The 72,089-nt window shown below is 41.0% G+C and overlaps 3 protein-coding genes across 3 annotated transcripts; all 3 read right to left on the bottom strand.

Annotated features, from left to right (window-relative positions):
* Positions 1 to 7,787: 7,787 nt before the first annotated feature.
* LOC146580627 (uncharacterized) lies at positions 7,788 to 9,372 on the bottom strand. Its single transcript, XM_085267377.1, has 4 exons — positions 9,273 to 9,372; positions 8,715 to 9,107; positions 8,494 to 8,616; positions 7,788 to 8,242 (listed from the first exon to the last, which is right to left on the bottom strand). The coding sequence occupies exons 1-4, from the start codon at positions 9,313 to 9,315 to the stop codon at positions 8,217 to 8,219; spliced, it is 585 nt and encodes a 194-aa protein (XP_085123503.1). The 5' UTR covers positions 9,316 to 9,372; the 3' UTR covers positions 7,788 to 8,216.
* A 9,018-nt stretch (positions 9,373 to 18,390) lies between these two features.
* On the bottom strand, positions 18,391 to 19,793 carry LOC146580626 (uncharacterized). Its single transcript, XM_085269653.1, has 5 exons — positions 19,717 to 19,793; positions 19,228 to 19,560; positions 19,032 to 19,142; positions 18,920 to 18,954; positions 18,391 to 18,596 (listed from the first exon to the last, which is right to left on the bottom strand). Exons 1-5 carry the CDS (start codon positions 19,757 to 19,759, stop codon positions 18,477 to 18,479), a joined length of 642 nt encoding a protein of 213 aa, XP_085125779.1. The 5' UTR covers positions 19,760 to 19,793; the 3' UTR covers positions 18,391 to 18,476.
* Positions 19,794 to 34,844: 15,051 nt separating this feature from the next.
* On the bottom strand, positions 34,845 to 71,132 carry LOC146580625 (NXPE family member 3-like). The gene is made up of 7 exons (XM_085269652.1): positions 71,025 to 71,132; positions 70,715 to 70,894; positions 38,946 to 39,398; positions 38,422 to 38,714; positions 37,762 to 37,832; positions 36,496 to 36,702; positions 34,845 to 36,418 (listed from the first exon to the last, which is right to left on the bottom strand). Exons 2-7 carry the CDS (start codon positions 70,832 to 70,834, stop codon positions 35,862 to 35,864), a joined length of 1,701 nt encoding a protein of 566 aa, XP_085125778.1. The 5' UTR covers positions 70,835 to 70,894; positions 71,025 to 71,132; the 3' UTR covers positions 34,845 to 35,861.
* Positions 71,133 to 72,089: the final 957 nt, after the last annotated feature.

Below are 72,089 nucleotides of genomic sequence, written 5' to 3'. Positions count from 1 at the left end.
AGGCCAGATGTGGCATGCCATCACATAAACAGTGCCATCATTGCCAGACCTGGCCCATATCTGGATGACATACCATTTACCAAAAATAACTGTACACCATCTGTGAATGTGCTATTGGATTAGTTTATCATTTTGGTACAACGTAAATAGATCTAACCGTAGTCTTCATCAAGTACCTATCTGAAATCTCCAGAGTTTTACAGCCATAGCTGTGATAACGGGGATGAGAACAACAGTCACAACAACCAGTTTCAGTTTCATTTGGCATGCTGGCATGCTGAATTTAGCACATCAGACTTACAATTATCTCCTCCCAGTCTGCCAGTCAGCAAGAGTTTGTGGGTCACATTCATAATGCAACTTTGTCTTCTGATTCTTCCAACACTGAAGACATAGCTCAAACCAAAGTTGTGGTAACATCTGCAAAGTCAGTTCATTTTTATTTTGGAACTATTTTTTTTAACCATGACAAACAAAACATGTCAGCTAACGGCTATTCAGAACTACGTGTCATGGTTCTGGGTCATTTGACCGACCATTTTGAGAGCGCGTTTTTGTGATTTATTTGTGTTGTAATGTAATTTCTGGTTTACGTTCTCTTGTTTGTTGGGTCCATTTTGTGCCTTTGTCTTTGTGTCTCCCTCTCTTGTAGTCTGTGTTTATGTGTCTGTATTGCTCCTCGCACTTCTGTGTCTTGGACAGGTCGTTGCATTTCTTTTCCTTTTTCTGTTCACATTTCCCTCCTTGTGTTTCATTCCATCTTTCCCCTTCCGTCATGTGCATTCATGTCTCCCTCTCCCACAGTGTCTCGTCTCCCTTTTTGTGTCTCCTCCCTTTGTCTCCCCGGTCTGTCTTGTGTCCATGTGCGTTTCTTCCTTCCGGCCCCAGAGTCTGAACCAAAAGTTTGGTGCAGAAACCTGTGGTCGGGGCTGTGCAGAGCTTGCAGCAGGCTCTGGGTGCTGCGGCTGGAGCTCGCGTTGAGGGCTTAGCCATCTATTCCTGGGAACCGGAATGGGTGGAGGAACTGGCCAAACCCCATCCATTACCACCCGAGAAACAGGGATGGATGCAGGGAAAGGTTCAGGTCCTGGCCACTCTCACCCTAGGAGCAGGGGCAGGCGCAGGAGCTAGCTGGACACCAGCCACCCCCACCGAAGGAACAGATACGAGTGCAGGAGTGGACTGAGTGTCAGCTGCCTTTGCCCTGGGAACCGGTGTGGGTACAGGAGCCTGCTGGACACCGGCCACCCTCACGCAAGGATTTGGTACAGGCCCAGAGGTGGACTGGCCTCACCGTAGGAGCAGGCAACAATGGACACCAGCTGCCCCCACCTGAGGAACTGGTATGGATGCGGGGACACACTGGGCCCTAGCTGCTCTAGGAACCAGGACAGGGACCGGCTGGGCCCTGGCCACCATCACCTGAAGAACTGGAATGGGTACAAGGTGGCCCAAGCTGCTCTGCAAGCAGGAATGCAAACAGGAACAGGAGCAGGGACTGGCTGGGCCCTAGCCACACTCACCCAGGTGCACCCACAATGGGTGCAGTGGAAGGCAGGGTCCAAGTCACACGGCCAGCAGGAACAGGCTGAGCGACATGTCTTGATGCATGCTCAGTCATCCAGGTAAGTAAATCCATAAAAGTTGATTCTGTTCATCTGGACATGTTGTTTTCAGTGGGAGAAACGTTTCATCACTGATCCAAGTGACTTCTTCTGTCTGAGCTGACTGCAGGTTTCCCCAGACTTATAAACACAACATTTGCACAATGACTGAAACTAGCACCACTGAATGAACAGTGGGCTGTGAGGTCAGTTCCTTGATCATTAATATGCAAATTGCCATGGCCACTGATCAATGGCCGTGAGCACCATCCACAGAGAGTTGGGAAATGGCTGCATTTTAAGATGGGGAATAATGTACCCTTAGGCCTCCTCCTCGATTCAGAGATAGTTTTTCCCTTTTCATGTAAATGACCTCCTTGACTCCGCGCTCAAACCAGCGTTCCTCCCTGTCCAGGGTGTACACATCCTCACCATTGAAAGAGTGTCCACTGGCCTGTAGGTGTAAATAGACTGGGAGTCCTGGCCTGACGAGTTAGCTCTTCAAACGTGTTTACCATTGAAACCGCTGAGAGGCTGAGAGACAGGTTCTGAAATAACCACAGGAGATCAGAAATGATCAGTTTCAGAAACATAATGATCTGTAATTAGAGTCTCAGAGGGCAGAATAGTGTTTATGGAAGCAGGATGAATACGACCAGTCTTCTGACAGCCCAGCACGGGCTAGTCATTAACCCTTTTGCAGAGTGAACAGGAGATTTTGACTGATGGTGAGCAGGAGGAAAAAAGTGAGTCTAACTCACCACAGGAAACTGCTCTAAATTGTTCTTCCTGTGCTACTTCTGTCTCATTGGTGTGTATGAATACTGTAAGTGTGGTGCGAGTTAACCTCACCTGCGTGTTAACCTCACCTTTGTGTTTGGGACCTTTCCTGGGTTTCCACCCTCTACATCCACACACTTTGAGGTAACAAGTTCACCTATTGAAAATCTTATTTCCAGCAATAACTTAAGATTAACTAACTGCTTTCGTGAAGCTGGTTCTTGTTGCTTGAATGGTTGCTCAGTATTTGCCCTGTGAATTATTCACCCTTTTTTTCTCTTCTGCACAGAAATCTTAGAGTTTTGTCTGAGACAGAAAGACAGAGATTGATGAAAGAAAGTCTTACAGAGAAAATGATTTGTGGTTTACTGCTGTGCTGTAAATAAACTTTTATTGAGTTGCATCTGCATTCCAGAACTACAGTTATGATTCAGTGTGTTTCTTTCAAGACAGAGACAATTGACATACATGTAGCACTACAATTTTACTTGTAACTTAAATAAGAATATTCTCATAACGTTTGGTCTGCTGTGGTTTGAGGCAAGTAATTATCATCAAAATGAGTAAAATATGAATGTGTATTTTATTGGGATGTCTTAAAAAAAGCTCTACCTTAAACCGTTAAATATGTTGCATTAGTGTTAAATTCACCAAAGAAATACAATAAGTCAAATGAGTCCAGCTGTTTGAGCTTAACAAACAGCACAGTGGACATCATGTTATATTTGCCAATTTGAAAACCAACAAGGAGAGAAGCATTGATATCAGCACTGCATATAAACAAGATGCAGCTCGTGTCAGGTCTGTTGATCATTTTGAACCAGAATATGTGACCAGGAGTTGGAGCAGTGTGACTTCTTCACCAGCCTGAAACTCCACAGCATGAAACTCTGTGACTATGGAAGAGATCCAACCTGAACCAAACAACACGTTTTCATAAACTTCAAATTCCACAGGAACCAAACAATGCCTATGAATTGTTGTCAGTTCTCTTGAAATACTCAACAACAAGTAATTCTTTCATGAGAAAAAAGTGATGGGTCTACTTACTTAAGGTGTAGAGTAAAACTGCAATCCACTTAACTTCCAGCATCGTGTGTATGACCACTGCAATGTTGCTAACTGAACTGCGCTCCAGTAAAAGTGATCTCTTTGTAAAGAGGCGGGCTGCTTTGTTATATGTACAGTTCCTCATACTCACAGTGCCACCAGTTTTAGGAGAATGGTACAAACCTACAGCTTTAGGAACAAAATAATATACTAATGTTTTGACAGCATTTCAGATAATCTAGATAATATCTTTCTTAGAAGTTTACATACATGAAAAAGCTGTCGGTCTGCATAATTTTACCCAGCATTTGTTGTCGTCACCATTAGATGTCAAACATTTTTTAAAATAAAAATATACACTAGTTGTTACACAAGTCTTTGCAGAGGTTCAGCCCTACTTTATGCCAGAAATAATAATCTGATGTGACGCACTCGCTGAAGTTCTCTGTTGATTTTGTAACTGCTAACACTGCATGAAGCTGACTATTGGCCCCACACTAAAAAACAAATTAAACGTATTTTTTCACCATGCTTGATTATATTATGTTAGCAAGGCTTAGTAGGATCAAGTGCATGCAAGTGTGGACCCTTCACCTAGTGTGGCTTTGGTGTGCAGCACGTGGACGAGTAACCACATTGATTCGAGGGTGTGTAGGTGTCACCCTGAGAAGCAGAGGGTAGTGATGTGAGTTTGTATGAATAACAGAGTGAGGTTGACTTACAGTGAAGATGTGTCCTAATTTAGGTTTTGTCAGCAAGCAGAAACACAAACGCTCTTGATTTCTTCCAACTGACTGAATCAGTCCTCACTCTCTGAACAACTTAGCAGCTTTTAACAGTGAAGCTCCTTGTTGACTATAAAGAGCTCCATTGTCACGTCGTCTGGCGCTCAGAGCACACTCACCATGTACGTTTTTTAATCAACTATTCATTTTCTATATATCCATTATCAAGCCAGATTAAGTCAGATTTCTAAGATTAAAGTGGGGCTTATATACATATCATACAGTGGGGCAAAAAAGTATTTAGTCAGCCACCGATTGTGCAAGTTCCCCCACCTACAATGATGACAGAGGTCAGTAATTTGCACCAGAGGTACACTTCAACTGTGAGAGACAGAATGTGAAAAAAAAAATCCATGAATCCACATGGTAGGATTTGTAAAGAATTTATTCGTAAATCAGGGTGGAAAATAAGTATTTGGTCACCTCAAACAAGGAAAATCTCTGGCTCTCACAGACCTGTAACGTCCTCTGTAAGAAGCTTTTCTGTCCCCCACTCGTTACCTGTATGAATGGCACCTGTTTGAACTCATCATCTGTATAAAAGACACCTGTCCACAGCCTCAAACAGTCAGACTCCAAACTCCGCCATGGCCAAGACCAAAGAGCTTTCGAAGGACACCAGGAAAAGTATTGTAGACCTGCACCAGACTGGGAAGAGTGAATCTACAATAGGCAAGCAGCTTGGTGTGAAAAAATCAACTGTGGGAGCAATCATCAGAAAATGGAAGACATACAAGACCGCTGATAATCTCCCTCGATCTGGGGCTCCACGCAAGATCTCATCCCGTGGGGTCAAAATGATCATGAGAACGGTGAGCAAAGATCCCAGAACCACACGGGGGGACCTGGTGAATGACCTGCAGAGAGCTGGGACCAAAGTAACAAAGGTCACCATCAGTAACACACTACAACGGCAGGGAATCAAATCCCGCAGTGCCAGACGTGTTCCGCTGCTGAAGCCAGTGCATGTCCAGGCCCGTCTGAAGTTTGCCAGAGAGCACATGGATGATACAGCAGAGGATTGGGAGAATGTCATGTGGTCAGATGAAACCAAAGTAGAACTTTTTGGTATAAACTCAACTCGTCGTGTTTGGAGGAAGAAGAATACTGAGTTGCATCCCAAGAACACCATACCTACTGTGAAGCATGGGGGTGGAAACATCATGCTATGGGGCTGTTTTTCTGCCAAGGGGACAGGACGACTGATCCGTGTTAAGGACAGAATGAATGGGGCCATGTATCGTGAGATTTTGAGCCAAAACCTCCTTCCATCAGTGAGAACTTTGAAGATGAAACGAGGCTGGGTCTTCCAACATGACAATGATCCAAAACACACCGCCCGGGCAACAAAGGAGTGGCTCCGTAAGAAGCATTTGAAAGCCCTGGAGTGGCCTAGCCAGTCTCCAGACCTCAACCCCATAGAAAATCTGTGGCAGGAGTTGAAAGTCCGTGTTGCTCGGCGACAGCCCCAAAACATCACTGCTCTCGAGAAGATCTGCATGGAGGAATGGGCCAAAATACCAGCTACTGTGTGTGCAAACCTGGTAAAGACCTATAGTAAACGTTTGACCTCTGTTATTGCCAACAAAGGTTATGTTACAAAGTATTGAGTTGTATTTTTGTTATTGACCAAATACTTATTTTCCACCCTGATTTACGAATAAATTCTTTACAAATCCTACCATGTGGATTCATGGATTTTTTTTTTTCACATTCTGTCTCTCACAGTTGAAGTGTACCTCTGGTGCAAATTATTGACCTCTGTCATCATTTTAGGTGGGGGAACTTGCACAATCGGTGGCTGACTAAATACTTTTTTGCCCCACTGTATATACATATATAGTCTCTCTCATAGATTCTGGTATAATGGTGGATGTTAAATATTGGCCACAAAAATCAAATAATTTGTCTACAAGCGACCTTAGAAAAAATGATCTAAAACAGAATCAGGTAGAACACGAATGAAGTACATATATGTTGATAGATGATATATAATTCTATAAATTTACTTTTATTAGCAGTAACATTTACAGATTTTATGATAGCAGTTAAAATATTCGGTTTTGAATGTGCAGTGAATAACATGAATATTCTCAGCTGGTGTTTACTGCTTCCTTTTCAGGTTTGACTTTTGCTCTTACAGTCCTCATTCTCCTCACCTCAGTTGTGTTCGACCACACCATGTTGCCTCTTCCTGTCAAACACTCATTTCAGCCCTACTGCAAACTCCCCTCTAATTCTGACTTCTGACTCACTGCTTACTCATATGATTTGCATGTCCCGCACTGAAACACAAAAGCAGACAAAATTAAATAGAGACAGGTGAGATCAAAAGCTGCTGCTGGTATAAAAATCATCTCTACTTCTCCACCTGCTACAGATCTTCTGCTTCTTATTATGAAATTGGGCATGCTCAGTGCTTTCATGTCATTGGAGTCTAGGTTTTGTAAATAAAGTACATGCACTAAATAACTGAGTTGACGTGATTAAACAAGCCTGAAAGCACTACATTGAAAGAATATTATGTTAAAACATATGCAATAGATTGATCTTTATGATGCATGAAACTGTCAGCGAGTCTTTCCCTTGCGTGGAAGGGAAATTCTGTGGATGGGAAAACCAGCAAAATAACATCACGACTTTTATAAAGATGCAAACTGACACCCGGCAAGTGGATCATGATGTTGTCAGTATTGCCGACTGATACTCATCAATGTACTGTTGATGCTACTGTCCACATATTTATAAAGAAAGACATGAAAAATAGCTCACCAATAATATTTTTCATTTCAACCAAGAAAATGTTTGGTAATGTACGTCTCATTTCAACAGCTGTAGTTAACTGTAGCTGTAGATGAAAATATTAACACCTACAAGCAATTAACTGTAACAGAGTTACTTGTCTCTAGTTTTCAGTGTGTTTTGGAAAGTGTATAAAATACAAAATCTCAGTTCGATAAAAGTTGTGATTCTATATAAAATAAAAAAATAAAACTGCTTACAATGATTTGCAATTTCATAAGCCCATATTTTATTAGCAGCAAAACACAGAAAAAAATCTAAATTTTTAAACTGAGACATTTTATTGTTTCATGAAAACTTTTAGCTCTTTTTAAGTTGATTACAGCAGCATGTGTCAAAAAAGTTGAGAGAAGGTAAAAAAGGTTGGAAAAATAAGTAGCACCAAAATAAACATGGAGAAATATTTCACAGCTAATTATGTTAATTGGCAACAGATCAGTGACATGACTGGATACAAAACGAGCATCTTAGAGAGGCAGAAGATTGACAGAGTCTCACCGGTCACTCTCTACCTACCCCTACAAAACTATAACTGTTTCTATAAATTATTGAATACTTTAAGAATCATTTTTGAGTATCTCATTATCTACAGTACATAATATTAAGGGAATATGGAAAATTCTCTGTGCAGAAGGGATAAGTCCAAAAATCAGTATTGGTTATCCATCATCCTGAGACCCTCGGGGCATGATTCTGTCATGGAAATCACTGTAGTGGCTCAGAAACACTTTCAGAAGTCATTATTTATTTAACCTTTATTTATACAGGTAGTTCAATTGAGACTTTTTGTCTCATTTAGAATAGACCTGTTTCAGACAAACATATTAAAAAACGAAACAATGAAATAGCTAAGATTGTCTAATGTTTACGCAGTCATATCATAAACAGGAAGAAGTTCACAGTAATTATTTCACAAGGTCATTTTTACATCTTTTAAAGTCTGGAAGTGAAAGCAGTTCAGAGAGCTGCAACTTCCGTAATGTATTCTATGAGGACGGAGGTTTGATGGAGCGGTGAATCCAAGGAATTCCAGAGATCGCACACTATAGATGAAATGTTTATGTAACATCTAACATCTGTGAACACAGTTAAAGTTGGGAATTGTGGGGCAAAAAACATCTGGAGTTTCAAAATGGTCTTGATCTTAATCAAACTGAAATGATTGAGTTTCCTCTTCTGTTTTGCTCGATGACAATCAATACTCGGGACTCGATTCGGATTCTGTAAGGAAGAGACAGATTTTTTTTTCACAACAATACCCTAAAACAGTACAATATATCTTCCACTGAATATTACATTCAATATTGAATATTACAAATGGATTATCTGGTTGATCAGTTATTTTTGGCGCAGACAAATTAGTTATTTGTTTTTTTAATTTAACTTATGCTGGCTTTTGATGTGCTGTTGATACAGAAATTTTTAAAGAAGAAAGAAAATGGAATAAATATCAACAAGTCCTCCAGCAGTACCTGTCTGAAGCCTCATTTTGACAACAAGGCAAATGATGACCTTAGTGAGAACGACAGTCACAGCACTCAGGATCAGGGTTGTCAGGTTTGTTGTTTCACCAGCTTCCTCTAGAAGAAACGTGCCTACACTTGATGTCATGAATGATATGTTTTGTTGCAAAGATTGACAAAATTCTTCACATGTGATCCAAACTCTTTACATTACCACATTTCAATCTGACTGTGGTGAAAGCTGCGTATCTCATTCTCTTTGTTATTTCTTATCTCACCATTCTTACCTTGAACCTGCAGATCCATTGAATTAACAATCACTGGGAGTCCGTTTGTGTAATATCCACAAAAATAAAACCCAGCGTCAGACAAATCCACATGTTTGATTTTGAGGAAGATCGTCGAAAAGTTGGATGTCACTTCAAATTTTTCCTGATCAACTCCGTCGCAGAATGATGGTGGCTCAATAGAATTGTAAATGCTAATGCAACAAGGCTGGGTTCTGTTCACTAGTCTGAACCAGACTGTGTGAGTAGGAAAACTTGAAAGTTTGGAGCAAAGCAGTGTGGCATTTTCTCCAGGCTGGACTTCCACAATCGAGGACTCTGAGCGGGAGATCCAGCCTGAAACAAACGGCAAAGAAATATATTTTTGATCCAGTAAAACCAAAACAGAAACTAATACCCTCAAAGGTTTTGGTAGTTTTAAATTCAGGTTTATTGCTGGTTATTAGGTTAAACACACCTTTATCACGGACATTTTGAGATAAAATGAGGTCTGTTACTTACCGAGGCTGCAGACCAGCAAAGCAGTTCTTATAGTAAAGCTCATCACTGTTGATATGAAATCACAGAGCTTCACTAAGGAAGGTTCAGTATAGAAGAAGGTTCCTATTTTTACCCCGCTGCTCAGACACACAGCAGCTCTAAAATCACTCCCACGTTACGCGCCACAAGTACCAAAATGAGCCAGGGGTCGTGAGGTGCACCTTTCCTGTCTGGTATCATGAGTAACCAGTGTTTTCACCACTTCTCAATTTTCCTTTTTTTGTTGTTGTTTTTTCCCCGAAGCAAAAAAACAAAGAAATAAAAAAGATAAAAACTGTACATTAGTTTGGTAAAGGAGGAAATCGTTTGAGATTCAATTCCGTTTTTTCAAGGCCGTTTGATTAGGTATAGCTTGATGGTATCGAGCTGGACCAGATGCTTTAGTTTAGACACAGCAAGCAGCTGAAAACATTCCTCAGAGACTATCATTTCTGTAGAACTGAAGACAGGACCTTCATTTAGCAAATCTTCAGTTCCATCACATCCCCAAAAGATGTGATAGGTTGAGATATAGTCACCTTACTAACCATTTGACAGCAAAAAGATATGTTGACGAGAGCATTCTGAAATGATATAAGCTTTGTGACACGTTGCATGCTGCAGTGGTTCTCAGACTATGGGGTGGACCCCTCTAATAGGGGCGCAGTGTGAAGGCAAAATAAACAAATGTAACTTTGCTGTTCTCCTGTTCATAAAAATGCATTTTAAACCTTTTTTTAATTGCTAATAATTAGCAAAAGATGTGGGGTCTGCTTCTGAATATAGCTAGAGGTGAAACCTCCTAAAAATGAAGGCCATTGTAGAAGTGCTCAAAACTGCTGTTTTTGAAGCAAATGCTGCACGGAAAGCACTGCAGCATTTGTTGCATGGGGTTTTATTGCAGAGCTAAATGCTTGCCTTTCTGTGGGTTTCAAGTTGGGTGACACACAGTGTTGTCACGGCGATGGAAAATGACAGTAGGAGGGTGCGCAAAAAATGTTGTTTGCCCACAAAGCTGCCCCCATTTTCTTTCGTATATATATTCAATGTTACAGGTTACAATAAAAAAAATGAAAAGGGCAAAAAGGGGCCGTGTATACACCATTCATCCATCCTAAGTAAAATCACCTGTATGTGTATGTCCTAAAACTTTACTTACTTTACTAAAACATCCCTTTTTGGTGTAGATTTCATAATTTAATTTTTTTTTAAAAGAGACTCTTTGTCATGGTCCTGAGTCTGAGGACTCAGTGTTTTGTGTTTCCTTATGCTTTTGTTCATTCCGAGTGTGTATTCTGTTGTGATTTTGCCATTTGTTAGGTTTCTGTTCTTTGCCTGCCTGCTCCCACTTCTCTGTGTTCCCTCTGTCTGTCCATGGTGTTATTGTGTCTGCTCATGAGTCTGCCTGTCATGTTCAGTGTCCTGTCTGATTCTCTGTGTCTGTTAGTTTCCTGTTTTATTCTGAAAGTTCATGTCTCATGTCAGTGTGTTCAGTTTTACCTCTCCCCTGTCTCGTTAGCCTTATTGCTCCCAGCTGTGTCTCCCTCCTGTGGCCCATTCCCTGATTACTCCCCGTGTATTTAAGCCCTGTGTTTTCCTGTGCTCTCTGTCGTGTCGTCTGTTTAACGCCGTGTCCGTCTGCATCATTCTGTGTAACCTGGTGTTTAGTCTGCGTCTCTCCGCCATCTTTCATTGTGTATTTTGTTCCTCCCCCTGTGCGTGTTTGGTTTTAGTTGAGTTCTTTAGTTTTCCCCAGTTTAGGTTGGTTTACTCCCTGCTCTGCTCCTCCTGTTTTTGTCACCTTATCACCTCTGCAAATAAATATTCACTCGCACCCCAGTCAGTGCCTGCATCTTGGATCCTTCACTCAATTCACCACACGACTGCTGTGCAGCCGTGACAGTACGACGCGACCACAAGATGGATCCAGCGGCCCTGAGAGCGACCTCACACGGGCCCTACGCCTGGTGGACTGGGTAACCCACACCTCCAATGCACGAGCGAAGGTTGTGGGGATAAATGCCGTTGAAGCAATCCTGGCCGGAAATCCCTATCTCCACCAGGTCCGGGGATTTACAGACTTACTCGCTGAGCTGCATAAAGCCCTGGAAGCGGTGCAAGCTCGGGAAGTAGCGGATTGCGCCCAGCAACAATGGACTACGACCGCCACAAAGCATCCGTCTCAGAGTCACCCACCGGAGGTTTCACGGCCCGACCCCCCAGAGGTTTTTCCCTGCCTGTCGGAGCCGTCAACGGTTGGGAGGAAACATTCGCACCACCGGCGCTTCACCCCACAGCCGGATTCAGGGACTCCTGTGCGACCAGCTGTGGTGAGTTTTAAGGACGCTGGTGCTTCTGGGACTGTGTTTTCTGGGGCTGTTCATAGTGAAAGTAGAGACAGTACACGGCGTTTACCTACCTTCGTGGTAACTGACCTCTCACAAGTTGGCATTTTCAAAACATCCATAACAGTAACTGACTGTGTTTCATCCACTCCACCACCAACTCCAGTCTCACTTCAACCAGTACATCAGCCTTTAGCCAGTTCATTAGCCCAGCCTGCATCTATGCCATTAGCCCGATCACCCGTTCCCTCCATACTGGAGGCTGTGTCTGTGCCACCCATTTTGAATCCCATTCCTAGCACCCATTTTAAGCGGAGAGACAAACCCATTAAAACCACTCTAGTTTCTCAGAAACTGGCAAATTTAGAGACTGTTACTCGCCCCAGGGCCTCCCCAGAGGCTGGGTCTCAGCCCCCAGCAGACTCGGGACCCCTGGCGGTTAAGAAGCCAGCTGGGGACGGCACCCGGCCGTCGCTGCCTGAGCCGACTCAATGCTCTGTGCAGCTGCCGTCTGCCATGTGTTTGCCAGAGGCCCGCGCGCCTGCTGGTTCTGTTGCGTCCCTGCCAGAGGCCCGCGCGCCTGCTGGTTCTGTTGCGTCCCTGCCGGAGGCCCGCGCGCCTGCTGGTTCTGTTGCGTCCCTGCCGGAGGCCCGCGCGCCTGCTGGTTCTGTTGCGTCCCTGCCGGAGGCCCCCGCGCCTGCTGGTTCTGTTGCGTCCCTGCCGGAGGCCCGTGTGCCTGCTGGTTCTGTTGCGTTCCTGCCAGAGGCCCGTGTGCCTGCTGGTTCTGTTCTGTGTGTGCCAGGGGCTCCAGTGCCCACTGGGTCTGAGACTGTTTTTGCTGGGGGACCCGAGGAGCCCGTCCAGCCATCAGCTGCAGTCTCATCACCAGCTGCAGTCTCATCACCCTCGCCTGCTGCTTCCTCAGAGTCTTCGGCCTCGCCTGGTCCGGTTTCAGCATCTGCTTTGGCTTCATCCTCGTCGCCTGGTCCAGCGTCTGCTTTGGCTTCATCCGGTCCAGCCTCTGCATCCTCATCATCTTCGTCTGGTCCAGCCTCTGCATCCTCGTCTGGTCCAGCCTCCGCGTCTTCATCCTCGTCGCCTGGTCCGGCTCCAGCATCCTCATCAGCATCGCCTGGTCCGGCTCCAGCATCCTCATCATCCTCGCCTGGTCCAGCTTCTGCTTCAGCGTCCTCATCAGCTTCGTCTGGTCCAGCCTCCGCCTCCGCCTCGTCTGGTCCAGCCTCCGCTTCGCCTGGGGCTGCAGGGGCCACGCAGCCTTCAGGTCCCCTAATTCCACCTCCACATCGTCGGTCATCTGCCAGGCCGCTTGTTGGGCATCTCCGCCACCGTGGACGCCCTCCTGAACGCCGCCACTACCTTCCACGTGGCCGGCCTCCGGACTTGTTTCCACGCCGCTGTTGCCGTCTGCACGGTCGGCCCCCAGAACTGTTTCCACACCACTGCCTACTGCGTGGCCGGCCTCCGGACCTGCCCCACTGCCGCTGCCTTTCACACGGTCGGCCCCCGGAACTGAACTGTTTTGGCCTCCGGGTCGGCCCCCTGACCTTGTCCGTCTGGGCCTTTTCGGACTGTCCCTCCGTCCTGGACCCCCACCGCCCGCCCTGGTCGGGTCGTTTTCTGTTTTTTGGTTCGTGGGGTTTTTTTTTGGTTTTGGTCCGTTTTTGTGTTTCTGTTGGGCTGTCTGGTGCCAGCCCTTGAGGGGGGGGTACTGTCATGGTCCTGAGTCTGAGGACTCAGTGTTTTGTGTTTCCTTATGCTTTTGTTCATTCCGAGTGTGTATTCTGTTGTGATTTTGCCATTTGTTAGGTTTCTGTTCTTTGCCTGCCTGCTCCCACTTCTCTGTGTTCCCTCTGTCTGTCCATGGTGTTATTGTGTCTGCTCATCATGTTCAGTGTCCTGTCTGATTCTCTGTGTCTGTTAGTTTCCTGTTTTATTCTGAAAGTTCATGTCTCATGTCAGTGTGTTCAGTTTTACCTCTCCCCTGTCTCGTTAGCCTTATTGCTCCCAGCTGTGTCTCCCTCCTGTGGCCCATTCCCTGATTACTCCCCGTGTATTTAAGCCCTGTGTTTTCCTGTGCTCTTTGTCGCGTCGTCTGTTTAACGCCGTGTCCGTCTGCATCATTCTGTGTAACCTGGTGTTTAGTCTGCGTCTCTCCGCCATCTTTCATTGTGTATTTTGTTCCTCCCCCTGTGCGTGTTTGGTTTTAGTTGAGTTCTTTAGTTTTCCCCAGTTTAGGTTGGTTTACTCCCCGCTCTGCTCCTCCTGTTTTTGTCACCTTATCACCTCTGCAAATAAATATTCACTCGCACCCCAGTCAGTGCCTGCATCTTGGATCCTTCACACAATTCACCACACGACTGCTGTGCAGCCGTGACACTCTTGTTCATTATTCCTCTATATATATATATATATATATACACACACACACACACACAGACAGACAGACAGACAGACAGACAGACAGACAGACAGACAGACAGACAGAACAGTAATGAGATAACTTTCAATTTTTAAGGTGGCGTCACTGCCAGTCATTCGCTGGATGACATGTAACTGATAATTATAAGACTTTTTATCCATTATTGCAAGTTTTCTGATATATTTACACTTTCACGCCTCTGATAACATACACATTCTGGATACATATTGTAGATTGTAGCAGATGTTCACAAATCTTTTACAGGTTTACAGATGTATTTATACATTTACAAATCTACAAACATGCATGTGATGCATGATATGGATCTCAGTACACAGCATCTTGATACACACACACACTAATTACAATATGCACACTCACAGATAGTTTTGTTATAAAAATAGACTCATATTCTTCTTGTGCACCTTGAAAATTGAATAATTTACAGAAATACCTGAACTTAAACATGCTCTGTTGGTGAATTTTAAATCACCATGATGGTGATTGAAAGTGCGTAGTACAGCACTTTCCATGCCTTTCATGATATATCCGCTCTTTAAGTGATGACGTGATGAATCCTGCTTCTGGGCCCAAACTACTCTGTGTTTAATAAGGCTTTTGTGTTTTTTACATGTTTTAATGCTTTGTATCTTGTTCTATTTAATCTCAACAATCCCCTAAAAACAGTCAGTGATCACTGTTGGCCTCTCTCAGTTTTTATTACCGCTATTCATTTTAAATCTCATTTTTGTAAAACCGTACGATGTAACTACACCCCAGCAGTATATTAATGACTAACCTCGTATTGTGGATGGATTATTGTCCCTAACCTTGGGGAACCCTAACATTAACTTTTGGAGTGGAAGAAGGTTAGCATTCATCCTGCAGCTTCACTGTTTATATTATGCTAACATAGCTGTTTTGCTAGTGATCACGTAGCACATGCCAGCTAGCCAAACGTCAGTAACCCTACAAACGTCACTGCTGTTTACTTTCCTGTCTTCATTTATGTCGGAAGTGATAACAGAGTTGTACCTCTTAATTTTTTCAGAAATCCCTCAGTCAGAACATGCTATATTATATTTAGATGGAAACTAGCAAGATAACTTCCTGCTAACTTCTAACTCTATTAAATTTCATGAATTCCATTTTCATGGATGCCTGGATGTTAAACTTAACTGTTACACCTGGTAGAGCAGCCACACTGATCATTTTATTACAGATGCAAGAATTTAGACAGTTTTTAACTCTCAGTGATGCCGCAGTGATTGTGTGACTTAGGGATCTGCTGCGGAGTTTGGGTCCAGATATGGCTAATGACGTCAGACTTAAAGACCGGATTACTTGATAAAGTTTCATGACATTTTTTTCCCAAGGTTAACTTTGACCTGCTATGCTAACAGTGAAACTCAAGGTCAAGTGCATAAGCCAACCTAGGTACTCATGTCCCCTAAGGCCTAGTATTTGGGTGAGAACTTTGAAGAATATCCAGAAAAAATTGTGGGTAATATGAACTTTTCACTGATTTTCACATTGTGGACTTTTACCGTTACCTGATTTTGAACAAAATAAATCAGCTCAAGCTGGTATTGGTATCTTGAAAAATGTGGATGCAGACAAACGGACAAAGTTAACGTGGAACAAACAAGAAAACAAACAATTAACTATGAATAAAAAAATTATTTTATATGGTCCAACCTTTATTAAGCTCCTTTATTTATTCACCTCCATATTTCCAGCTATACAAAACTAATCCCAGAGGGTCTGTTACTTTTAGAAGGCTGATGTATAAAAGTAAAGCTATTTATACTAATGTGGATTAATACTGAGGACTTTTACCTTTTGCTGTTTCACGAAGGGTTAAAAAGGGAACGTCCACAATTTAGACTTCTTTAATGCAGAAGATTTTATTAAAGCAATTTAGCAGGATCAAAGGAAAAGCAGATTTAAATAATAATAATCACAGAATCTAATCACTTGGATCCCTAACCTATTTTAAGCTAATCCTGACTTTGTTCCAGTGTTTGGGAGCAGAGAAGTTGGAGAAGAGAATGAAGATGCCTTGACTGCAACACACTCTCTGTGTGGATATAATACAGTGGGAAAAGAGACACTGCAAACCCATTAGTGGAAGGAAACTGCTGCCTTGGACAAGTTAAATGCATGATATGCAAATAAAACTTCTCTGCTTTTATATGCAAAACATTTGTGCTCTAGCTTACTTGGTTGCCATTTTACCGAGATTTAAAAATAGTTATGCAAATGGGATCTCAGCTCATCCCCTCGGTTTTTAGGGGTTAAATGTGTTACCATATTCTTTAACAGTGTATTTCAAGTCCTCAGGCTCCGACACTGGAGTTGGACCTATCAGAAGCACTCCTCTGGTTTTTGGTTTATATCCTGTGACTGAAGAAAATGGATCACTCTTGGACACATACTATTGTCTACTATAACAAAATATAATCAATAAACAATATAGCAAACAGTAAACCACTGGTGGTAATCAGAGTTTGCTTTAGTAGTCAACATGCTTTTCATTTTTTAAAATTACAAGTTAATGCCTATTAGTTATGTTCTCAAAGCCTTTAATTGTTGGTTTCAGGGATTTATTATGCATGTTTTCATATGGACTTAGTACAGTTTCCTTTTAGCATAATAAACATGGTTTACAGTGTGATGTACTGATGTTGCTGAGTTACTGTTCTGTGGTTCAGAGCGAGGGCTCAGGCATGAATTAACAGTCCCATTTTACTGCCAACCATAGGACAAACCGAGTGAGAAGACACTGCTGGAATGTGGACAGAATGTCTGTCAACTAAGTAATGTTTGTTTTTTGTTTTGTGCATTTTATGTTCAATATAGGTATTTGTTGTGCCTGAAAATGAACAAATAAATGAAATGAAAATGAAATGCTAATGTAAGCTCAGCACAATGATCAGTAAATTTATGTTGGATAGGTAGTTAGCTAGCACCATTACCATTAGCTAGAGTGATTGTTCACTCTGGTTTTTGCTGCTGTTCCTAATGAGGAATAAAGGATTTCTGTGGCTGTGTTAATTCCCTCATTAAACAAAGTGCTAAAAAAGTCTGGAATAGACAGCCTTAGCGACTATAGACCTATAGCCCTCACGTTTGTAGTCATGACATTTTTGAGTGGAAGGTGTCCCAGCAAATCAGAGACTGCCTACCGTTCTCTCTCGACCCCTACCAGGTTGCTTACAAAGCAAATCGGTCCATGGAGGACTGTACACAAATCCATCCAACCAACATCATCTTTAAGAATGCTGTTGACACCACCGTGGTGGGCTGATGTCCAATGGAGATGAGACAGCGTACAGGGCCGAGGTAGAGAATTTGTCCAACCGGTGCTCAGAAAACAACCTGACACTGAACATCCTTAAAACGAAAGAACCTATCATGGACTGGAGGAGACACAGAGAGGTCCACTCCCCTCAAATGGAGAATGGGTGTAATCTGTCTCCACCTTCAGGTTACTGGGCACCCAGATCTCTGCTTATCTCACCTGGACCCACAACACCAACACCCTGGTAAAGAAGGCCCAGCATATTTTTCCTGTAACTGTAAATATAAAACAAGTGTATACAAAAGTTTACACGTGAAAAATACAATTTCAAATTATTTCTACACATTCTCACTTTTTATTCTGCAAGCTCTCACATCACATCAAAAATATTTACCTTCATAAAGAGTAATTAAAACAATCAGTGCTGTGAGAATGTCAATGGAGGTCATCATGGTTTGTGGAACTGTGCCTCTGGAATTACTGAGTACCAGAAAAAGTTTTTCATTCTTGAGACTTGAGCTTTTGTTTTTCTTTTGTTTTTATTCTGTCATTCAACTTTGGAACTTGTTTGGATAAACCAGCATGAATGGATTAATAATTTGTTTTTAATTTATAATGTAGTAATGTTGTAGTGGTGGATGTTCATACTAAACATGGCCAACATTTTAAGCAGGCTGCTCCAAAATTTGGGAAGGAGAAAAAACTTCCATCCATCCATCCATTCGCTTCCGCTTATCCTTTTCAGGGTCGCGCGGGGGCGCTGGAGCCTATCCCAGCTGTCATAGGGCGAGAGGCAGGGTACACCCTGGACAGGTCGCCAGTCTGTCGCAAACTTATTTTCAATTAATATTTATGCACATCTACTCAGATAAAACTGTAATACAAACTGTGGATGTAAGAGACAATTTGATAATATTAATAGCTAAAATAACAGCGCACACTTTACACTAGTATTTATAACCCCCCCATCCCCCCACCACACACACACACACACACACACAAAAAACACGTAACAAACACACCAAATGCAGATACCCCACAAACTCAATAAGCACATATATTTCACTGTTTCACTACTGTTTCTCTGCTTGCTCAATCTATCGTGTAGCAGCATACACTACATTCGTATCCTGCTCTCTCGGTGGTACAGGCCTTCTGTAGTTTGCTTTTCGATGGAAACTCAGAGCTGCATAATTCATGGCATCAGAGGTCACATTCTGTTAAGGAAAATGATTAAAGTCACTAATAACAAAGCATTATATGTTAACGTGTTAACATTTACCAGGACAGGACAAAGCCATCTAAGGTTAGAGGCAGGGTTTGAGTTAGATAAATGTCCACCGCTCGCAATTTGAAATGAATTTTCACCAGTTTTTGAGCAAATGGGAATAAAAACTGGTGACAGAAAAACTGTAATTTCAAAATAAATATACAGTATGTGACTTAATTTGAAAGGTAATATTATCCTAAGCCTGGATAACTTTATTATGTGTTTACAAATCTTAATCCAAAATTATAATTTGATATGAAAATAAATTACCTCACTGTGTTGTGGATTTTTTTCATCATCTTGAGCTGAAAGAAACAATACATCCTTAAGTTCTGAGGTCAGTACCTTTGTATCTGCTATTTAAATTAAATCATATGGATACCTGTAGGAAATTTCCTGATTTTGATAACCAGAACAATGATGACCAGCAGAAGGAAAACAGTTAGCCCGCTCAGGATGATACTTAACGGATTTGTTAATCCATCAGATAATTCTAAAAAATAGAAAATAGAAAATTATACTATACTACCTATTTTAACTAAACACATATATAAAAAGACGGAAACAGTGTTATTTACCTTGAACCTTTAAATATGTTCCGGTTACAATTACTGGCTTGTCATTGAGTTTCTCTCCACAGAAATACAGCCCAGAGTCAGATGAATTTACTTGTTTGATCTTGAGAAATACCACAGACGTGTTGGATGACGTGCAAAATTTTTTTCCATTACAGGAAAAAACCTTTTCAGAAGTTAACATAGACGAGATGGAACTGATGTTGGGACTGCTGGTCATTTTAAACCAAAATATGCGGGAGTGAAATCTGCTGAAATTGGAGCACTTCACTGTGACTTCTTCACCAGGCTGAACCTCCACAGTGTAAAACTGTGCGACTGAGGACGAGATCCAACCTAAAACAAACAAGGCATCCTAAATTTAAAATTCAACAGGAACCAAACATTGAATTACACCATCCATGAAGTGTCTACACGATTCTTTTTGGCTCGATTATCGTACAGAATGAAGGGTTGAAACTTTACTGAGAAAAAAGTGAAAAGTGTACTTACTAAAGATACAGGGCAAAAGTAGCATCAAGGTGAAGTTCATCATTGTGCATACCACCACTACAATGTCTGTAAGTGAACTGTGCTCCAGTAAAAGTTGTCTCTATGTACAGAGGCGGGCTGTTCTTTCATATGGGCGGCTGCTCAGTGGAAATGCTTTTTTAGCAAATGGTGAAAACTGACAACTGAAAACAAAAAGCAGAATATCATTATCATTATTGTATGACAGATTTTATATAATTTAGATAGTTTTTTTTGCTGAAGCTTACATGTCTACAAAAGATATTTCACTCTACATATTTTTTATACATTTTGTCTTCACCTGATATAAACACTGTTTAGTGAGGTTCTGTCGTGATTTTGTAACTACTAACATGGCATGAAGCAAAATGCTGATCTCATAATTGTACTATATTATATATGCTTGATCGGGTTGCAATTTATCTTTAGCACCAGACAGCCTGCGAGTCTGTATTTTCCTTAGTAATTTAGAACAGCTACTTGTGCAGTGTTGCCTCTGTTATTTATAGACGTTATTAGCTCCATGAAATGAACACTGGTATGAATGCGCGTGCCATTCAAGTTGATGACATGTTCACGAAAACCAGCAGAAATCTAACCTGGTCAATGATAACTATGAGAATAATGTCCACAAGGCTTAGTAGATTCAAATGCGTGTTAGCATGGAAACTTCAGCTGATGTGGTGGCGTCATAGCTTGAAATGTGCAGCCTTTTAAGGAATACATGCTTTTGTCTGTTTGTCACCTTGCTGCACGATGTGAGTTAGTGATAGTAAGACAGTAAAGTGTAACCAAAAGCATAAGCTTGATTTAAAACAAGGATTTGACTGGGTATGTGTCCGTCTAGCACACAGAAGCAAAAAAGCCACAAAAAAACACTTTTAACAGTGGAGCTCCGTACAAAATACAGGCTCCACTGTCTGGTCAACTTGTACTGACAGCACACCCACAATACTTATTAGAAACAAATGTAGACCTTCCTGTTTTTGCATTAATAGAACCACTTTCCAGTTATGAAACCGCTGATCATCGTAAACGTCTGCAAAGCAGTCACGAAAATTAACTCAGGATGACGTGACCAACAAAAAACATACAATAAGCAACAGCTCCTCTTTGTAGACTACAGCTCGGCTTTTAATACCATCCGGCCATACAAACTCCGTCCCAAACTCCACCAACTGGGACTTAACTCCTCTCTGTGCAACTGGATTGTGGACTTCCTCACTAACCGTAGACAGAGTGTCAGAGTGGGTAAGAACACCTCTTCCACCCTTGTGGTCAACACCGGTGCCCCTCAGGGGTGTGTTCTGAGCCCTCTGCTATACACTCTCTTCACCCATGACTGTATTTCCTCCTGCGCGTCCAATCTCATTGTTAAGTTTGCAGATGACACTACAGTGCTCGGACTTATATCCAACAATGATGAGACAAACTATAGGACAGAGGTGCAACAACTAGAGTCATGGTGCCACGACAATAACTTGGTCTTAAACACCAAAAAGACCAAGGAGATCATTGTAGATTTCCGGAAGAGGGGTCATAACAACCATCTGCCTCTCTTCATTGGCAGTGAGGCGGTGGAGAGGGTGAGCAGTTTTAAATTCTTGGGGGTAACTGTGACCGAGGACCTGTCCTGGGGCAACCATATCACCTCAGTTGCACGGAAGGCCCAACAGCGCCTCTACTACCTGAGGAGACTGCGGAGCGCACACATTCCCAGATCTCTGATGTTGAACTTCTACAACTGTGCCATCAGCAGCGTCCTGACGCATGGATTTCTAGTGTGGTTCCCCAGCTGCACCAAGGCCGATCAGCAAGCACTCCAGCGGGTGGTGAAAGAAGCTGGCAGAATTATTGGAACAAGTCTGCCAGAGATCAGTAATATCTTCCCCACTCGCTGTCTGAGGAGGGTGCACAGTATCCTGCGGGACCAACATCACCCTGCGCGCCACCTTTTCCATCTGCTGCCCTCAGGGAGAAGGTACAGGTCTATACAGGCCAGAACATCCAGACTGGCCAACAGCCTGTATCCACAGGCTGTGAGGCTCCTGAACTCTCTGCCCCCCTCTCACGGACAATAACCATATCCAACTTCTTAATAGCAATGAACTGGTCTGCATTGGTGCATCATATCTTTATTCTCTTCCCCCTCCTGCCCCCCCCCCCCCCTCTTTCTTAAATAGATAACTATCATATCTGATATCATATCTCACAGTACAATAATATTGAATGGGTGCATTGTTGTATTTTGTCATGTTTCTCAGGTCTTTGTCTGAATTTCTACGAACATTATTGCTAAGGATTGTCTTATTGCATTGGAGTCACACTGGGTTAAATATGTACACTTGGGTTTTAAGGGGTATTTATTATTTTCTTCTTTTTTTGGGTTGTATGGAAGCCCCAAACGCAATTTCATTGTTCTTGACAATGACAATAAATAAATACTACTTTTTTTTTTTTTTTTTAAAGCTTTGTAAGTCATCTGCTGACATCCTGTGGATGGGCATAAATTGGACCGCAGGAAAGCAGCCACCTGTTGTTCCGTGGAGCTAATGTCAAGCTCTCCAGGTTCCTCATTGCTGTCAGCGGTCACCGCCTGAGCGTATGACCGGGGTTTAATATGGAGCCCAGTGATGATGACGTCGTTTATCCTGGAGTATTGTTCCAGATCAGCGACCTTACTTTCCAGGTATGCAATCTTTTTATCTTTTTCGGCATTTTGGATGCGGAGGAGCTTTACCTCCTCCACAATTTCAATGATATTTTTCTGCTGCAACCTGATAGTAGAAATTTCGTCCATTATGAAGTCAAGGGACTTTTTAATGTCCTCGACTTCCTCAGCTGTCGGTGTCCTCTTCGGCCCCATTTTATCTGGTTACCCTGGTAGCAGGTTCAGTCAGCTGATTCCTCAGTCAGCTGTTAGCCTGGTAACGTGTTGGCTAGCCTGCAATTACCTCGTTAACTCCGTTAGTCCAGTCCAATATCCTGTATCAAAGTCGTAATCCAGACAGGGTTGTACCAAAAGTTCCAACAATTTGAGTAGTCTTTGCTCCAGAAATTGATGGCCAAATTTCAAAAATCCACAGGACACGATCAAAACACAACTTTCAAACAAATGGCAAACAGGTTTTGCCCTTTTGTTTTGTACTGTTAACCAGCCTTAAATAAACGGCGCGCCTTCTGATAAGATTTAGATGTGTTTTGTTTTTCGCGTGTCAGCACTTGGGTCCTCCTTCTCACACCACACAGCCAGCTTCCGCCAACTGTGGCAAAAGCTGGTTTATCCATCGGACTGCTGCTGAAATGTCGCAACATTCTGGTTTAAGTAGATAACTATTCAAATTTATGTTCTCTGCTGAGCATAAAAAGTGAAACAATTGTTTGCCTTGAAATATACTGCATCATCATGATTACAGCCATTTCAAGTAACAACAGTTATGTAATGTGCATTTCACTCACTGCTGCTGACTTCCACAAAACTTCCCATAAAATGTCATCAGATGCATCCTTTAAGTCTGCATCTGATATAAGGAAAAACAAATTGACCCTCGTAGAATGAAGATGGATGTTTCTTTCAATGTTCATCAAGTTATCCATGACTACTTTGTAATGTTCATCGTGTATATTAGGACTGGGCGACCAAAATTCATATCTCGATATTTTTTAGCTGGATGGCGATATAAGATATATATCTCGATATTTTTTTAATCCCATAAAGTAAGAACAAAAAGAGAGTTCTTGGTCAAAGGTACTTGTCCCAGATGTCACACAGGCACTTTTATTAACATCCAACTGATGTACATGAAAAAATAGTCAAAAATAAATTGTCAGCATTTATTAAATAATAATGCTCAATTTTTCTTTTCATGCATAACAAAAAGCTAAAAATTGTAAACTAAATGTAAAATGTAAACTAAAAAGATGCAGATAGAAAGATAACAATGGCAACTTGCTCTTTAAAAAGTGCTTACACTGAAGTAAAGTTTTCTAAAGTGCTTCTTTGTGTGTATTCCTGAACAATCAACTGGTACTTTGTGCAAAAAAACACAAAACATGTAAACAGATTGAACGAAATTAACAAAAATCCATTCTTTGGTCAGTGAGTCTTTGTGCAAATCTCCAATCACAATAAAAATATAGAAAGAACACAAACAATTGGCAAGGCCAACTACTGTACAGCTTACAGATTTTGTGCCAGGAAACCTAATCTGTCAACAGTATCAGGCTTCAAGGATGCCCTGTGGCAGGTTACAATGTTTCCACTGCAACTAAAAATCCTTTCAGAAGGGGAGCTGGTAGCTGGCACACAAAGGTATTTCTTGGCCAAGAGGCTCAGTGCTGGATAGGCAACTTCATGTTCCTGCCACCATTTGAGAGGGTCAGCACCACTCTCTACACAAACTGACAACAGGTAGCTAGAAAATTCATTTTCAATTGCCTCCCTCTTTGTGAAACCAGTGTTGGTGGCTGTGCTGTGCTGGAAGAAGCTTGCCAGTGATCTCTCTTTTTTTTAGCTGTGTGTCCTACTGCTGCTTCTTCACGGTCTGCAGGCAGGCATGGCTGGATCAGGCAGCTCAGACAAACACGTACCCTGATAGCTGAGCAGACACTCTGTCTCCAAGATGAGTTTATGTTTTAGTGCATTAATTTTCTCACTTCGGATGTATTTCGCCCTGAACCGTGGATCCACAAAAGAAGCAATGTCCAACAGATCATTGGTAGACGGATCTGCATATTTATTGTTGAGGTAATCCACAATGCGGGTCTTGATGGATTTACACAGCTCACTATCCTCCTCTCCAGGTGCCAGGAGAATAGTGTTAAACAGGTGTAGCACAGGTCTGACATATGACAGGGTCACATACTTCTCTCCTGAAAGTGCATCAGTGAAGTCCTGACAGCGTTTGAGAGCTTTCTGAACTGCTTCCAGGACCTATATGTCCTGCCAAGTAGGGACTAGAGGTCTGGTTTTCATGTCGACAGAGAGGACTTTAGAAAGTGCTCTTTCCTGCTCCAGAACCCTCTCTATCATGAGAAGCCTTGATCCCCAGCGAGTTGTTGCCTCTGTGATTAGCTGGTGACTTGGAAGACCCAGCTGTATTTGCACTTCAGCCAGCTCTCTTCTCTTCCTCCAGCTGTAGGAGAAGCTGCTGATGACTTTCTTACACAGAGAAATAGCCCGGGTAATGCGGGCATCACCTATACCATGTCCTGTGACAAACAAAATACAAACTTTTAAAATCACTTTAATTGATATGTTAAGAGGCAAATCACTCAAAGGGAAATGAACATCCACCTCAGTTGTATAGAATGTGATGCATAAGACTTAATAATATTTGCAAAATGTGTCGTGTAATGTATAGCCTAGAAATGGTTCTAGTTAAACTATCGTGGTAAAATCACCAGCAAATGATTGGAACGTGTATATTTTTACATCTTTTCAATCTCACTATGTATGTACAAATGTAACCCTGTCTTGTCTCAGCTGGGGTCCTCATTTCGTGTCACAATCTTCAATCTAATACAAGCACAAACACACTCCAATACGTTTATTGGATTTAATAGCGATAGTTTATTTAATTATTCAACTAACTTTCAATTTCTAAGTGATAGATGTATATGCTGGCTATGACTTATAAAAATATTTGTCTTGTGGTCCATAGGCATGTTTAGCTCTGCAAGTGACTCTATAAACTTTTCATTTATTAGCATTTTTTTTTCCAAATCAACAGATTCAGCATTGCACTCACCAATGGCCAGATGAAGCCTGTGACCAAAATACTGGATCCTTGGCCACTTGTTCAGTTGAACTGCCTTGACAATATTAGCCCTGTTGTCAGTTGTTATAGCAACCAGTCCCGCCGGGTTGAGCTTCCAGGTTTTGAGGACAGGGTTTCAGCTATATGCTCTCCAGTGTGGTCTTGAGGAAAGTAGCTGGTCTGGAGACAGGCAGTTTTCAGTCCCCAGTCTTCCATGAAATGTATAGTCACACTCATGTATGGCTCGCACGTCCTGCTGGACCACATGTCGGTGGTCAGTGCAAAGTGAGACACTTTGGTGAGCTGGGCAGCGAGACTCTGTCTAACTTCAGTATACATTTTTGGCAGTGCCTCTCTGGTGAAGTATTTCTGGCTAGGTAACCGGTATCTTCGGTCAAGAGTTTTTAGCAGCTGTATAAAGCCCTCTTGTTCCACAGTTGAGATGGGGACCACGTCTTTAGCGATATGATAGGCCACTGCTTTAGAAATTTCCCCCCACTTCTCACTTTTTCTATCATATGGCACAACACGTGCATATGAGTGTTGTAAGGTGGTCTATTTCGCGGCAGGAACCTGGGAAGACTTCGGTCTGGGATACAGCACCCAGTTTCACACACTCTTCATACTGCACTTCATGGCGCAGTTGTAAATGGTGGAAAAGATTAGTAGTGCTCGAAACTTTCGTCAGGACGCTTTTTCGACATTCTCTACAGAATACATTATTCTGCTGCTCATCTGACACTTTGAACCCGAACCATCTCCAAATAATTGAACCATTGGTTTTCTTTTTCCGACGATCTCCTCTTCGCTAGCTACCGTGTCCATCTTGTCGCCAACTGGAGGTGTAGCGATGGGTGTTGTGTTCAGTGAGGGAGAGAGGCGGGGCAGACAAACCCAGATGAGAGAGAGGCAAAATAGCGGCTCCATAAGTGTAATTATAATGCAACATAGACTATATCGATATAAACGATATTGTCACATCTTATGTCTTGTATAAAAATATATCGATATTTTTTAAAAACTCGATATATTGCCCAGTCCTAGTGTATATTGTGAAGAAGTTGCCCATATATCAAATTGTGCATACGTTTGTGCTTTTGGTTTTGTTTTGCATTCACAACACGTTCATCATGCCATCACGTTCATACATTTTCTAACACTGCTAGTACTCAATCCAACACATGTCATTTTTTATCATTTATGTCATTAAATGTGTTTAAGATTGAATAGTAAGAGTCCATTTTTCTTTTAAGCACACTCTGGATGTGACTACAGCCTCCTTATTTAATGTCTCCCGATATATGTTACATATCTCAGCGGCAAGGTGGTTCAGATTTTAGCACTTGTGGTAAATGGGTCTTATATAGCGTTTTTCTACTATCTCTGAGCACCAGTGTTGGTCAAGTTACTTGAAAAAAGTAAACAGTAACTAATTACTGATTACTTCCCCAAAAAAGTAATCCCGTTACTTTACTGATTACTCATTTTCAAAAGTAATTAATTACTTAGTTACTTTTTAAAAACACGATTTACAACCTGAAGAGGTGATAAAGCGATAGATCTTTCAGCCCAATTCTACTTTTTCTGCATAATCCATCATACAAAATGTAATCAAATGGAAAAGTCTCTTTTTTTTAACTTGTTTTTATCAGTTTTAATCTTTTAACTTTATGCATCAAGCAAAAATTTAATTATATGCAACATTCTCTGACTTGAATAAATTAGTTTAACATTTAAACCTATTTTCTGCACATTCCAGCACATAAAATAAAATATTTTTTGTGTTTACACTCAGTCTTTCAAATAGATGCAAGTAAAACACAGCAGAAAATAAATAAAGTCAAAGACTCAGCGGTCCTTTTGCTCTATTTTCACCTGTAAAGCAGGAGTAGAGTAGGCGGAGGTTTACCCTGGTGCAGGTGTGCTGCGGTCAGTTGAAGAATCCGCGAGCTTCTCTGTGAATTTCCCATTACGTCGTTGCGCACTCGGTGCTTGTTTAGGGGTTTTGTTCGCTGTAAAAAGAAGTTTTCTTCCCACGCACGATGGACGCTAATGTTTTTGTAACTTTTTATGGAATCAAACTCAAAATAAGGTCAGTACTTCCACGCTTTAAACGCTGCACGCTCATACTCTCTCCCACAATCGATATGTGATCCATTGTTGATCTGCACACAGCTGTTGTCACTACCTGGCTTAACGTCACTGTCGTGAGACATTCTCGCAAAAAAAATCACGGTTTTAGTAACGCAGTAACTGTCACGGTCCTGGGTCTCCTGACCCAGCGTTTTTAGTTCTTTGTGATGTTTGTATTATTGTACTTGTGTGAGTTATTCTATGGTTTCTAGTTTCGATCCCTTGCCCTTCATGTTGCTCTGTGTCCCCTCTGTTCTGTGTAAGTCTGTGTCTGCATGTTTGAGTTCCCCTCTGTGTCTCTCGGTTCTTAGAGTCCTCTGCCTTATGGTTTATGTCTCTGTGTTTCTTAGTTGCTGTCTCCACTGTCAAGTTCGCGTCTCTGTGTGATCCTTCCTGTTTTACTTTGAAGGTCCGTGTCTTATGTGAATGTGTCCTGCTTTGCTTGTCTCGTCAGTCCTGATTTCTCCCAGCTGTGCCCTCCTTCTGTGTCTCATTCCCCTCGTTACTCCCCAGTGTATTTAAACCCTGTGTTTCTCTGAGTCAGTGTCGCGTTGTCCCTCATGCTGTGTGGATCTCCCTGTGAGATTTAGTCCATTGTTTCCCAGTTTAGCTTAGTTTACTTTGTATGCTCGTTTTTCTGTGACCAGCCAATAAAGCTGTGATTTTGAGTTCATCCCCTGAGTCTGAGTCCTGCATTTTGGGTCCAACTCCTGCCTGCCGCACAGCGATTCATGACAGTAACGCAGCGTTCCTACGGGAAAGTAACGGTAATCTAATTACTGTTTTTGCAATAGTAATCCCTTACTTTACTCGTTACTTGAAAAAAGTAATCAGATTACAGTAACGCATTACAAGTAACGCGTTACTGCCCATCTCTGCTGAGCACTAAATGTGCTATTATGTTATTTTTATGCCCCTTTTCAGTGCTTTCTAGCATTAACATGCATTCACACTCCATGGGATGGATTGGCGAGCAACTGCCAAAGATATTTGTCATGCAGACTGGAGCAGACAGGAATTGAAACGCCAGCCTTGTAATTATTAGGTGACCTGCTCTACCAAATGAGCTACAGCTACCCCATTGTGAGTGACAGGAAGGTTCTATATTCAAAGCTTTGTGGGACCTTTCTACCTCCTGTGCTTACTGAGTTTTCTCCAAGTACTTTAGTTTCTTCCATCTCTACTTCCAGGAGCTCAGCAGCTATAAAGGTCATCTACCAACCAGAAGGTTGGTGGTTTAATCCCTGGCTGCTCTAAATATCCTTAGACAAGATACTAACCCCAGATTGACCTCTAATGCATCCATTAGATTATGAATGTGTGTGAATGTTTAAACAGAAAGCACTTAAGCATAGAAAAAAAGTGCTTGTATGAGTGGGTGAATGAAGTTGAGTAAAGTAGAGACTGTATAAGGACCAGTTTCTCTCACAGCCCAAAGACATGCACAGTTAACGACACATTCTAAACTGGATGCAGGTGTCAATAAATAAATAAGGTTTTAACTTCTTAACATCAGCCAGATCTTCAGGTATCCATTTAAGGTTTGGTTATGTTTTGGGTGTGTTTACTGTATATCTGAGTGTCAAACACATGAAATTTCCATACATAAAAACACATAAAAAGAGGTACGGTCAACCTTACACCTATTTCTTTCTCAGTGAATACCTGGTTGATGTTATGAGGTTAGCAATATTTGAGAATAGTGGTCAGTAATACGAGAAAAATACCTGAAAGTATAAAACATCAAGCACAAGTTGTTGTGTTAACAAGGTATTTGATCTTCTAAGAATGAACACATAAAAATGGATTTCATGCATGAGTGTAGAGTTGTTGAAAAGCCTAATGGATGGATACTATAATCTAATATATATTGTTGGAATAACTGAATGTACTGTGAGGGGAGTGCATGTCACAGGGGAGATGGACTGCAGCTGCACCCGCTGTAGCTTTCCTTTGTTCTGTAACTGCTGGAACATTCACAGTGTGGACCAGAGTGATTCAGTTTCAGATGAGGCTGTAAATGTTTCACGCTGCTTTAAGCACTTCACAAGTTCACAAGTTTTACGGACGCTTATACATGTTGAGTAAAGTTACTGTAAACCTGTTAGACTTTAACACATATACATCTGACTAATGCAGACAGTGCCGAGTGTTACAACTGTCAAAATGCAACAGCAAGCTTGTGTCATTCATTTGATCTTTTTAAAATTCTGTGCATACTCACAGCTGTAGATTATGCAGCTGTGACAATAGTGTTCGCACATTTCACCCTAAGGAGACTTCAGCCCCATATTCTTCTTTCTTCAAATAAAAGTTTTAGTTTTCAAATATTATAAGGCCTTTAAAAAAAGCCAGGGTAACAAGTACCACAACAGCTTTCTGACAAAGAGCAGAGTAAAGGCAAAGTTCCACTCTGAGCTGCAGTTCAACTGCTTCATGAACTGGTGGCAGCGAACAGAAGATTTAGCTCAGGGTCTCCAGAGTTTTAGTCCAAAAGCCACTGTGCCATAATTCATCAAAGCACAGATTCTGTAAATTATTTTTAGACAGTATAGTTTGAGAGCGAAAGTGCAGGAAAAAAATCATGTTGGATATCTATACTGATATGGACTGGTTAATATGTTAGGAGTGAAAGGCTGCCACATTGTGTGATGGAAGACATCCCAAAAAATCAAATAAATACAATGATGGGGCATTTTTTCTCCCACTTCATTTTGCCGAATTTTCACCGCAACAACTGAAAAGGGTACAGGGTTGTTTGTATGACCCCCACACAATTGTATCCATCACTGAGGCATCACTGAGCTCCTGGACAGTCGAACGTTCGTCCTGATGCCGTTGGATGGACTGAAACATAATGTCCCAGAGGTGTTCTAATGGATTTGGATTTGTTATGGAAAATGCCAATAGGGCTCCACAGTGAAAGGCAGTGATCAGAGGGTCCACTACAGGACATCGGGCCCTCAGGGCAGTCTGTATATTTTGTTCAATTCAAGTTCTCCAATTCCAAAAATGATAAATATTACAACTGCTACAACAGCAGCATGTGAAAAATTTGCATTGATTGTGACTGATGTTACAACATGGAGCTGCAAGAATTCATTCTTAATGATACAATTATGGAGCCTTTTCACTTAGTTTTAGGGATCAACAGCAAAACGTAATTAAAAATATAATTCAAAGTTGATTGTTTTGAATTTTATGTCTTATCTTAGGCTTTAGAGAGGGAGGGTCTGATTAATAATTATATGCTCTCACTTTTATCAAACACTGGCTCAGATTTACTTTGGATTGTTCCTTTAACTGGGTAGCCACAAAGAAATCATATCAGTCCTCCTTTAAACAGCAGCACAGTCCACAATGGAGTTCTGAGGGCTGGCAGTGGATTAAGTCAGATAAAGCTGTTTGTTGCTATTCTTGAGAACATGTTTTTTCAGCTGGTTTTTACTGCTTCCTTGTAGGTTTGGCTTTTGCTCTTACAGGCCTCATTCTCTTCACTCCATTTGTGTTCAAACCACACAGGGTTGCCTCTTCCTGTTAGACACTCACTTTGATGTGAGTTTGCAGCAGTGGCAAACTCTTACTTTTGACTTACAACTTGCTTTTATGACTTCCTTGCTCATCATGTAAAATGCAAAAATAAGAACAGAACATCATTAAGAAAAACCACAACAGCAGATGAGGTGGATCAGCTGCTGGTCTTAAAAAAAGTCTAAACTTTTGCTCCACCTACAGGCCTCCACCTTTGAAGTCCAGTGGTGGCATAACTAATTATAAATCCTGGAAACCAGTACATTCAAACTCTGAAGCATATCACAAAATATGTAATGCATTATTCTTTTTGATGCATGAAACAGACCTTAAGTCTTTTTCGCTTTCATTTTAACTATGCACATTTCTGACTTTAGTCATGCGCGGTTTTTACATTAGCTTTGCTCAACACACAAACTGTCAAATGATTCATAAAGAAAAGGGAAAAAAAGGGGAAAAGAGCACCATAAAGAAAAAGATGCAGCTTTTACCACAACATCATGACCATATCACAGCTTTTAGGCAAGAAAAAGGTTGACAACAAATGAGCAAAATCTATACTGATACTTGCTGTTTTAAGCACGCGTGTGCGTTCACTCATTTGTGTCAGGTTAAAAACAACTGTAAGACAATTTAAAAGAAAATGAAACACAATTTCTTTATTAAAGGGGGAGGGGTGGGGGTGTTACAAAGCAGTTTTTATGCTGACTGCTAACAGTGATCAAGGATTATGACAATGACTTTCATTATTCACACAATGTGTTAGCAGAGATCTGGCCTACTGATCAGCCACACTTCTTGTGATGAGGCACTTGTTAGTCAACTCATCCTCGACTGTAATTCCTGCATCCAAATAGTTCAGATTGCTGCTCTGAGCCTGGTTCTGCTGCAGGTTTCTTCCCGTTAAAAGGGAGTTTTTCCTTCCCACTGCAGCCAAAGTGTTTGCTCATCGGGGTTAAATGATTGTTGTTTTTTTTCTTTGTATGTATTATTTCAGGGTCTATCTTGCCTTGAAGCGACTTTTTTTGTGATTTGGCGCTATATAAATAAATTTGAATTAAATCGAATTGAATTAAAATCCCTCACCAGGTGCTGGCTGAAATGTTTATAAGAACATGGACAGAAAAAAAAAGCTGCATCTTTTGTATTTTTCATATAAACAAGTGTCAGGATACAATAGAGACAATTTAAAAACTTAAATCTCAAAGTATCCGGTGAAATTAAGAGATATATATTCTGATGAAAACACTCGTTTTAAATCACACCCAGACCACATAACCGTATTAGAAAGATTCATGTTGTGGCTTCATTATTTATTAGTCCTTTTCATTAGTGCTGTCAGCATTAATCTCGGTAGAATAAAGTTGACGCCATAACTGCATTAACGCGGCAAATCTCCGTTAGCGAGTATCTCCCCGTCTGTCATGTTTCAGCTGTGTGGCAGGCAGGGATTGGACCCAAACGCAAACTCACTGGAGACAGGATTGAACTCAAAAGGGCAGCTTTTATTGCTGAACACAAAAACTCTACAAAAATCTAAACTGGGAAGACTAACAAACAGTGACAAAGAGAAACACAGGGCTTAAATACACAGAGGGATAACGAGGGAATGAGACACAGAAGGAGAGCACAGCTGGGAGTAATCAGGCTGGACGAGACAAGGGAAGCAAAACAGGAAACACTCACATGAGACATGGACCTTCAAAGTAAAACAGGAAACACACTGACTGAATTCTAAACATTCAAACTTAACAGCAACTGGGGAGACAGAACATAGGAACCTGAAACATGGTACAAAAACGTCACAGTGGACATAACATGGAACACAGGGAAGCCATATGACAAAGCCAAAGAACTAAACCTATGATAACCATAACAGACCTAGGGAAACAAGAAACAGTACAACAAAGGTCTCAAAACATAAACCATAATATAAAAACACAAGATCTCTTCAAAATAAAATAGGAAACATAATGAGACGCAGACATGACAACCAGAACTTGACAACGTAAGACACAGACATGAAACACATGAAGAGCAGGGGAGACTTAACATGGGTTGGAAACACAAGGGGGAACTATTAAGCAAATGAACATAGGAGACCTAATGAGCTTAAACATACTATAAACATCAAAATGAACTAAAACCCAGGATCGTGACACCGTCTGTGCGGCTGGACGGTGCAAACGCGTTAAAGAGCTAGTCGCACTATATCATTGATGCCGTACCTTTTAATATTTAAGTGTATCACTCAAAACAAAGCAAAACCTGGACATCTGCATAAAATCCATAGAAATACATTCCAGAGTCAAACACATCCACGTGTTTGATTAGGCAGAAGATGGATGAGAAGCTGAAAGTCATTTCAGGTGATCCCCTTATTGAAATCCTTCGCACCATTCACTACTTTTACCAGGAGTAAACATGAGTCTGATCCAGCTGTACCAGTGAACCAGAATGTTATGGAACTGGATGTTGGAGCGCTGCAGCATGATTTTTTTCTGGAACGACCTCCACAGTCTGAGACCCACTGAATCAAATTAAATGCTTTTTTAAACAAGAAAATGCCATACATTCAGAATTAATGAATTAATTAAATTAAGTCTTAATTAAAGCTAGGTTAAAATATAAAAAATATGTCAGCACATACACAGGCTGCAGAGACTGTCTTAAGAGACAAAGCTGTTATCAAGTTGAAGTTAATCACTGCACACACGACTGAAGCTTTGCAATGTCTGGAATTATGTGAGACCCAGGAAGGGGGGTCTTTCAATAAAAAGAGGAGGGTGTTTTTCTCAAACGACAACAAAAACGCTACCAGGAAAAGCCACCGATACTACACTTTTACCCACATGACATACAAATGATATTTTCTTCAGTTTCTCAAGGTTAAAAAAGCAGCGACATAAAAACATCTTGTTAAAAAAGATCCAGTTCATTTCCATGCTCAAAAGACTTACTAAATAAACTCAGATAATGAAAAAAAAATAGTGTAAAATAGACAAGAAATGTGTGTAGAGGTGTGTATAGGTTGTCAAAACATGGTTTCCTGTGTCAAATGTTAATTATTTCTTTGAAACTTTATCATGATAACTGACTTCTTCCTGTGTTATACAGTAACTATGGCCACTAGAAGGTTCTGTTAATATGAATAGAAATTATGTAAGTTGTAATTAAAGAGCAAACTCTTTGGCTGAAAACCCATAATTCATTAATAAACAATTAAACCAATTTCCCTTGGGATAAATAAAGTATTATCAATCAAATAATCAATTAATCAATATGGATACTGTTAAAGTTTAACTTACTGGCTGCTGCTAGTATTGGCAGCTCTCTACCCAGTCTACAGGATATTTACACCTCACGCTGCATTCATAAAGACACTAGCATCATGGCTAACCTGCATGACCCCTCCAACCAACTGTTTACTCCTCTTCCATCCGGAAGACTTGAAGGAAGACAGTTGCCAGAAACAGAGGGGGCTGGCAGCTCAGACGAGCCTCTAATCGCAACATCCCAGTGGCTGATTAAATGTGATTATTATGAGTGTACTTGACCTAGGAATGGTGTGTACTCCAGGTGTTTTATTTAATGGACGCCAGGCAGGGTGGTTTCCAGCACTTGGTTAAGCCACTCCGTCTGGCCATTAGTCTGGGAATGATAACCAGAGGACAGACTAACCTGGGCGCCACTCATCACCATTATCATCATCATTATCGTTTATTTACATAGTACTTTAAAAACACACCTGGTAGACCAAAGTGCTGTACAATACAAATATTTATAGTAATAAAATAGCAGAAACCAGACATAGCAATAACATTCATAAAAATGTCAGGTACCCACAGAGTAAGAATAAAAATAGGTTTTTAATCTGGACTTAAAAACTGGCACTAATGTAGCTTGTCTAATATGGAGAGGAAGGCTATTCCAAAGCATCGGAGCTGCTACAGAGAATGCTCAGTCTCCTCTAAGTTTCATCTGTGACTTAGGGACAGAAAGCCACAGTTTCTCAGCTGACCAAAGCGTACGCATGGGGACATGGGGCTTCAACAAATCAGACAAATAAACAGGTGCCAGACCCTTTAGAGATTTAAAAACCAATAAAAGGACTTTAAAACGAATCCTAAATTCAATTGGAAGCCGATGTAGACAAGCTAAAACCAGAGTGATGTGGTCGAATTTCCTTCTGCCTCAAAAATATATCGGTTAAAGATCTGGAGCACATTCTACCAGATATTGTCCATATTTGTGGCGAATACAAAGGCATCACTACCTCAGATAGTACAAAATTTTAAGTCTTATTCTAATCAAAATAAACAGATACAAAAATGACATGAACAAGAGAAGTCTATTGAGAGTTTATTGAGCTTGTTTTAGAAAAGTGAATATGCTTGGCACCATAGTGCTCTTAGATCATGATTCTGATTGCAAAAGCTCCCAGGCAGGATTGTAGGGGTTAAGAAACTAGGCAAGGACATTATTCCATATTGATCAAGATGATACTTCAGATGAGTCATTAGGATCTTTTTTTTTAAATACCTTTGTGAAGGCTAAAATTGGCCTTGAAAATTTCAGCTTGAAAAACACTCATATCATTGAGGCCTAGACTGAAGATTAGTTTTTGCAATTTTTGAAAAGTTACTTTTGGATTTTTTTATAGTTTAGTTTAAAATTGTGCATGGACTGCCAAAATAAACACATCTATCCACCCTTTTGAGGACATATGTAGGACAAAAGAACATTAATCATGTTCTTGATAATTGAAGGTTGTGGGTGGAGCTCATGTGGCAGATGGTGGGCCACAACCATCTCCCAGGCATCCACTAGATGGACATTCAGTTCTTTGAACATATCCCTGAGCACCTTGTCCTGCTGTAATGAGTACCAATCACTGTTAGTAGATGCATGAAGGAAGGTCTTCAAACTTTTGGGGTTTCCAGTCCGAATGACAATCAGTGTGTCTGGAGCCCTGGACAGCAGCCGGACCATCGCTCTGCGGATGGTCTGCAGCCGGCGGATAAAGAACTCAATAGGGAAAGTGCCAAAGTGTGCCCAGATACCAAGTACTATGACCGTGTCCCTGCCTCCAGGCACCTCGTCGAGCTCATTGGCAATATAATGCAGCTCAATGGCTGGGACTCTGGCAGATCGTAGAGGAGGACCGTGGGTGCGGTATGTCACCAAAATGTTGTTTTTGTAGTCCAGGGACATCAAAGGTCCAATTGTTTTCTGGCTATGCATGTTAAATGCCTTTAGATCTAAAAAGGATTACACAGGGAATAAGTTAAGCAGCAATAAATCAGTCGATGCCAGAAAGGTTTAGTAGATCTGCTACCTGGTAGTGCTGCATCAAGGTACTCAAACCACTGCCTCATGGTGGAATCTCCATACATATGAACGGTTTTTCCTTTTAGACACCGAGTGATGGCTGAGGAAGAGTTGAACTGATGAATTGGGGTCACACCTAGTCTTCTCCACACACCTTGAAAGTAATAGCCAGAGGGTCCAGACCCCACTCTGCTGCTAGGCACCTCTGACTCACCTGACCAATAAAACAAACAAACAATTGTATATTAGTGTATTTATTATACACACATGGTAAACATCAGATGATACAATGATACAATCACTACAGAGAGAACACATTTTTACACTGCTAAAGTTAAAGATATTTCTCTATTCAGATTTTATATCTGATGTGTGATTAAGACATTATAGGGAGCAGCCCACAGTGGTCCTAAACCTAACTAGATTTTAATGTGGTCTATTATCCATTGAAGAATTTCCAAGCACTTTTACCACTACTGCTGCTAAGTGTGGGTAACTTTCAGGAAGCTTTATCACTATGCTCTGCGATTTTTTTAATGTCCTGAATGTGTGCAGAATGAAAAGAAGTGGTTATGTCTTGAATTTATTTTAATTTTAATTTTGTGCGGAGGACCGAAGCTAGTAATGAGAGCTGGGATTCCAGCCGCAACTCAGGAGATTAACCTTCTGGTTTTGTGCATAACCTTGTGAGACAACTTAGGGAGAATGTTCAGGGGACAACCAGAACTGTGGTGCCTACCAGTGTGCCAACATGTGCTGGAACAGAGCTCATTGAAAAAGTAGAAGATTTTTGTCCACAGAGACACAACTTTAATGACCACAATCCCTATACTTGCCTAATTTTGACTTATGTCAAGTTACTTATAACTCAAGTTGAACAACCACTGTTTGACTAAGCGAGGGAAATCCGGAAGTCACTTCAAAGACAAATCCAAGAGAACTGAATGAGACTTAAGGGGGCTATCTATGCCAAACAATATTACTGAAAGCAAGCTGAAGGTAATCTTACAAAATACAAAGGAAGATCAGCCTAATTCAAATCTGGGAAGGGGTTTAATTTTTACTGGCCTATTCCATATCTTGTATTTTCATAATAGACTTCATTATTTTAGGAGATAATAGAATAGTAAAATGAATAATAAACTGCTTGCAATTAGTGCAACATCCATAGTGTTTTAGTTAATTACTGTAAGTACTTCACTTAGTCCTTTCAGTTTTTTTTTTTTTTTTTTTTTTTTGTTAGAGACACCAATAGTAACGAATCATGCTTTACCGTTCTGTTTGGGCAAAACGTTGACACTTGCCACTCCTGAAGGAGGAATAGCGACTTTCAGATTGACACCACTTAGGGAAAGAACACATATTGAAATATTTTAACAAAAATGGCAGAGAAATTTTATGTTTTCTAAACTAGAATTGAATCAAACACAGCAGTCAGCAAAAACACTTGGGTTTGACACATCAGCTGGTGACCCCCACCCCGCCCCCCCCTTCAGGCACATTAACATAAAAAGAAGATCATAATACAGTTTAAAAGTAAACTTTTTTCACTGTCACAACAAATCGTGAGTTACTCATTTATGCTTTGCCCAACTCTGCTCACTTCCTCTGGCTGTAGTTTGTTGCATTGCAAATGCATGTTGTCAATAGGGAAGTTGCAGTCTCTCTGGTGCCACATAAATACTCATAACATGGTTGACAGTTGCTTCTCCCGTCTCTTCTTCACTATTTAAAATTTCACCTATTAGCCATCAGAAATGCCAATACTGATGATAATATCAGATAGCTAAATAATTGATAGCTGCCTGCTAATACATCAGTAGAGCTGTAATAAAATTGTTTTACTTTGATTCTAATTGATTAATTTTAGTTCTGCCTCTTCATACATAAAACTCCAGAGCTTTACCACCTTTGGCATATAGGAAATGCTCACCTCTGAAAGAGCTTCTCCATGGTGCTAATTTTTTGTTTATATCCTCCCTTGAAGTTGCTGATCCTGGTATCACAGCTTAGACTTTTTGGCTTGTAGCAGAACCATGGCTCATTTGTATGGAGGTCAGTGTAGTTGCACACAGGCTGCTGGGTTGGACGTAGACATACATTGCAAGTGGTAGTTTCAGTGACTGAGCCTAACTGGAACTGGCTCTTGAAGAAAACCCTGTCAGGATGTTCTGTGTTCAGCCTTCTCAGCTCTGTGACTGCCTCACTGGGGTGAACCAGTATCACCTAGTAGGACAAATAATTAGAATTTTGTAACCTGCTCCGTTTGTTTTATAGACTGCACTTGTCACCAATAGAACAATCAAGTGCAATCAAGATTTATCATAGAGTGGCAAATGGTCTGCAGATGAAAAATGAAGCTAATGTGAAGTGCCACAAAGTGAATCTTGTGATGTGACCACTTGATGTTAGCTTCAAAAGCAAACAAGCAATAATAGTTAACGTAGTAAGTGTCACCTGAACCTGGGCGTTTCCTTCCCAAAGTAAAGTGAATATAGCAGAGTAGGAGCCATTAAGATGATCTAACACTTGCCCTGCCACACCAGCACCAAGGGTTATGTTATGCAGCCGGGCAAGTAAGACATCTCCCCCAGACCTCTTCAAGTGTCCCTGGAAATCATGCATTTGAATCATAACCTCAAGTTTGTCTCCTATGTGCCACTGTCCCCCTCCCCACCTTGGGAGAATGGTGAAGGCACTGTGGGCTGGGTGACTCGTACTGCTCAGGGAAAGAGGTGATGGTAAAGATGGAGTTTCAGGCCAAGCGATGGAATCTAATAGGCGTTGTTCTTCAAGAGCTTCCTTGGTGGATAGTGGTTTTAACTTGCAGAAGTCATAATGCATGTCAGCAGGTGGAGTGACAGTGGCAGGTCTTGGAATGATGAAGGTAGTGTTCACTTTAATCTGAAACTGGATAAAGGAGAGAGTATGACATTGACAAAAGGACATTCAACCAGGTATACATCATACAGCTATTCATCTTTAGTTCCTAGCACAGTATAATGAAAGATTCTTTTTGAAATAGTGTGTCATGCTTTCATTGTATTACTTGTATTAATGCAAATGTATAATGTTGCCTGTCAGCTGGTAATTCAATAGAATAAATGTATCACTGAACATAAATAACTGATTGACTTGTCAATTCAATTCAATTCAATTTTATTTATATAGCGCCAAATCACAACAAAAGTCGCCTCAAGGCGCTTCATAGATACAGAGAAAAACCCAACAATCATATGACCCCCTATGAGCAAGCACTTTGGCGACAGTGGGAAGGAAAAACTCCCTTTTAACAGGAAGAAACCTCGGGCAGAACCAGGCTCAGGGAGGGGCGGCCATCTGCTGCGACCGGTTGGGCTGAGAGAAGGAAGACAGGATAAAGACATGCTGTGGAAGAGAGACAGAGGTTAATAACAGATATGATTCAATGCAGAGAGGTCTATTAACACATAGTGAGTGAGAAAGGTGACTGGAAAGGAAAAACTCAATGCATCATGGGAATCCCCCGGCAGCCTACATCTATTGCAGCATAACTAAGGGAGGATTCAGGGTCACCTGGTCCAGCCCTAACTATATGCTTTAGCAAAAAGGAAAGTTTTAAGCCTAATCTTAAAAGTAGAGATAGTGTCTGTCTCCCGAATCCAAACTGGAAGCTGGTTCCACAGAAGAGGGGCCTGAAAACTGAAGGCTCTCCCTCCCATTCTACTTTTAAATACTCTAGGAACAACAAGTAGGCCTGCAGAGCGAGAGCGAAGTGCTCTAATAGGGTGATATGGTACTACAAGGTCATTAAGATAAGATGGGGCCTGATTATTTAAGACCTTGTATGTGAGGAGCAGGATTTTGAATTCAATTCTGGACTTAACAGGAAGCCAATGAAGGGAAGCCAAAACAGGAGAAATATGCTCTCTCTTTCTAGTCCCTGTCAGGACTCTTGCTGCAGCATTTTGGATTAGCTGAAGGCTTTTCAGCGAGTTTTTTGGACATCCTGATAATAATGAATTACAGTCGTCCAGCCTGGAAGTAATAAATGCATGAACTAGTTTTTCAGCGTCACTCTGAGACATGATATTTCTCATTTTAGAGATGTTGCGCAAATGGAAGAAAGCAGTCTTACATATTTGTTTAATATGTGCGTTGAAGGACATGTCCTGGTCAAAAATGACTCCAAGGTTCCTCACAGCGTTACTGGAGGCCAAGGTAATGCCATCCAGGGTAAGAATCTGGTTAGATACCATATTTCTAAGATTTTCAGGGCCGAGTACAATAACCTCAGTTTTATCTGAATTAAGAAGCAGAAAGTTAGCAGCCATCCAGGTCTTTATGTCTTTAAGACATTCCTGCAGTTTAACTAATTGGTGTGTGTCATCTGGCTTCATGGACAGATAGAGCTGTGTGTCATCAGCATAGCAGTGAAAATGTATGCTATGTCTTCTAATGATACTGCCTAAGGGAAGCATGTATAATGTAAACAGAATTGGTCCTAGCACTGAACCCTGTGGAACTCCATAATTAACCTCAGTGTGTGAAGAGGACTCTCCATTTACATGCACAAATTGGAGTCTATTAGATAGATATGATACAAACCACTGCAGCGCAGTACCTGTAATACCTACAGCATGTTCTAATCGTTCTAATAGGATATTATGGTCAACAGTATCGAATGCTGCGCTAAGGTCTAGCAGGACAAGCACAGAGATGAGTCCACACTCAGAGGCCATAAGAAGATCATTTGTAACCTTCACTAAAGCTGTTTCTGTGCTGTGATGAGCTCTGAAACCTGACTGAAACTCTTCAAATAAACCATTCCTCTGCAGATGATCTGTTAGCTGTTTGACAACTACTCTTTCAAGGATTTTTGATATGAAAGGAAGGTTGGAGATTGGCCTATAATTAGCTAAGACTGCTGGGTCTAGAGATGCTTTTTGAGTAAAGGTTTAACTACAGCTAGCTTGAAGGCCTGTGGTACATAGCCGATTATTAGAGATAGGTTGATCATATTTAAGATCGAAGAATTAATTAATGGCAGGACTTCTTTGAGCAGTTTTGTAGGAATGGGGTCTAAAAGACACGTTGAAGGTTTGGAGGAAGTAATTATTGACGTTAACTCAGAAGGATCAATTGGAGAAAAAGAGTCTAACTTAACATCAATGGTACTAAGAGTAGCTGTAGATAATATTACATCTGTGGGATGATTATTGGTCATTTTTTCTCTAATGATAAAAATTTTATTTGTGAAGAAGTTCATGAAGTCATTACTAGTTAACGTTAAAGGGATGGTTGGCTCAAAAGAGCTCTGACATTTTGTCAGCCTGGCTACAGTGCTGAAGAGAAACCTGGGGTTGTTCTTATTTTCTTCAATCAGTGACGAATAGTAAGATGTTCTGGCTTTGCGGAGGGCTTTCTTATAAAGCAGCAAACTATTTCTCCAGGCTAAATGATGATCCTCTAGATTTGTGACACGCCATTTCCTCTCCAGATTACGAGTCATCTGCTTTAGGGTACGTGTTTGAGAATTATACCACGGAGTCAGGTACTTCTGATTTGAGGCCTTAGTTTTCACAGGAGCTACAGTATCCAGAGTTGTACATAGTGAGGAGGTGAAATTATTAACAAGATAATCGACCTCTGTTGGGGTAGCGTTCAGATAGCTGCTCTGCTCTGTGTTGGTACAGGGCATTGGAGATGATAACAGTGGGTGGATTATATTCTTTTTTTTTTTACACTTTTTATTTGTTCAGGAACATTTTTATGCAACAAGATAAAAGAAAAAAAGAAAGAACAGAAACAGTATGAGGTCATGGGAAGATAACATACACCTGTACATACATCTGCACATCCACACATACATACGTCAACAAGTCTGCATTACTAATTCTATGCATTAAAGGGTGCTGCCACAAGCTGTAAAGTCCAGCCATTTTCTCCACCGTCTCCTTCCCAAATCTCCCTGCAGTCGCAGAATGAAAGTCATACATTCCATCAATTTGACGTCTTCCACTAGAGGTAAAAAGTGCTACAGTGGGAGGATCTCTACAGAGCCAGCGTTTTGTTATGGCCTTCTTCGCAGAAGCCAAGAGAACTTTCAGAAGGTAAACATCATCTGCAACTAAATCGTCTGTAAAATATCCCAGATACAATGAGGTAAATGTACAAGACACGTGGAATCCCAACACCTCTGTAATTATCTTTGTAACTGCCATCCAGAAGGGTCGTATGAGTGGGCAGGACCAGAATATATGACCGTAATCAGCCATGACTTCCCCACAATTCCTCCAGCAAAACGCAGGTGTAGCACTGAATTTAGACTTCTGTTTAGGCGTTATGAAATAGCGTATAATGTTCTTCCAGCAGAAGTCCCGCCACATGTTGGAGTTAGTCGTGGTAAACTGTGTCTTCCAGATCCGTGCCCACCCATCTTCTGTAATCACAATGTCCATTTCTTTTTCCCATTTCTGCTTTATGTAAAGCGTTGAGTGCCCTTTGAGCTTAGTCAGACATGTATACAATTTACTTATCAAGGCTTTGTTACTCCCAGAGTCATAAGCACCAATGAAAATATTAACAATCGAGAAGTCTCCACGGACACAGCTCTTCAGTCTTTTGCCAATATAGTCACGGAGTTGCAAGTATCGAAAAAAGTCTTGTTTCTCGAGACCGTAAGTCTTGCATAGGGTATCAAAAGCCATAATTTTAGACTTTACAATAACCGAACACCCAGCAGTGATTCCATGCCACACCCATTGTTTAAATCTACTATCGTGGGAAGCAGGTAAAAAATCAGGGTCATACGCTGGCCACCTCAAAAGTTTTATCTCTTCCTGGAGTTGCGCCTGCTTGACCACTCCCCTCCATATTTTTAATGTAAAAGTGACCCAGTGGCTGGGCGTCAAGGTATCGTCCAAATCAGAAGCTGCGTGACCAAGTCTAGACTGGATTGGCGTGTCCGAGAGAGACACCTCAATCGTCTTCCACCTCGCACAAAAAGATGGATTACACCAACACACCAAGGACCTCAGTTGAGCAGATAAGTAGTAATTCCTTAATGAAGGTAGAGCCAAGCCCCCTTTGTCTTTCGGCAACTGCAAAGTAGAGAACTTCACCCTTGGTCTTTTGTTAAGCCAAATGAATCTCGAAATCTGCTTATTCCATTCCCTGAATTGCTTCTCTGGAATTTGAATAGGTAAAGCAAGAAAAAGAGAGTAGTTTGGGAAGAATATTCATTTTAATTATCTGTATCCTGTTGCCAAGGTCGAGAGGGAGCAAGGCCCAAATGTTGAGATCACTATATATTTCTCTATTAATACGACTGTAATTAATATCATACAGTTGTGTCAGATCTCTAGATAGAAACACTCCCAAATATTTGATAGCAGTTGCCTCCCAATTAAACTTGAATTTTGACAATAGTGACTGGTCCGGAGAAAAATTAAATGACAGAACTTGAGTTTTTTTGACATTAAGGACATACCCTGAGTACAGGCCATATGTTTCCAACATCCCCATTAACACTGGTACACCTGAGCTGGGATCCATGATTGTCACCAAGACATCATCTGCGTATAAACACACCTTGTACTCGTCCCCTCCTATTACAATCCCTTTCAACGATGTTTCCTGACGTATAGCCTGGGCTAGAGGTTCGATAAACAAGTTGAAGAGGTAGGGGCTTGCTGGACACCCCTGTCTACATCCTCGTTCTAAAAAAATAGTATCGGAGAGGCTACCGTTAATTTTTATTCTGGCAGTAGGGAGAGAATAAAGAGCTTGGAAACATTTTATAAACTCGCTACGGAAACCAAATCTTTTCATCACTAGGAAGAGGAAGTCCCAATTCACTGAATCATATGCTTTTTCAGCATCTAAGCTGAGAATAATTGGGCTTTTTTTCTTATTATTAATGTGTTCGATGATGTGTAAAGCTCGTCTAATATTATCGTGGGTTTGTCTATTTTTCAAGAAACCCGTTTGGTCTTCATCAATCAAAGAAGGCATTACAGCATCCATTCTTCGCACCAAAATAGTTGTGTATAGTTTATAATCTGAGTTCAGGACACTTATCGGCCTATAAGATTTGCAGTTTAGTCTATCCTGTCCCCCCTTTGGCAAAACAGATATGAAGGCCTCCTTCCAAGAGGGAGGTACCAGACCTCCTTTCAAAATGTAGTTAAAACTAGTTTCCAACAGGGGAAGAAGGCTTTCCTTCATGGTTTTGTACCATTCGGCAGGGAGCCCATCGGTACCTGGCGATTTATTGGATTTAAGGCTGGAAATAGCTTTAATTATTTCTTCCCGAGATATTAAGGACGTTAACTTACTATTTGCTTCTTGACCAATCGTAGGCAGGTCTAAAGAATTCAAAAAGTCAGTCATCTTATTGACATCACCCTGAGTAGATTGACTATATAAGGATTTGTAATACATTTCAAACGCTTTTTGAATTTTATCCAGGTCAGTTACAACATTGTTACCAACCGGGTCTCTAATCTTATAAATATTATTTTCAGCTTGCTGTTTTCTAATCTGCCACGCCAACTGCTTCGCCGCCTTAGGCCCCGCCTCATAATACCTCTGTTTCATAAACCTTATGTTTTTCTCCACTTCTTCGCTCAATATCTTATCTATCTCCTGCTTAATCTGTCTGATCTGGTGGGTTACTGTAGTATTTTTATCCTTTAGACCTGACTGTTCCAAGGCCATTAATCTATTCTGCAGTTGTAACAATTCTTGGGACTTTTTCTTTTTAATCATGGTCGACCACGCAATTATTTTTCCTCTGAGGACAGCTTTGGCTGCATCCCATACAATACTGTGATTTGTCTCTCCATTATCATTGTCCTGCAGGTACAAGTTAAGATCGGCTGTCATTTGTTTCAAAAAAGCGGGGTCATTTAACATACCGGTATTTAGTCTCCACAAAGTTGTCTTCCGTGTCCCATCCAAATGTAACGTTATATAAATTCCACTGTGGTCAGAGACATCTCTTGGACCTATTCTGCAATCTTTTATCCTGTGTAAATCCCTATTAAACATAAAACAGTAATCTATCCTCGAATACACTGAGTGTCGAGCAGAGTAAAAAGTGAATCCTGACGCTGACCCATGGATAGATCGCCACACATCAATAAGTCCTAATTCCGTTAACATTCCTTTAACTCGTTTCCCTCCAGACGTGCTTTTCCTGTCCCTATTATTTGAGTCTAACCGGGGGTTTAACAGTAAATTAAAATCTCCTGCACAAATAAGAGTTCCCACCGTTTCCTTAGAGATCAAATCAAATATCTTCTTAAAGAAGCTTGCGTTGCTGTCTGGGGGTGCATAGACATTTAATAGTGTGACCGCCTTATTCTCTATTCTACCTTTTACTAAAACAAACCGACCTTCCTTATCACAATTAGTAGATATATGTTCAAATTTTATTTTATTTGAGATAAGGATAGCTACTCCTCGTTTTTTCCCGGCCCTATACGATGAATAAAATGTATGTCTGAAACCCATCTTTTTTAATTTCTCGTGTTCTGCATTATCTAGATGAGTTTCTTGCCAATATGCCAAATCTACAGCCTCCTTTTTCAATTTGGCAATTAATTTGCTTCTTTTAATAGGGCTATTCAGGCCATTTACATTTAGTGACAGCATTTTATAGAACTTATAAGCCATCAAGTGGATATGTGGAATACAACATAATCAACCCAGACCTCAGAACATCACAACCAGAACTCACTGAACAGCAAACACGCAAAACATTAATAGGAGCTTCCAATACAAAGGATATAATAGTATCCTTTGACATTGAGGGGACTGGCCACAGGGTGGGGCCCCTCATCCGACAACAGGGGAGTGACTGACAAAAAAGCCAAAAAAGGGCAAAAAATAAACGAAACAGTCTCTTATCGCTACTAAAAATAACGTGGTGGTTCTCTAACCATGTCCGTAGGCACCAACCTAAAGAAATATGAATTCTGAAGGATACGAAAGTCAGTGTTCCTGCGGTTAGATTATCAAAACTCTACCGCCAGCTATCTCACCGTCGTCCAGCCATCAGCTGCTCACTCGTCTGCTGGCAGTTTTTCTTGCTCCCTCCGGAAAGCTTGGAGTTTTTCCCGCACATGCTGCTGGAAGCCGCCCCTGCAGTGTGCTGTCTGCGTTTCCCAAGGAAGTAGGTGCTTTATTGTGTCCTCTGTCATCCTGTTGGTTTGGTTCCCCAAGGTGATCTTACCCACGGCTATTCCCCGCTTTCTTAAATCTTCGGCAGCTTGGCTCGCGGTATTATATAGGACATTGCCTGACGCATAAAACACTCGCATCTTACTTAGCGGTGTCTGGAAGCGGATCCCGCTGTCCTTCAAAGCCTTCTTAACTGGAATATATTCCCGTCTCCTTTTCTGCACTTCCAGGGAGTAGTCATGATCGAAGTACACCCGTTTGTTTTGGATGTGTACCCCTTTGTTCCACGCCGTGCGGAGAATCTCTTCTTTAACAGAGAACCGGAGGAAGCGCACTATTATTGAGCGTGGTGGGGCGTTCGGGGGTGGTTTTGGTCCCAACGCGCGGTGTGTGCGCTCAATGCCGAGGGCACGGTCCGGGCCGAAATCTTCGCCTAGGTGTTCTTTGATCAGATTTTCAACAAAGGTAGTCACCGACGAGCCCTTCGAGTTTTCCGGTACGCTGTAGATCCGGATGTTTTTGCGCCTAGCGCGGCCCTCCATATCGGACACCTTTTCCTGAAGCGCCCGTTGATTTTCCAACAGCTGCACAAGTGTATCCCTAACACCAACGTCCCAGCGTTCCGAGTCAGCCATGTTGTCCTCGACGTGCTTTAGCCGACCAGTCATCTCCTCCACCTGACCCGCCATCTCGTGTAATCTTTGATTCAATTCCTTAGAGAGTTCGGCCATTTGCTTCTTTATATCCTCCCCAAATTCTGTACCGAATGCTTTGAAGTCACTTTTCAATTCGGTTCGCAATGTAGCCATTTCGGCCACCAGTACGCTACTCACTGCATCCCGAAGCCAACCCAGACCTTCACCTCGGTCGCCATCTTGTCCCGATGCGGGGCTTGCCTCACTAGCCGCGGCGTCCTTCTCCATTTCACAGTCAAGAATGTTTCGTAGCCCGTATCCTCCCTTTTTAGATTTATCCCCACTCATTCCTGCGTCGAAAAATGGCAATGTAGCCCTAATACAGCTCTCGAGTCCGGGGAAACACACGGTTGGTGCCGGAGGTCACTCTCTATGCGGCCATGCGGTGCTACGAGCCACCGGAAGTTCCGGTGGATTATATTCTTAAACTTAGTTACAGCACTTTCAGAAAGACATCTACTTTGATAAGTCTACTCTTCACCGCTGTGTAATCAATTATTGTAAATGTAAATGTTATCAGGAAATGATCAGACAGGAGGGGGTTTTCAGGAAACACTGTTAAATGTTCAGGTTCGATGCCATATGTTAAAACAAGATCTAGAGTGTGATTAACGTGGTGGGTGGGTTCTTTTACATTTTGAGAGAAGCCAATTGAGTCTAATAACAGATTAAATGCCATGTTGAGGCTGTCATTCTTAGCATCTACATGGATGTTAAAATCACCCACAATAATTATTTTATCTGAGCTCAGAACTAAATTAGATATAAAGTCTGAGAAATCAGACAGAAACTCTGTGTAAGGCCCAGGTGGACGATAGATGATAACAAGTAAGACTGGTTTCTGAGTTTTACAGCTGGGGTGGACAATGTTAAGCATCAGGCTTTCAAATGAATTAAAAGTCTGTCTTGGTCTTTCATTAATTAATAGGCTGGTGTGAAAAATTGCTGCCACACCGCCCCCTCGGCCTGTGCTTCGAGATTTCTGGTAGTTAGAATGACTCGGGGGTGTTGATTCATTTAAACTAACATAATCATCCTGCTGCAACCAGGTTTCTGTAAGGCAGAGTAAATCGATTTGTTGATCAATTATTAAGTCATGTACTAACAGAGACTTGGAGGAGAGAGACCTAATATTTAATAATCCACATTTCACAGTTTTACTCTTTGGTTCAGATGTGGATACTGTATTGTTCTTTCTTTGTGATTGTTTATGTTCAAGTTGTTTGTTGCTGGTTTTTAATTTGTTTTTTGTCTGTTTGGGAGCTGACACAGTCTCTATGGAGATGGGTTTTTGGGGGGGTAGCAGGAGGAGAGAAGCTGCAGAGAGGCGTGTAAGACTGCAACTCTGCTTCCTGGTCCCAACTCTGGATAGTCCTATTTTGGGGGGTTTAACACTTGGAGTTCCAGGCTTCTACCGTTCTACCTATAACACCCGAGAGCAGTCAAATGATGGAAGTGGAAGCTAAGTTGGCTAGTCATTCATAGGTATATTAGGTCGTTACCTAGGAATTCTGGAGGGAGGGGAGTGGGGGTGTGTGATTGAGGGGGTGGGGGAGTGGAGTGTTTCAGTTTGCCATCTTAGGGAGAAATCAACACACATGGGTGTATGTCCTTTGTTGCTGACATTTATTGATGAAAACAGTACAAAAAACTAACTATTTGTACACATATTTACAAATAATGGTAAAAAGTGAGTGAGTACATTTCAACATTTTCAGCAATCACTCACAATCCTGGCACTGCCATGGTATCTGTCGTCTGCATTTACCACATGTGTATCTGTAGCAGTGAACACATCGCACAGTGGCCTGATTTTTTTTGCATCTGTGTTTGACCTGACACGTGGCCCTTTTTCCAGGGCTCGGTGTGGAGGGTTGTGTCCGAAGCAATTGTTCTTTTCTTGCCTTCTTCGCAGCTACATGAGAGCGAGCCAATTCTGTTGCAAGTGCCACCAGGAAGTCCACCCGTCTTTCCTTCGTCCCGGTGCATGCCTGATACAGCACATGTGCATTCAGTGCTGCCATGTCAATCATGTTATAAAACACGGCAACTGGCCAGCGCCGTGTTCCTTTGCGGACAGTGTACTCCCGAACCATCTGGTCCATCACATCCACGCCACACTTTGTTTTGTTGTAAAGGGTGACAGTGTTTGGCTTCCTTTTGGTAGTGTTATCAGTCTGAACCACGCTGTGCATGCTGCTATATCACCGTTGATGAACAGCTTTTCCCATCAAAGACTCGGTGCTGTTTCCTGCAGTATATTGCAAGTAAACCGGACAAGTTTGGGATCAAGTTTTGGGTGGCCTGCGACCTAAAATCCAAGACTGCAACTCTGCTTCCTGGTCCCAACTCTGGATAGTCATATTTTGGGGGGTTTAATAAATTTGTCCATATTTCTAGAAATGAGAGCTGCTCCATCCAAAGTGGGATGGATGCCGTCTCTCCTAACAAGACCAGGTTTCCTCCAGAAGGTTTGCCAATTATCTATGAAGCCCACATCGTTTCTGGGACACCACTCAGACAGCCAGCAATTTAAGGAGAACATGCGGCTAAACATGTCACTCCTGGTCTGATTGGGGAGGGGACCAGAGAAAACTACAGAGTCCGACAGTGTTTTAGCAAAGTTGCACACCGATTCAATATTGATTTTAGTGACCTCCGATTGGCGTAACCGGGTGTCATTACTGCCGAGGTGAATTATGATTTTACTGAATTTACGTTTACCCTTAGCCAGCAGTTTTAAATTTCCTTCAATGTCGCCTGCTCTGGCCCCTGGAAGACAATTGACTATGGTTGCCGGTGTCTCTAGCTTCACATGTCTGAGAACAGAATCACCAATTACCAGAGTTTGACCCCCGGCGGGTGTGTCGCCGAGTGGGGAAAAACGGTTAGACACATGAACGGGTTGGTGGTGTACCTGGGGCTTCTGTTTAGGACTATGCTTCCTCCTCACCGTCACCCAGCCGCCCTCTTTCCCCAGCTGCTTGGGGTCTGCCGGGGAACAGCTAGCGGGGCCTACGCTATCTTCGGCTGCACCAGCTACAGGGGCCTGGCTTGTGGGAGGCTGCAACAGAAAAAGGACAAGAATTATTGGGGCGCGGGGAAATAGCAGCATACGTGGGGGAAGAGTATGAGTCTTACGGTGACAGCGGGGCCGTGGGAGCCGGAGGGAGGGGTGAGGGTCCCACGTATGCTGCTATTTCCCCGCGCCCCAATAATTCTTGTCCTTTTTCTGTTGCAGCCTCCCACAGTCCCGTTTTCGGCGTTCCTGCGCGACTCATCTCCCGGTCCTTGGTTTCTCGAGTTTCACGCGTGTTTTCCTTCTACCCTCCCGGGACACCTTCAGTTAAAATAAAGTTTATTTTCTCGTACTCCTGTGTGTGTTGGCTCTGCTTCTGGGTCCAGCTTGTGCGCTGAACTTTGGTTCATGACACTAATAGTTTTAAATAGAGCACCACAAACAACAGGTATTCCTTTAGAAATAAACTTTTCTTGTGTTACTTCTAAAAACTACAGATTCTTAACTCTGCAACAGTTAGACAGAGTTGGTTACAGTTAGGCCCTCAACAGTCAGCAAAACAAGTCATAAAACAATAAAAGAGGCTCCCTTATCAAGAGCATCCCAGCACTGTAGTTCCATTACAATCAGTTTCCTTTATTTTATCTTATCATGTCAGAGGCCAACTGAAACCAAGTCCACCTATATAAAAACACCCCATCAGACACACAGTATTTTCCTCAGCACTTCACAATTCCCCCCAAGGTATAGCGTTTTAACTTTTTATTTTTTCGGATCCCAGACACAGCGGTGTGAGGTAGTTAGCACACAGTTTGGACGTGTAGAAAACATTGCTTGTTTGGAACACATCAGCAGAGAGGTAGAGTTCATAGCTGTTCATAAGAGTTTAATTTAATCAAACCTCATTTTACGGATCTAAGTGGCTCCTCATCACTAGCCAATTCACCATTTTATTTAAATATCTGAATTTTCGGAATGAGGATCCAAGCGGGACACAGAGGCTGCTTTAACGCACCAGAATGCAAATATAAATAAAAGCCTGACTATCCTGAGAGCCTAGCTGCAGCGAGACCTTTCTTTCACACAGATTCCTGGATGTGCGTTGGATCCGACTTTGCTACCCACACAGAGCGTTTCTGACAGTCGGGCGCTGCTTATACAATAGAGAAAAGCAACAATACACCGTGTTTCTCTGCTCCAAGGCAAGGATGTCTGTTATACCCAGCGCATAAATGTCTCTGTGTTAACGCTGATTATTCAAACCCTGTTGAAAATGTGACACATTTGTTATCCAAAAACATTTCCTCTAAATTTGCAAAGTTACTGATTTAAAAATTATATTTTTGAATTTTTAATTGCATGACAAACATACAATAGACTCTTGAGCATATTTATATAGCTAAATACACAATGGTATAACCGTGCTAAATAAAAGAGGCCCAAGTACCAAAGCACTCTAATGCAAGCCTCTAAACTGCATGTTGATAAGTACATGAAGCGTACCTCTACAGCTGAAAACAGATTGTATCCATACTTTGAGGATCTGCTGAATTGTTTTTAATGGCACTTTTTTTTTTTTTTTGATGAACTGCAGATGATGATGAATTCCTCTTTATTGTAGAAACAGTCCCTAAGCTGTTGTTGCTCATACTTACTGAGTTCCCTAGCTACTTCCTTACTATGTCAGTAAACTTTTTGAAAAGGAAGCTGCTGTAGATTTAAAGAAACACCTTAATTGAAGCAAAGGCAAAAAAATTGGAATTAATTTTATGTGACTGTAAAGCCAACAATAAGTGAAAATCCAAAAACGCCTCCAATCCTAATGATCTTCCCCCTCTCTCTCTCTCTCTCTCTGTGTGTGTGTGTGTCCTCACAGAAGGAAGGTCACGACAGGAGCTTTTTTCAATCAGTTTTTTACAAGAAGTGTAGCTCATACAATGGTATAAATGTATTATTTGCGATACTTTATAAATATGAACCTCTAAAGATTTTGAGTTCGTGCACATTGTGAATCAAGAATCTAAATATTTGTATCACAACGATTTCTATAAAAGCATTTTGTTTATGGGGATAATGTGACAAATCTTTTGTGACCCTATTAATGATCAATGGTAATTGAAGAGGAACCCTGGCTCTGGACATTTTCATGACAAGTGACAGCGCTGACATCTACTAACGAGAGAACATGTTTTATCATCATAAACACGGTGATAAGACGCATCGTTAAAGTGTCACTTCAGTAATGTTGACTCATGTTTTTTAATAGATGACTTAAAACACTAAACTCTAATTTCTGTGGTTATTTTAAGTTTACAGAATATAACATGTGGTAAGACGACGAGTTTTACTTCTCATGTTATGTGTATCTATTTATCATGTATGCTACTTTGCTCTGTGGACTGTAAAATGTTTCATTGTGTTCATGAAATAAACCAGACTTTCACTGTCTGCATCTTTTACTGTTTTTCTGCTTTTGTTCACTCCAAGTTTGACAAAACCTACAGATATCCAGAGTTAACTCGCTAACAATGTGGAGCAGTCTCAGTGTATTTAGCTGCTTTTTCCCTGAACACAACCAATCGAGAGAAACGCCTGTAGGCCTCACTTTGGTCATTTTGAACGCTGAAGGAGATTTGTTCAATAGACACCTTATACTAGTGTTTCCTGCACTTAATCCATCACTACTATGTTCTATATAAATCCAGATTCCTTTTATAGTTTGCAGTGAAATTTGTTAAACCATTGCTTAATGGGACAGAAGTACAAGTCGCTCTTTACTAACACATTTGTAGATGAGTTTAATGCTGAACAACACAGCTAGCAGTCTCACACACTCTTTAGGTTTTTCAAGTTATGTGTGTAAGGGTTTAGTCTATCAAACCTTACCCTTTTCTCCCCAGTATCACAATAGTATGACTCCCAAAGTACGGCTCAGTAAACAACCTATGATTCTAAAGACAGAACAGAAAGATACAGTTGGAAGATGAATGATTGCGTTTTTATGATGTGTAGTAAAACGACCCCCTCTTCTTCTTCTCTGTGTGTGTGTGTGTGTGTGTGTGTGTGTGTGTGTGTGTGCCTTAGAAGTCAATTAATACATTAGCCATACTTAAAAAAACATCTGAATTTCATTTAGAACTGAGATTCTAAGTTGTAAGGAGGAATCTTATGCACAGCCAGAAACATGTTTCCCCACTTTCACAATGCTGAGGTGCCAAATCCACAACCCCAAACAAATGGTTTATTACACGCAGGTGTGAAGGGCAAGCTTTACTTACACAGCCTCACACACAGTAGATTTTTAAAGTTTTTTTGGGTACAGTGGTTTAGCCACAGATGCAACATCCACTTTTGATAAAGATCACTCCACCTGTTTATTTCTTAAGAAATTAAGCATCTTTATTAAGCTCTTATTTATACATGTCTACACATTAATAGACACCGTGTGCTCTGAGACATTATAGTCTTCTACTTCTGCTTCCATCGGTTTGCATTTTAAACTCCCAACCTTTCAGGTTGTTATGAACGGCTTATATTTCTAACATTTTGTGATGTAAAAGTGAACCATGGTTTTTTTTTTTTTTTTTTTTTAAATTTTCTGTTTGATGGAAGGACTTAAGACACGAGTTATTTAAACAATTCTAAATGACCGTGTGATGGCCATAGTACTTTATGTGGGCCAAATGTGTTAAGGACAATGTTTATCAATGTAAAATTGCAAAGAACCTTTGAATAGATTATAACATTTTGTAAACAGATACCTCAGAAGCTGTACTGTCAGATCTATGTATGTAAGGTAAAACTATCCACGGTACTTCCACTTAAGTAACTAAACACATAAAGTCACCCTTACCAATACCCACTGCTCCTTGAAAAAAAGTAGCACAAACAGACAACTGATTGAGCAATGATAAGTAGAGCTACCCGAGGCCGATACTCAAGCAGAAGAAAATTAAAAGTTGTTGTCTTTGTGGCTCGAAAAATTAAAGAATGTATGTTTAATAATTCAACAAGACCCGCACCTTCAACACATGTACATTCAAATTTTGGAACAGGCTCAACATTGCTGCTGTTCAATAGTTTTTATCCGTTTGAAAAAGTCATTTTACGGCTTTAATGTTTCCAGCTGATAAGGAGAATGAGTGCATTTCAAATGTGCGTCCAAAGGCTTTAAACATCTGCTTTGTCTGTAACGACAGTATCAAACTACAGAGCATTGTTTTTACTAAAATTCAACATTTTCCGATGAAAATTTGGCTACTTTTTTTTTTTTTCTTTACTGTAACACCCACCTCAATGCCATTTTTAGGATATTCTTGGTGATCACATTTTTTCATATTTATGCTTTTGGCACTGAGGGTATCTAATACGCATGTTGTCACTGTGTTTGTACTACCAGCTGTGAGGGCTCTGCTTTTGCTTTGAGCAGTCTGTTTTTATTTTGTCTCGTGAGTGTGTGTGTTTTTCAAACGAGATCCTCGTCAGTTTGATTTTGTTACCACAAACTTTGTGTGAAGTTCACAACAGAGGTAAAGAGATTTAAACACCCCAGTTTAAGGAGGCAGGCAGGGGTTGGACCACCTGCACAGGACAGGTGAAGCAGAGAGTGTCGGGGGGAGATGTGCAACAGAAGCAGAGGGAACATTTTACAAGATGATAAATGGCAGATTTAGATGATTAAGGATTTGTTGACAAGATTAAAAGACACGTCCGTCAGAGTTCAACAACATTACAGTTTGATTAAATAAAAAAGTTTTTAGACTACACAAGGTTCATTTTCTCCTCTGATAGTAATCATATTAAACATGTCAAGAAAGAAAGAGTATAAAGAAAATAGTAAATGTGTGTCTAATTAAACTCTTCCTGTGAGCCTTACATCATCCTTTAATATGTTTGGTGTTACAAACTGGAAGAAGCACGGAAAAGATCATCAGACATTAATCTAATCAGTTTGCAGCCTTCATTCGTATTGAAAAGTTGAAATCTTCCCTGCTAGACCCAAGTGCAGCGTTTAACTCCGTCGGCCATAACATTTTATTACAGCTATTATTAAATGGAGAGTCCTCTTCACACACTGAGGTTAATTATGAAGCTCCACAGGCTTCTGTGCAAAGACCAGTTCTGTTTACATTATACGTGCTTTAGAAGACATAGCATACCACAGGTCAGCTCAGCAACATTTCGACTTTGGCTTGTTTTTTCTGGTTAACGTTAATTACGTAATTTAGAATTAAAGTTTAGTGTTTTTAGCATTTAGGATGGCCGTGGCGAGTAACTCAAGTGCTGTAAACATTTCATGAAACCTCATCAAAAGTTATCTGAGTTGGAAGGGTGGCTGTTAATAAGCCATTCTTAAGGAAGGAGAACAGAGAAAAATAAGGCTGAGGTGTGCCAAATTACACAAGAAATTGACTGGAAAAAGAAATCAGCTGTAATATGTCTTATGGAGTAATGAATCCAAATTTGAAATATGCATGGAAGAGGTCCGAAGAGAGATACAACAGTGAATGTCTATAGCCGTCTTTAACACAGCGTGGATACTCTACCGTGCTTTGAGGCTGGATTTCAGCCAGTGTTGTTGGAGCTCTTATCCAAATTAATCAAATTATGAATGTAGAAAAGTTCCACCAGATTTTGATCGACCATGTAATACCACGTAGTGTCTGATTGGCTTCAACTTCATTTTTCAGTACGACAATGATCGCAAACATACTGCCAATGTAGTCAAAGTATGCCTGGATGAAACAACGCATCAGTCATGGATTGATCTCTCCAGGGTTCGAACCTCAAGATAATCGAAGCAGTGTGGGATCATCTTGACAGAAAACAAAACAAAAGGCAGCCAGCATCCAAAGAAGAGTCTCGGATGTCTTTCAAGAAGCCTGCAGAACTAAGAGATTACAAGAAAGCTTACCTATTAGAGTTTAAGCTGTGTTGAAGAATGAAAGGCAGCTTTAACTGGACAAAAGGGGAAAAAAATCCCACATTGACAGCTAACTCAAGAGACAAAAAGCATTAGAACTCAAGTCATTACCTTACTTAAGGATAAATAAGTTAATTAATTACATTAATGCATAAGCAGAAAATAACCTACAGTAACTGCTTTGCGATATGGAAGTGCAAAAGACAACTGAAAGGGAGGATAGTTTCTATATATGTGGTTTCTATTAAGGGACAGAGGAACGATAAGAAACGATAAGAAATCAAGGACAAGGAGTGTGGTGTAGATAAGTGAGGAAATCCGATCATTACTACAAATTTAGTTGAAATTTAAATATTTTAACTATGGTGTGTGAGGTGGGCCCCTGGGTGCCTCCTGTGAGGGCTGTCTGTTTTCCACATTCTGCAACGGTAAAATTATGACTTTGAGGCGGATATTTGTTTTACCAAATGGACAAAACCCGTCTCCTGTTGACAAAACTCGCCTCATGGTTGACTCTTTCCCACAGAGGGGGGGTGCTTTAATAAACTTATTCGAATATGAGCTTTTTTCCACTAAGACTTGTTTTATGGGGAGATGTACGAAATTATTTACCGGGTTACAAGCAATGATGATATAGGATGTTGACTCCTCAGCGTCATCATTTTCTATCTATTGAGAAAACCCATTGTAAAAGTAATGAAGAAAAAAAAAAAACTCTTCCACCGTCTCACTCCTCCTTGACCCGCGGTGTGTGTGTGTGTGTGTGTGTGTGTGTGTGTGTGAAACAAGATCGCCTGTCACGGCAATTATGGTTTGTTTTTTCAGTCTCTTGTAAAAAGGACTCTCAAAAGGAAAAGTAGTATTCACTAAGGGATATTTATTCATTTTTTACACATATAGGGTAGGCAGCCTGTAGGTTACAAGCGGATAGAAAGTTCTTCTTTTCATCACAAGCTATGGTGTATCTTAAAGGTTTTTTACTGCGTCTGTATTATATGAAAATAAAATTACTATTGAAATCTCTACAGGAAGTCACTCTTTATTTCCATTACAAACGCCGGTGCAGCTTAAGAAAGTAAAATTACATCCGCTATTGTAAAAAAACAGAGAGAATTGTCATAATATTGAAACAGAGTTCAGACTATGAGTTTGCGGAAAACTAACTGCAGCTCTGTCTCTCTATACACCACAGAATCAGCTGCTGCCCCACATGCTCGGGGGTTCGGAGGGAGAGCAGATTTCTTCGCCGTCCAAGTAAACAGGAGCGCTGCTTTTTATTCTCCTCCCCTGCTGCAGTCCCTCCCTCTAAAAACTTTTTTTTCCCAACAACAGATGGCGCGCTTTCGGAGGTTTCCCCCCCTCCTTCTCAGGATGCAATTCGACACGCTTAGAGACAGATGGCGCGCTTCTGGGGTTCACCCCCCCTTCTCCGGATGTCGGGGGTTTCCCGCCCCCCCTTCTCCGGATGCAATTCGTCACGCTCATTACACACTTCCGGGGGGGAGGGGGGAGGTCAAAAGGTCATGATTAGGGCCATCAATCACTTCGGATTAAATTTTGTCATAAGCTGTATGGGAGTATCTCTCTTGTATGTATAACTTGTACATATCTTTCTTGTGTAAATGTAAATTTGTCTGTTATTGTGTAAATACTTAGGCTATTGTGTACTTCACACACATGGAGAAATGCCAAACTGCCTTTCATTGTTCTTTTAACAGTGACAATAAAAAAAAAGCTATTCATTTTTATAATTGTATTTTAACAAAAGATTTTGAAAATAATTTTTTAAATTTGGGTTTTCTAAATGGTTTTTGAAATGAGGTTTATGTTTTTTTTTGAGGAATACATTTTCGATTGTAAGTATTTATTAATGGCTTAATAATTAATTTGAAAATATTGATTCATAAATTTATAAATGAATTTACATTATTAGATAATAATTATATTAAATAAAATAATATTCACAACTAGCCACACTCTGCAACAGTTAGACAGAGTAGGTTACAGGTAGGGCCTCAACAGTCAGCAAAAGAAGTCATAAAACAATAAAAGAGGCTCCCTTATCAAGAGCATCCCAGCACACACATCCCAACTGTAGTTCCATAGTTTCCACATTTTTTAATTACAAACAGTTCCATTATTTTATCTTAATCATGTCAGAGGTAAACTGAAACCATGTCCAACTGAACCTCCAAAGGTTTTTCACATTTTCTTACACCCTACACCTTTATCTCTACAGGCAGACAATTACACCTCCTACTGACTAACCGAACCACCATAGTTTTTCCACCTTTCTCTTTACAACCTGCTCTTTATATCTACATCTCAGAGCCGGACTGAAACCAAGTCCACCTATATAAAAACAGCCCATCAGACACACAGTATTTTCCTCAGCACTTCACAACTGCCGCAAGGTATATCGTTTTAACTTTTTATTTTTTCAGATCCCAGACACAGCGGTGTGAGGTAGTTAGCACACAATTTGGCCATGTAAAAAACATCGATTGTTTGGAACACATCAGCAGAGAGGTAGAATTCATAGCTGTTCATAAGAGTTTAATTTAATCAAACCTCATTTTACGGATCTAAGTGGCTCCTCATCACTAGCCAATTCACCATTTTATTTAAATATCAGAATTTTCGGAATAATGATCCAAGCGGGACACAGAGGCTGCTTTAACGCACCAAAATGCAAATATAAATAAAAGGCTGACGATCCTGAGAGCCTAGCTGCAGCGACACCTTTCTTTCACACGGATTCCTGGATGTGTGTTGGAGCCAACTTTGCTACCCGCACAGAGCGTTTCTGACAGTCGGGCACTGCTTATACAATAGAGAAAAGCAACAATACAGCGTGTTTCTCTGCTCCAAGAAATCCGAGGGCCTTTCACGAGATCCTCATCAGTTTGATTTTGTTACCACAAACTTTGTGTGAAGTTCACAACAGAGGTAAAGAGATTGAAACACCCCAGTTTAAGGAGGCAGGGGTTGGACCACCTGCACAGGGCTGGTGAAGCAGAGAGTGTCGGGGGAAATGTACAAGTGTTTCTAAGATCTTTTCGCCCCGTTACAATAACCTCAGTTTTATCTGAACTTAGAAGCAGAAAATTAAAGATCATTATGTGTCTAAGACATTCTGGCAGTTTAACCAATAAAAGTGGGTATCATATGCATAGCAGTGAAAATGTATGCTATGTCTTCTAAAGCACGTATAATGTAAACAGAACTGGTCTTTGCACAGAAGCCTGTGGAGCTTCATAATTAACCTCAGTGTGTGAACAGGACTCTCCATTTAATAATAGCTGTAATAAAATGTTATGGCCAACGGTGTTAAACTTTTCAATATGAATGAAGGCTGCAAACTGATTAGATTAATGTCTGATGATCTTTTCTGTGCTTCTTCAAGTTTGTAACACCAAACATATTAAAGGATGATGTAAGGCTCACAGGAAGAGTCTAATTAGACACACATTTACTATTTTTCTTTATACTCTTTCTTGCTTGACATGTTTAATATGCTTACTATCAGAGGAGAAAATGACCCTTGTGTAGTTTAAAAACTTTTTATTTAATCAAACTGTAATGTTTTTGAACTCTGACGGACGTGTCTTTTAATCTTGTCAACAAATCCTCAATCATGTAAATCTGCCATTTATCATCTTGTAAAATGTTCCCTCTGCTTCTGTTGCACATCTCCCCGGACACTCTCTGCTTCACCAGCCCTGTGCAGGTGGTCCAACCCCTGCGTCCTTAATAGAATAGAATAGAATAGAATTCAACTTTGTCATTGCACATGCACAGGTACAGGGCAACGAAATGCAGTTTGCATCCATCCAGAAGTGCTTAGTGATATAGATATATTACAATATATATTAGCAATAATATAGATATGTGAGTATATTACAGAAATGGGTCTATTATGGTATGTTATAATGTACACGGTATGAAGTATGTTGTGAATATTCTATAACTATAAGTATGTACAGGCTGTAGTGAGTACAAGCTATGTACAGGATATGAACAGGATATAAATATGAAAAACTATACAGAATATGAAATAAATAACTTTACAGAATCTGGGATATACAGCTATACAGAAATGGGAACTATGCAAGTTGTAAACAGTTGTAGGATTAAAGATTATCGAATGTACAGAATGATTATTTACACAGAGCTATACAGTAGTGCAGTTAAGATAAGTGAGGGTGTAGATAGTTTCTACAGAGGCTATATAAAGTGCTAGTGGTTGTGAGTGGTGGTTCAGTCCATGTTATTATTGTGTTTGAGGGTACAGTTGTCCATTGTGGGTGTGTGTATGTTCAGTCCATGAGTTTAACGTGGGTCAGATGTCAGGAGGCAGAGTTCAGGAGTCTGACAGCTGTGGGGAAGAAGCTGTTCCGGTACCTGGTGGTCTTAGTCCGGAGGCTCCTGTAGCACCTCCCAGAGGGCAGGAGGGTGAAGAGTCCATGTGATGGGTGACTGGGGTCTTTGATGATTTTCCCAGCCCTTTTCAGACACCGCTTCCTGTAGATGTCTTTTATGGCAGGAAGTGGTGCTCCGGCGATGCGCTGGGCAGTTTTCACGACCCTCTGCAACGCCTTCTGGTCCGAGGCAGAGCAGTTCCCGTACCAGACTGTTATACAGTTGGTCAGGATGCTCTCGATGGTGCAGCGATAGAAGTTCACCAGGATGGGTGTTAAACTGGGTGTTTAAATCTCTTTACCTCTGTTGTGAACCGCATGTTCTCCTTAAATTGCTGGCTGTCTGAGTGGTGTCCCAGAAACGATGTGGGCTTCATAGATAATTGGCAAACCTTCTGGAGGAAACCTGGTCTTGTTAGGAGAGACGGCATCCATCCCACTTTGGATGGAGCAGCTCTCATTTCTAGAAATATGGACAAATTTATTAAACCCCCCAAAATATGACTATCCAGAGTTGGGACCAGGAAGCAGAGTTGCAGTCTTACACGCCTCTCTGCAGCTTCTCTCCTCCTGCTACCCCCCCAAAAACCCATCTCCATAGAGACTGGGTCAGCTTCCAAAAAGACAAAAAACAAACTAAAAACCAGCAACAAACAACTTAAACATAAACAATTACAAAGAAAGAACAATACAGTATCCACATCTGAACCAAAGAGTAAAACAGTGAAATGTGGATTATTAAATATTAGGTCTCTCTCCTCCAAGTCTCTGTTAGTACATGACTTAATAATTGATCAACAAATCGATTTACTCTGCCTTACAGAAACCTGGTTGCAGCAGGATGATTATGTTAGTTTAAATGAATCAACACCCCCGAGTCATTCTAACTACCAGAAATCTCGAAGCACAGGCCGAGGGGGCGGTGTGGCAGAAATTTTTCACACCAGCCTATTAATTAATGAAAGACCAAGACAGACTTTTAATTCATTTGAAAGCCTGATGCTTAACATTGTCCACCCCAGCTGTGAAACTCAGAAACCAGTCTTACTTGTTATCATCTATCGTCCACCTGGGCCTTACACAGAGTTTCTGTCTGATTTCTCAGACTTTATATCTAATTTAGTTCTGAGCTCAGATAAAATAATTATTGTGGGTGATTTTAACATCCATGTAGATGCTAAAAATGACAGCCTCAACATGGCATTTAATCTGTTATTAGACTCAATTGGCTTCTCTCAAAATGTAAAAGAACCCACCCACCACTTTAATCACACTCTAGATCTTGTTTTAACATATGGCATCGAACCTGAACATTTAACAGTGTTTCCTGAAAACCCTCTCCTGTCTGATCATTTCCTGATAACATTTACATTTACAATAATTGATTACACAGCGGTGAAGAGTAGACTTTATCAAAGTAGATGTCTTTCTGAAAGTGCTGTAACTAAGTTTAAGAATATAATCCACCCACTGTTATCATCTCCAATGCCCTGTACCAACACAGAGCAGAGCAGCTATCTGAACGCTACCCCAACAGAGGTCGATTATCTTGTTAATAATTTCACCTCCTCACTATGTACAACTCTGGATACTGTAGCTCCTGTGAAAACTAAGGCCTCAAATCAGAAGTACCTGACTCCGTGGTATAATTCTCAAACACGTACCCTAAAGCAGATGACTCGTAATCTGGAGAGGAAATGGCGTGTCACAAATCTAGAGGATCATCATTTAGCCTGGAGAAATAGTTTGTTGCTTTATAAGAAAGCCCTCCGCAAAGCCAGAACATCTTACTATTCGTCACTGATTGAAGAAAATAAGAACAACCCCAGGTTTCTCTTCAGCACTGTAGCCAGGCTGACAAAAAGTCAGAGCTCTATTGAGCCAACCATCCCTTTAACGTTAACTAGTAATGACTCAATGAACTTCTTCACAAATAAAATTTTTATCATTAGAGAAAAAATTACCAATAATCATTCCACAGATGTAATATTATCTACAGCTACTCTTAGTACCATTGATGTTAAGTTAGACTCTTTTTCTCCAATTGATCCTTCTGAGTTAACTTCAATAATTACTTCCTCCAAACCATCAACGTGTCTTTTAGACCCCATTCCTACAAAACTGCTCAAAGAAGTCCTGCCATTAATTAACTCTTCGATCTTAAATATGATCAACCTATCTCTAATAATCGGCTATGTACCACAGGCCTTCAAGCTGGCTGTAGTTAAACCTTTACTCAAAAAGCCATCTCTAGACCCAGCAGTCTTAGCTAATTATAGGCCAATCTCCAACCTTCCTTTCATATCAAAAATCCTTGAAAGAATAGTTGTCAAACAGCTAACAGATCATCTGCAGAGGAATGGTTTATTTGAAGAGTTTCAGTCAGGTTTCAGAGCTCAGCACAGCACAGAAACAGCTTTAGTGAAGGTTACAAATGATCTTCTTATGGCCTCTGAGTGTGGACTCATCTCTGTGCTTGTCCTGCTAGACCTTAGCGCAGCATTCGATACTGTTGACCATAATATCCTATTAGAACGATTAGAACATGCTGTAGGTATTACAGGTACTGCGCTGCAGTGGTTTGTATCATATCTATCTAATAGACTCCAATTTGTGCATGTAAATGGAGAGTCCTCTTCACACACTGAGGTTAATTATGGAGTTCCACAGGGTTCAGTGCTAGGACCAATTCTGTTTACATTATACATGCTTCCCTTAGGCAGTATCATTAGAAGACATAGCATACATTTTCACTGCTATGCTGATGACACCCAGCTCTATCTGTCCATGAAGCCAGATGACACACACCAATTAGTTAAACTGCAGGAATGTCTTAAAGACATAAAGACCTGGATGGCCGCTAACTTTCTGCTTCTTAATTCAGATAAAACTCAGGTTATTGTACTCGGCCCTGAAAATCTTAGAAATATGGTATCTAACCAGATTCTTACCCTGGATGGCATTACCTTGGCCTCCAGTAACGCTGTGAGGAACCTTGGAGTCATTTTTGACCAGGACATGTCCTTCAACGCACATATTAAACAAATATGTAAGACTGCTTTCTTCCATTTGCGCAACATCTCTAAAATGAGAAATATCATGTCTCAGAGTGATGCTGAAAAACTAGTTCATGCATTTATTACTTCCAGGCTGGACTACTGTAATTCATTATTATCAGGATGTCCAAAAAACTCGCTGAAAAGCCTTCAGCTAATCCAAAATGCTGCAGCAAGAGTCCTGACAGGGACTAGAAAGAGAGAGCATATTTCTCCTGTTTTGGCTTCCCTTCATTGGCTTCCTGTTAAGTCCAGAATTGAATTCAAAATCCTGCTCCTCACATACAAGGTCTTAAATAATCAGGCCCCATCTTATCTTAATGACCTTGTAGTACCATATCACCCTATTAGAGCACTTCGCTCTCGCTCTGCAGGCCTACTTGTTGTTCCTAGAGTATTTAAAAGTAGAATGGGAGGGAGGGCCTTCAGTTTTCAGGCCCCTCTTCTGTGGAACCAGCTTCCAGTTTGGATTCGGGAGACAGACACTATCTCTACTTTTAAGATTAGGCTTAAAACTTTCCTTTTTGCTAAAGCATATAGTTAGGGCTGGACCAGGTGACCCTGAATCCTCCCTTAGTTATGCTGCAATAGATGTAGGCTGCCGGGGGATTCCCATGATGCATTGAGTTTTTCCTTTCCAGTCACCTTTCTCACTCACTATGTATTAATAGACCTCCCTGCATTGATTCATATCTGTTATTAACCTCTGTCTCTCTTCCACAGCATGTCTTTATCATGTCTTCCTTCTCTCACCCCAACCGGTCGCAGCAGATGGCCGCCCCTCCCTGAGCCTGGTTCTGCCGGAGGTTTCTTCCTGTTAAAAGGGAGTTTTTCCTTCCCACTGTCGCCAAAGTGCTTGCTCATAGGGGGTCATATGATTGTTGGGTTTTTCTCTGTATCTATGAAGCGCCTTGAGGTGACCTTTGTTGTGATTTGGCGCTATATAAATAAAATTGAATTGAATTGAATTGAATTGAACTTCACACAAAGTTTGTGGTAACAAAATCAAACTGACGAGGATCTCGTTTGAAAAAAAAAAAAACACACACTCACGAGACAAAATAAAAACAGACTGCTCAAAGCAAAAGCAGAGTCCTCACAGCTGGTAGTACAAAACACAGTGACAACGTGCGTATTAGATACCCTCAGTCCCAAAAGCATAAATTTGAAAAAATGGGATCACCAAGAATATCCTAAAAATGGCATTGAGGTGGGTGTTACAGTGAAAAAACAAAAAGCAGCCAAATTTTCATCTGAAAATTTTTCATTTTAGTAAAAACAATGCTCTGTAGTTTGATACTGTCATTACAGACAAAGCAGATGTTTAAAGCCTTTGGACGCACATTTGAAATGCACTCATTCTCCTTATCAGCTGGAAACATTAAAGCCGCAAAATGACTTTTTCGAACGGATAAAAACTATTGAACAGCAGCAATGTTGAGCCTGTTCCAAAATTTGAATGTACATGTGTTGAAGGTGCGGGTCTTGATGAATTATTAAACATACTTTCTTTAATTTTTCGAGCCACAAAAACAACAACTTTTAATTTTCTTCTGCTTGAGTCTCGGCCTCGGGTAGCTCTACTTATCATTGCTGGGTCAGTTGTCTGTTTGTGCTACTTTTTCAAGGAGCAGTGGGTATTGGTAAGGGTGACTTTATGTGTTTAGTTACTTAAGTGGAAGTACTGTGGAAAGTTTTACCTTACATACATAGATCTGACAGTACAGCTTCTGAGGTAACTGTTTACAAAATGTTATATTCTATCCACAAGTTCTTTGCAATTTTACATTGATAAACATTATCCTTAACATATTTGGCCCACATGAAGTACTATGACCATCACATTGTCATTTAGAATTGTTTAAATAACTCGTGTCTTAAGTCTTTCCATCAAACAGAAAATAAAAAAAGTCGCATGGTTCACTTTTATATCACAAAATGTTAGAAATATAAGTCGTTCATAACAAACTGAAAGGCTGGGAGTTTAAAATGCAAACCAATGGAAGCAGAAGTAGAAGACTATAATGTCACAGAGCACACGGTGTCTATTATTGTGTAGACATGTATAAATAAGAGCTTAATAAAGACGCTTAATTTCTTAAGAAATATGCAGGTGAAGTGATCTTTATCAAAAGTAGAAGTTACATCTGTGGCTAAACCACTGTACCCAAAAACTTTAAAAATCTACTGTGTGTGAGGCTGTGTAAGTAAAGCTTGCCCTTCACACCCGCGTGTAACAAATCATTTGTTGGGGGTTGTGGATTTGACACCTCAGCATTGTGAAAGTGGGGAAACATGTTTCTGGCTGTGCACAAGATTTCTGCTTACAACTTAGAATCTCAGTTCTAAATGAAATCCCTCTGGTAAAGAATTTTGAAAATATTGATCAGGAGAGCCGGCCCATCATCCTGTCTTGTCAGTTGGGGGTCAGCTGGGGACTTCAGTGAGCTCATCCAGCCTGCTGAAGACTTTGCATTGCGGGCATCGCCTGAACAGACTGATTGCACTGCGCAGCCACAGCCACAGCATCCCCCTCTGGCTGTGTTCCCCGAGCAGCTCCAATTTGCTTCGCCTCAGACAGAGGTCTCTGCACCTGCTGGGCCTGCTGGAGGCTCAGGAGAGCTGCTCCAGTCACGTGTCTCCACTGAGGGCACAGGAAAGCTCGTCCTGCAACTTTCCACGCCAGCTGGAGTTGAGTCAAGCCTGTCCAGCATTCTGTTATGCTGCCACCTACACAACCACATGTGGCGACCACCAGTGTTGGTCAAGTTACTTGAAAAAAGTAATCAGCAATTAATTACTGATTACTCCCCCCAAAAAGTAATCCCGTTACTTTACTGATTACTTATTTTCAAAAGTAATTAATTACTTAGTTACTTAGTTACTTAGTTACTTTTTAAAAACACGATTTACAACCTGAAGAGGTGATAAAGTGATAGATCTTTCAGCCCAATTCTACTTTTTCTACATAATCCATCATACAAAATGTAATCAAATGGAAAAGTCTCTTTTTTTAACTTGTTTTATCAGTTTTAATCTTTTAACTTTATGCATCAAGCAAAACATTTAATTATATGCAACATTCTCTGACTTGAATAAATTAGTTTAACATTTAAACCTATTTTCTACACATTCCAGCACATAAAATAAAATATTTTTTGTGTTTTCACTCACTCTTTCAAACAGATGCAAGTAAAACACAGCAGAAAATAAATAAAGTCAAAGACTCAGCGGTCCTTTTGCTCTATTTTCACCTGTAAAGCAGGAGCAGGGTAGGCGGAGGGTTACCCTGGTGTAGGTGTGCTGCGGTCAGTTGAAGAATCCGCGCGAGTGTCTCTGTGAGTTTCCCATCACGTCGTAGCTACTCGGTGCTTGCTTGGAAGTTTAGGGGTTTTTTTCGCTGTAAAAAGAAGTTTTCTTCCCACGCACGATGGACGCTAATGTTTTTGTCACTTTTTATGGAATCAAACTCAAAATAAGGTCAGTACTTCCACGCTTTAAACGCTGCACGCTCATACTCTCTCCCGCACTCGATATGTTATCCATTGTTGATCTGCACACAGCTGCTGTCACCAACGTCGCACTTGCTTACGTCACTGTCATGAGACATTCTCGCAAAAAAAATCACGGTTTTAGTAACGCAGTAACGCAGCGTTCCTACGGGAAAGTAACGGTAATCTAATTACCGATTTTGCAATAGTAATCCCTTACTTTACTCGTTACTTGAAAAAAGTAATCAGATTACAGTAACGCGTTACAAGTAACGCGTTACTGCCCATCTCTGGCGACCACACTTTCACCACTACCTACTAAAAGTCTAAGTCTAGCTAGGGCTCATCTAAGAGGGTATGTTTTAATGGTTTTGTCGCTGCCGCCTGCCACCTGGTCAGCACCTGAACTGCTGTTTTTGTCTCTGTGATCTCGTTGTGTTGAGGTTGTTTGGAGTGTCCCAGGGTTTAAAGTTTTTTGACTGCTTTACATTTGGGTGAAATATTCCAATTAAGTTGCTACTCTGGATTAGGATTCCTGTGTTTGGATCCTACCTTCTTCTGCTGCACATCTCACCTTTAAAAAATTGCCCCTTGGGGATAACAAAGTGTATCTTTACTTTTTTTTTTTTTTTTTTTTTTAAAAACGGGTTCACAGTTCTATGTTCTGTGACTAGTGTGTTTTACAGGTTAATTTTTTTTTTCTTATTCTATCTCTTTTTTTTCTTTTTAGAAAAGTGGAATTCAGCAGGGAGGTGTCTGTCATGGTCCTGAGTCTACTGACTCAGTTTTTGTTTTTTGATTATAAATATTGGTTGTTGCTATTAGTGTCTTGTTGTGTTTTAGTGAATTTTGGATCTTGGATTTTACTTCTTTGCCTCTCCTGTGTTACACCTTTCTTGTCTAGTCAGAGTCTATGTTCGTGCATCTCCTGTGTCTTCCTTGTCTCCACGCCTGTCTTGTGTTTCCTGTTTTAAATTGTATACGGACTGATTCTTATATAGCGCTTTTCTACTCTCCCCGGAGTACTCAAAGCGTCATGCCACATTCACCTCACTTTCTCTATACATGGTAAAGTACATTGACACAAATTCATACTCCGATGATACGGAGAGCAACTTGGGGTTAGTAAATGGCCTGTATTTGTATAGCGCTTTACTAGTCCCTAAGGACCCCAAAGCGCTTTACACATCCAGTCATCGACCCATTCACACACTGGTGATGGCAAGCTACATTGTAGTCACAGCCACCTTGGGGCGCACTGACAGAGGCGAGGCTGCCGGACACTGGCGCCACCGGGCCCTCTGACCACCACCAGTAGGCAACGGGTGAAGTGTCTTGCCCAAGGACACAACGACCGAGACTGTCCAAGCCGGGGCTCGAACCGGCAACCTTCCGATTACAAGGCGAACTCCCAACTCTTGAGCCACGATTGCCCCAAGTATCTTAGTATCTTTCCCAAGGATACTTGACATGCAGACTGGAGGAGCCAGGGATCGAAACACCAACCTTCCGATCAGTAGGTGACCTGCTCTACCTCCTGAGCTACAGCCACCCCATATGGCTGGTGGCTGGTTTTAAGCTGGCTGTTTTACTTTGGTAGTCTCATGTCCTGTGTTCAGTGTTTTGAGTTTCACTTTCTCCGTCTCATTATGTCTGATTAGTCCCAGCTGTATTTCCACCTGTTTCCCATCCTCTCGTTGTCCTCCCTGTGTATTTTAGGCCTAGGACTTCCCCTGTTTGTTGTTGCATTATACCACTCCATGTGCTGTCTGTTTCCTCTGTGTTTTCAAGTTACTTTGTTCCTAGTTTCCTAGTATTTCTGGTTTCCCTATTGTTCAAGTTCTTAGTTTCTAGTTCGGTTCATTCTTTATGAGTGGAAAAAATTTAGCGTTCATCATCCAGCTTCACTGTGTTTATGTTATGCTAACATAGCTGTGTCGCTAGCGATCACGTAGCACAACATTATATACCAACTTCAGTAACCCCGCAAAAGTCGCTGCTGTTTAGTTTTCAGCCTTCATTTATGCTGGAAGTGATAGCAGAGATGTACATTTTAATTTTTTCAGAAATCTCTCAGTCAGAACATGGTTTATTATGTTTAGGTGGAAGCTAACGAGCTAACTTACTGCTAACTTCTAACTCCATTAAATTTAATAAATTCTGTTTTCATGGATGCCTGGATGTTAAACTTGATTGTTACACCTGGTAAAGCAGGAACGCTGATCATTTTATTAAAGATGAAAGAATTTTAACTCTCAGTGGTCGTTTCACTTTGGGACCTGAAGCAGACTGAGTTTTCGACCCAGATTACTCTGCGAGGCTCCTGACTACCGTAGCCGTAATGTTCCGACAATCAATCAAGCGGTGCGGCTTCATAGCTTACCAAAGTCGTACTAAAACATTTTTTGACAGAGTTTTGAGCGCTGTGTACCAAATAAAATAGGTTCAAGGACAGTAAACACAACCAGAATTCATACATAAGGTTCACCAGATTATAAGGTGCACTGTTGATTTTTGAGAAAATTAAAGGATTTTAAGTGCACCTTTATAGTGCGGAAAATATGGTATGTAATAGCATTGCACTTGAGCCCCCCCCCCCCAACGTTTCTGACCATTACATATTAGGTACTTATCCAGCAATACAATTTTAATATTACTGTAGTTGTATTTGGCAGTGTTAAACTATTACCAGATTATAAGCCATTATAAGCCACACCTACTGAAACAACCAGGCTAACCATTTTGTTCTTGCACCAGACAATAAAATGCAGCACTAAAAGATCGGCAAGTGTTCGTTTACTACATTTACTACATTATGGTTTCTCTGATTAGAATGCTACTTCCGTAAAGGGGACTTGTAGCAGAAAATGGAAGGATGAGCAGATAGCTTTTCACTTTAATTCTTTAAAACATAAGTTTTCATTTACTGTAATTTTGTAACAGGATGACAGAAGGAGAGAAGCATGGAGAAATAGAGAAACAGTTTGTGGTCCGATCGCATACCATTGTGGAGACACCGCACAGAATATGGCTGTCACTAGTGTTCAGAGATGATATGACGGCTGACAGAAGTAGCAGTCAACAGTAGCAAATTTAGCAAGTTTGCAGTGCTATACTCTGCTCACCAAAACCCACAGCTTAGTGCAACCACCCCAGAAAATCGCAAGGCAAAGAAATGGGCTATTGCACAATGGCCAAGTCAGTTACTGAATATGCTTTCCAGTTATTAAATACAAAACTAAAGGCAGAAAGACCTACAAACAAGCAGCAACAGAACTTGGCTGCAGTAAAAGCCTAGTAGAGCATCTGAGTGGGAACACAGCATTTGTTAATGTCTATGGGTTTTAAGCTTCTGGCACACACACACACACACACACACACACACACACACACACACACACACACACACACACACACACACACACAGTAGTTTGAATTAAGCAAAAGTCCTCACCTCCAGGATATCCATGATGTATAGCATTAAGATAAAGATAAACACAACCAAGAAGAGGAAGATGTATCCTTTCTTTGGAAGGCAAGTGCGAACTTTCTCGTTACAAAGGTGAAACTTCATGATTGCTAAACTCTCATCATCTCTGGTTGCAATGTTGTACGATGACCAGTTCACCTGGTACTGGATTTGAGAACGAGAATATTAACTAATATCTGCTCAAAAATAATACATAACATTAAACAAAGGCAAGTACATTAACAATGCTAAATACATAAAAATCTGACATTTGCTTTTCAAAATTCTTTCCTACCTCAAAGGAGGTGATTCTTTGAGTCCCTGTGACGAAGGTGATTGTGCTGCTTTACAAGTAATTATTAGTTCTCTTTGTTTGGACTTCTTGGTTTCCAGATAGTTATTGCAAAAGGGTGGTAACATATCTAACCATTATGCAACAATGTAACAAGGTACTTTTATTACTGATGTCGTTATGTGGGTGGAGTTGGAGGAGGAGTTGGAGGTGGAGTGAATGAAAGAATAACTGATGACGTCCTATTAAAACAATGGCCTATGGCCATGTTGTTGCCGTATATTAATGACTAACCTCGTACTGTTGATAGATTATCTCAGTTGTTCTACTGACTGAAGTTTGGTTTGTTTACAGCATCCTGCCATGCGATTGCATTTGCCTTTGCATGTTATATATTTGTATGAATATATAAAATACATTTATAAGTATATGAAACAGTGTTACAGTGAAACAGTGACTAGCTATTCCTGTAACACTAAGCAAAACACTAAGCTGTACTTGTCACGGCTGGCGGAGTGAGCCGTGTGGTGTTGGAGGAAAAGGAGGACCCAAAATGCAGACAGCCGACTGATGATATGAGTGAGGGTTTATTTACAAGTGACAGTGGCAGAACAGACAACGAATCAGGTGACATACTAACGGAAACCTAAACTGGGAGAAACTAACTGACAAACCTGAGACCATACAAAAGGGGTGCGGGGCAGAGAGACACAGAGACAGGAATACCATAGAACGCAGAGATACACAGATGAATGCAGATGAACGCAGATGAACGCAGATGAACGCAGAGATACACGGAAGAATGCAGACGAGCCGACAATGAACACAGACTGACACCCACTAAATATACACACACAAGGTAATCGGGTAATCACACACAGGAGGGAAGAACAGCTGAACCCAATACACATGAGGACCGGAGGAGACAAGCTGAACACAATGACAACAGACACAGACTTTCAGAACAAAACAGGAAATCTAGAACCCGAACCGGACACAAGGGGGAGGACACAGAATAACTAGAACAGAGGGACATAATCATAAAACACAAAACGCTGGGCCAACGAC

This window comes from Mchenga conophoros, linkage group LG3 (assembly GCF_057382185.1).
Source record: "Mchenga conophoros isolate Kocher_MC1m ecotype Shallow Benthic linkage group LG3, M_conophoros_male_GT1.1, whole genome shotgun sequence".
Lineage (NCBI taxonomy): Eukaryota > Metazoa > Chordata > Actinopteri > Cichliformes > Cichlidae > Mchenga > Mchenga conophoros.
The sequence above is the reverse complement of the archived record's forward strand: the minus strand, read 5'-3'. Positions and strand labels throughout refer to the sequence as shown.

What these genes read in the sequence shown, in the direction of transcription:
- LOC146580625 (XM_085269652.1), bottom strand. Translation starts at nt 70,834, where the DNA reads ATGAAGTTTCACCTTTGTAACGAGAAAGTTCGCACTTGCCTTCCAAAG. An exon ending in ACATCATGGATATCCTGGAG is followed by an intron (nt 39,399 to 70,714) that starts GTGAGGACTTTT and finishes TCCTTTATCCAG; the next exon opens with TTTCAGATTAAAGTGAACAC. An exon ending in CCTTGATGCAGCACTACCAG is followed by an intron (nt 36,419 to 36,495) that starts GTAGCAGATCTA and finishes AATCCTTTTTAG; the next exon opens with ATCTAAAGGCATTTAACATG.
- LOC146580626 (XM_085269653.1), bottom strand. Translation starts at nt 19,759, where the DNA reads ATGATGAACTTCACCTTGATGCTACTTTTGCCCTGTATCTTTA. An exon ending in ACTTTTGCCCTGTATCTTTA is followed by an intron (nt 19,561 to 19,716) that starts GTAAGTACACTT and finishes TGTTTGTTTTAG; the next exon opens with GTTGGATCTCGTCCTCAGTC. An exon ending in AATCAGGAAATTTCCTACAG is followed by an intron (nt 18,955 to 19,031) that starts GTATCCATATGA and finishes TGTTTCTTTCAG; the next exon opens with CTCAAGATGATGAAAAAAAT.
- LOC146580627 (XM_085267377.1), bottom strand. Translation starts at nt 9,315, where the DNA reads ATGAGCTTTACTATAAGAACTGCTTTGCTGGTCTGCAGCCTCG. An exon ending in TTTGCTGGTCTGCAGCCTCG is followed by an intron (nt 9,108 to 9,272) that starts GTAAGTAACAGA and finishes CGTTTGTTTCAG; the next exon opens with GCTGGATCTCCCGCTCAGAG. An exon ending in CAAAATGAGGCTTCAGACAG is followed by an intron (nt 8,243 to 8,493) that starts GTACTGCTGGAG and finishes TCTTCCTTACAG; the next exon opens with AATCCGAATCGAGTCCCGAG.